At 38.4% G+C, this 72,089-nt stretch overlaps 1 non-coding gene across 1 annotated transcript; it reads right to left on the bottom strand.

Annotated features, from left to right (window-relative positions):
- Positions 1 to 121: 121 nt before the first annotated feature.
- On the bottom strand, positions 122 to 284 carry LOC121316467. Its single transcript, XR_005950385.1, has one exon. It is a non-coding gene; the product is annotated as a U1 spliceosomal RNA (small nuclear RNA).
- Positions 285 to 72,089: the final 71,805 nt, after the last annotated feature.

Here is a 72,089-nt window from a genome sequence, read left to right on the forward strand (position 1 = left end):
CCACACACACCTGTCTGGGGATGTCGTGCAGTACCTTCCCCATGTGTCACAGGGTCTGTCCAGGAATGGTACAGAACACTTCCCCGAAGGCTCAGACAGTCCCATTGTGCCACCAGAATATCAGGGGAGAGCTAGAATGCAGTTCCCCACTACCAGAAATTATGCAGTCAAGATTCCAGCATTTGGGGAATTTACAGGGATCAGCACAGCCTGAATGCAATGGCCGAGCCTCGCCCTGGTGTACCACCTTCATGATCATGGTCTCTCCCCTGCCAGGTAAGTAAATATATTTAGAGGTTCCCGATTTAAATCCCAGCTGAGTCACTGACTCACTGTGTGAACCTGAGCAAGTCACTTAGCCTCTTTGTGCTCCGTCTTTCGGGTGGGATGTTGTTGTAAGTGGCTCTGCAGCTGATGCATAGTTCACACACCCTAGTCTCGTCTCTTGTAAAGCGCTTTGTAATGGTGGTCCACTATGAAAGGTGCTATATAAAAATAAAGATTATTATTATTATTATTATTATTTAAGTATTAATATTTCATGCAGTCATTTCTCCTGACCGCCTATTGAGTTCACATGCAATTAACAATGTTTTTTTTTTTTCTTTACTGTGTTAATGCTAGTCACAGTGCAGACCTTGGGTCAAGCCAATATGTTCCTTAATTTTCTTTTTCTTTTTTTCTCAGCAGTACACTTCAATCCCAAGTATTTCTGTGCGTTCTACTTTCACCTTTCTTAAAATGGTCAGTTTTAGAAATAAACTTTGTTTTCCATGCAACAGCTGACCCTGCTTTAGTACAAAACTTTACTGTTTTTCATGATGGTAATATTTTAAATCACTATGCCACCTTCTTGGCTGAAGAGTTATTATCAGCTCATCATCTAACTGGGGAATCTGCTGTGTAATTAAATCCTCCTTTAACTCCTGACAGTAAACAATGTAACCAAATCTATTATATGTGGGATAGTTGTGGCTGTTTAAGAAAAACATCTGTTCATGTTGACTCAAAACTTTATTTAGGGACTACAACTTTACTGGCAAAGGATAACGTTGATTCACAAAGAAGATGTTTTTTAGCTTGGTACCTTTTTACTGTCTTTTATGATTAATTATTTAGCTTTTTTCTGCATTACAGCCCTTCATTAAAAAAAACATATTTTATTTATCTTATGTTTCCAGGGCATTTTGTTGATGGCATTCTAAATTTCTTAAATGCAACTGTTCATTTTAAGCAAAGTGTTTTCACATCAGTACACATGTTTGGTCACCATCACCATCACAACTGTTGCGTGAATCTAGGCTTCCCGTATTTTACTGGTGTTCTACCTCTCTGCACTTACAAGCATTTGTATTCGATCAAATTGTTACCGTCCTGCTTGCACTTCAGTTTATTATATTGCTGATGTCATGTCACGTTCATAAATATTGATTTTAAAGGGACAGGGAATATTTTTGTGTTAATGGTGGTAAAATGGTGCCTACCACTGAATAAACAAATTTCAAAAAATGTTGTTGTCGCATTTGCGACCATTTTAGTCGCAGTCTGGAGCCCTGCATTATAATTTGTAATTTCTCTGTGATTCAGTGGTACAAACAAATTACCAAGATGCGATTGAGTCTTGTGGGTGAGGAATCACATCATGAAAAGAACAACTGCTGGTGGTATGTACGTGTGGCACAGGTTGAAAACCATTGCTGTAAACTATAGTGTAGAATTGTTAAAATGTGTATAAACTGGGTCCACTAAACACAGTTTACAAGCCGCTTTCACTAGCGGCTTAGCATTGGAATATTAAGAAGCTGGACTGTTATTGGTGGGACGATCTACCATGAATATTAGGATTGCTCAGTACCTGACCACCTTCCGGTGCCTCTGTTCAGACAACATCTGTAAACCTCACATCTCTTGACTATACTGGACAATATGGAACCCAATTGTACCAGCACTTGCATCAGCTTGTACTTGCAGTGAACTGCTCCAGACTGCTGTATATTACTACTGCTGCTAACTATAACTACTGTATGTATCATGTATTACTCTTATAGGTATCCGTATTCTCTTATAGGTATCCGTATTCACGCATTTTGTAATTGCTCTTATTTGAAATCATTCTCATCTATTCATCGTACTTACTATGTGATCATACTGGACTTTACTCCTATAAGCAAATATTTTAATATAACTTAATTGCTCTGAGTGGAACCCACTCTCAGATGTAATTATTTACTGTATTCTCTAACTGCTCTTATCTGTAATGTGATATTCTGAAATGTGATACTTTACACTATAATATTTTGTAATGTGATACTTTGTGCTGTGATTTATTTTGTAACAATTGTAAGTCACCCTGGATAAGGGCGTCTGCTACAAAATAAATAAATAAATAAATAATAAAAATAAATCGCTAAATTGCAGACTACCAAGGAAATGTATTATTCCTTATTATTAGCTGATATGTACTTTTTTTTAGTTAACATTATTACTTTGCCTCACCTTGTACAAAAGTCGTTAATAAGCCTTGGTTGTTTTGAAGCCATTCGAACACATTTAAGTAACGCGGCTGTGCTGGTATGAACTGAGCCGTACGGTGTTGCTGTAGTCTGTGACAGTGAAGATCTTCTAGAGCACAGTCTGTAGATATCAGCAGGACTTGGGATTAAATGTATGCACACAATGAGGGAAGAAATGCATTTATTTTATTTATTTTGTGGTGAAGCAATGTGTAAGAGAGCCTATATAAATCATTATTAGTATGATTTTAACAGAGGCCCCTGCCTCATAGCTGGCCTTGCATAACATCAATTAATCAATCATTAAAAAGTGCAAATAAGAGTGAATCAGATAAACAAATACATCTTGACATTCCAAACAATCAGACGCAAATCATCCCCCTTTTTTGCTTTTAAAAGCCTTTTAACTCATCTTCAGGTGTGAGCCTTCCCAACCCATATAACACCACAAACAGCAATTACAAACTAAGCTAATATTTTAAATGACTCGCTTTGGCTATTTTCCAGTTACATATTTTATAATATTTTCAAACTGCCAAATTATATGTAAGCAAATATGTATATTAAACATTAACAGGTAGTCAGTGCTTTACTTTGGCAGCGTCAAACTTTACTAAAGTTACTATATCTCCGGGTGTGGCAGGCTGGCGAGTGGATAGAGGCCCAGAGACAGTCTGTAGTTCAAAAAAATAATTTTATTATAAATACACAAAAATAAAAGGGCACAAGGGCCAAAACAAAGCGATTTAAACACAAAAAGAAAGACAAAAAGCAAAAATAACAATTTCCAGGTTGGGCAATGCCTTCACTGGATTTATCAAAATTCAAAACTCACACACCAAATCCCACCAACCTGCTTCCTCAGCTCCCTTCTTCCCAATGAGAAGCAGAGGCCTCCTTTTATGTCAGGTGGCTGGGCTCTGATTGATCGTTAATTAACCTAATCAACTAATCAACCCCAGCCACCTGAACATAATAAACCCAGGCAGGTAGGGGAAATTAACCCCATCCCTGCCAATTTGAAAAGGGCAGAGCTTTGCTCTGCCACACTGGGAGAAACTAAATTAATGTTACCTGGATTTGTTTCACAAACAGCTGTCTGGAAGTTGTTTTCTTTCACCGATTGGCTGGCTGCAATATCATTATGCTAATACTCTGTGTTACCTGTAACTGTTTTTCAATACAATTTCATATCACTAGCAAACAGGTGTGGTTACTTGATTAATTGAGTAAGAGATCAGCTGGTTAATCAATCAGTAGAAAATGTCAAGATTAAAACTCTTAGTTTTTCTTAGTATCCCTTTTCCTTTTACATAAAAACCCATTAAAGTTGTACTATATAAAAAAATCACAATTAAGTTTAATTTAAGAGATTTTAATAATATTGTTTTTGTTTTTTTGTTTTTTTTCATCTTTCTGAAAAAGGATAACCATTGTACCAGATTTACTAAGCAACTATGCCAGGTTCATGGTGATGCAAATAATAAGAACATAAAAACATAAGAAAGTTTACAAACGAGAGGAGGCCATTTGGCCCATCTTGCTCGTTTGGTTGTTAGTAACTTATTGATCCCAAAATCAAGCAGCTTCTTGAAGGTTTCTAGGGAATCCCTACTGCGTTCAGTTTGAATTAATCTTTTGTCAAAAGCTTTCTGGAAATTTAAATAAACCACGTCATATGCTTTGCAATTATCCATTGTCGATGATGCATCCTCAGAAAAATCAAGCAGGTTAGTTAGACACGATCTCCCTTTCCTAAAACCATGCTGACTGTCTCCAAGGATACTGTTACCATGTAGGTAATTTTCCATTTTGGATCTTATTTAGTTTCCATAACTTTACATATAATAGAAATCAGGCTTATTGGTCTGTAGTTACCTAGTACTGTATTTTTTGTCAATGTTCCCTGAAAAAGAGGGGGTCAATCACAGTGTTTGCCTAGTTCCTGTTTTTCTGCTCATCAGCTGATAAGATCTGAAGGCAGATGTGCAGATTCTGTTGTGTGTCCAGAAAGGATTAACTCCAAGGTCAGCTAATCACAAGTCATCCCCAGGCATATTCAGCAGCCTTCAGCTTGAAATGAGGAAATCAGATCCCCCTATGATATGTGTAATTATTTTGTAAGCATGTCTAAGAATAGACTGACAGGCATATGTGACAAGACATTATAAATTATTAAAATAGCAAGAGTACTGTGCTTGTCAGTTAAAGGCTTCCACAGTTATTTACCATGGTGCTGATAATGTGATGCTGCCATCAAATAGTATGCATTCAGAAACCCAATGAAGCTGTGAGACATTTCCATACAGTTATTGCTTTCATGTCTAATGTGGTTTCAGTGACTGGATTTTGCTTTCTTCTGCTATCACTAGGACTTGTAAAAAGGCTTTTTGTCCCAAAGAGTACTTTTCCTTGTAAAGACAATGGACTTTAACCAATTAAATATTTAAATAAAGTCCCTATTCAAGACAAGGTCTTCTCTGGGTCCTTTATAGATAATCAATACAAAATCAAAATACTAATTACAGAAAAATCCCAGCCATATAAACACAGTATCTTAAGTGCATCGTACATTTTGCTCCAAGGAGAAAGTCAAATAAGGCATCTAATGGTGATCTGGAAGGAGCCATAGTAACCCATACATAGCACGAGTAGCCATATAATTAAAATAAACAGCAAAACCAATGAACAGGATAAAACTCCCTTTAAAAATGTCATTTCATAGCTTATAAAGCTTTTGCTTAAAAACAAGATTTCCAAACTACTTTAGATTTGGTTTATGGCAAGGGAGCTTAATACTTTCATACATAGCTGGACAAAGGCTGTCAGGTATCTAGAAATATACCTATACTGTATGTTGGACAGTTCTGCATGGCGACAATAATTTTCATGCAGGCATTGAAACGTTGCATGCATGTATGCCAGCCTGTGTGCTGTAATTCAACTTGACAAAAAACTGAAAGAGAAAAGGAAATCCATGCTCTATAAAACCATTCCTAACATGAGAGAGCACGTTTTAAACAGCACTCACTGCACCATAGTGCTATAACAGTAAGTTTAATTGCAGCTGTTATCTATCACAAGTATCTAGCTAATATGCAGTTTCTTCAACAGAAGAACTCTTGCCATTGGATAAAACACACAGGGGAAATATACCTGTATCGCCTGCAATCATGGAATTAACAAGGAAGCCTCCTACCTGTTACAATGGATTTAATGAACATGTGTCACAACTCAAACTAGTAATTAGACTGACTACAATTATAAATTGGTTTTGGATTAGATTTTTTAAATGTATGATGTAGTTCCCATAGCACATAGCAGCATAGGGTACTTTTTTCCAGATGAATCAACTGATTAGCAGATCTGCATCTTGTTTAAATAACTGGGTCCATATTCAACTAAGGAAAATGCTGCATTGCTTTATTTTGCACTGATCATACACAGTGCTAATGTGTGCAATGGGTTTATTATGCAATTGCTTGATATGTCACAATATGTTATTGATACTTGCCATGCAAAGCAGAACTTACTGCACCTTGGTGTTTCTCAAAACTAAAAGATGGTATCCACAGAAATGGATTTACAAACCATGTATTTATAAACTTCATTCATAATCTTAACTTTAATTAAAACATACATTAAAAAAAAAAAAAAAAACACGTTACATAATAAACATACAAATCAAATGAGTGTTTGTTACCAAACCTTTTTAGTAACATGTGCTTCAATGGCTTGTCTTATACATTCACATGTAAACATATTTAACCAAATATCTCAGTGCTTAATTTTGATGTACATGTAACAAGGGGGCTGGTGTGAGGTGGAGCCCATCCTGCTACCAAAAGAGGACACACGTACTACCTGTTGTATTAATTGACTTATTTCATCACTGCTTTTACAGTTAACGGCAGATAATAATTGTAGTCCCAACTATGCCACTCTCTTTAGTTTTTTTTTTTTAATTTTATATAGAGGTGCGAGATACCCCCCCCACACCCAAAGGTTTGTTTAAAATGAAACAATTTATTGTTGTCACAGTACCATCATATTTTTTTAAAAAGTGAGCCAGTTCTAATGACTAATGTTTTTCAGTAATTATACATAGAAAGGCAGATATATAAACAGGTAATGATTAGCAGGCTTAAATAATACTTCAACAGGTATCAACAAATAAATAGTCATTCAATAGATATTGATTATTAATACCATTTCAATAGATATCCATAATCATTAACACCACATAGTATTTAAAACAGGTAGCAACAGTCACTAGCAATACATCATAGCAGTCTGTTAGTACACTGAAAAAAGCACCAATCGCTACCCACCCCAATGGCTAGGGTCCTGATACCCTGAGGGGACACAGAAGCACTTGTAGCCGGGATGGCCCTAGGCAGGCAAGCACAGCACCACCAGTTCCCCCTTACCTGAATGGCACCATTCATTGACTAAGCTTTTTGCCTTCATGACCAGCCAGTCACCACCTAACCCTCTATTGTACAGGAATGTACACTGAAAAGCTCCTGCTCTCCTCCAGGTAGCAGCACTCAGTACATACCTCAGGACACCAGGAAAACCATTTAGCCCAAGTGAGCTCCCTCCTGAATCAATTAAACAGTCCTCAACCAAGCTGGGACCGTGATCATCTTGTCAATTTACATACAACAATTAATTAAAAAAAATTACAAACCTAAGACTGGTAACATAAAATACAAAAAAAAGGACTATCCATAAAACGTACTCTACATTATTCATTAGATAATGTGCAAACTTCAGTTTCACCGTACAAAGCAGAATAATCGTACTCGCTTTAAAAACATATAATTCGTGCATTACAATTTCAAATCATTTTCTTTAACATAAGACCTTTATAGCTCATAGTGTATATTTTAAAAGTTACATACAATATCCCTTTAATCACATAACAAGGTCAAGTAATATAATACTGAATGTGCTTTCTCGTTATCAGCAACACATGGTCTGCAACCTGTTCAATTTACAAAAAACAAAACCAGAATTAAAAAAGACAAAAGACCGAAGGTAGCTTATATCTCATACAACAACAACAGGAAACACCAGCGAACACACAACACAAGGCTGCTTTTCTCTCTGCCCTCTACGTTGTCTCTCATTTCTGGTTTGTTGGTTTTAAGTAAGCTGCAAGCGGAAATTGATTCAATCAATGCTTCTGATGCCATTTTACTCCAGTTCGGAGGACAGCTGTCAGTCACTAAAAAGAATCAACTCCACGCTCTGAAATTCAACAGGCTCTCATACATGGCAAGTGCAGGGATAGGATCACAAAACAAATTAAATAATCACTCTCACATTATGTTGTGATCAAACAATAATCCAATAAGGAATAAACAAAACCAACACTCATAGTAAATTATAATAATCTAAGTGATACTAAATGATAAACTATATTGTGAACGTACAAATAAAAATACATTAAAATAACACAGTGTTACACACATTCTTTCTGATGTTAAGCTTTTCAGGAAATCCTATTTTTGCCTTTGCATAGGGAAAATTTGTGTTTCCCTGGTAATGGGAAATTATTTTCCAGCATAGAGAAAATTGAGGTTTCCCAGGTTAAGGGAAAGCAGTAGAAAATATTTAATCAAATTACTGGGGACAGCCTAGGTACCAGAATACAGCAGCAACTTTTCAACTATAATGTTGTATTTACAATTATTGCATAATAAGTATATGAGGCTTATTTCTAACATGTAACAGTGAAGAGGTAACTCTTGATTTTTCTATCAGAAAGCTAACTTTGATTTTGTAAGATATATGCTATAAGATCAGGGAGACATGTACTACAGATTTAATTGACCCATCCACCTTGAAAGTTAAACATTGTTATAATTTCAAAGCATAAAGGCCTGACTGAGAGCCTGCAGTGTGGCTTGTAAATTACCCATGCAATCGATATTGCTATGTTCATGTTATACCACAGGGGGAGCACAGTCCCTCAACAATATAAGAGATTATAGTGAAAACAGTGAAGGCTCACTAAGTGGGAGTGTAGGTGTAATTTAAGGCTTTACTATCGTGACTCATTGTTTTAACTAATTATGTCTTAATGTGTGATTGTATTAATTGTAAGATAGGAAAGATGAAGGATAATAAAGAACAATGCTTCTAATTTTTTTTTTTTTTTTTTTTTTTTTGTATACTTTAGGAAGTCCCATAGAGCTTAGGCGTTAAATTCAACATCTGTCATCAAAAATTAGAAGGTAAAGAGATACAGAGAAGGCTGCTAGCAGGCTGAGAACCAATGCTAATAAAGAGGTTTCAGTGCAGGAAGTGTGAAGAATGGTGGCATGCAAGTTGAACAGATGGTTAAGGTGAGGAAGGGCAATCCTGTCTTAAAAGGACAGGCTACTTCATTTCATTTATGTTTTCATGCTATTAATTTATTACCTCTTATAGGAATGTCCTCTACTGTTATTATTTGTTCTTTCTCAGTGTTTGGTCCATTGGGAGGGTGAGGAGAGGCTGATCAGGCCAGTAGAATCTCAGTAATAATAAAGTGCTGTCATCGGACCACCCTATAGAACTTACCATTAAAATACACTGACTGGCCAAGAAAGCAGAGTGAACAGCTATCAAAGCCCAAAATGCAAAGCTCATGGTGCGTTATTCGAGGGAAAACAGATGTGTCTTGTAAAGTGTTGGGTGTCATTGTGGTTTAGGCCACTGTAGAAAGTCTGCTCCCCATTCCCTTAAATTGAGATTGCATGCATTTAATGTTAATGTGCTACTATGTATTTGTTTTTCTTCTGCACATCTCTAATTTAAAACTTGTCGAATCTCAAGTGTCGCACTGTTCTTTGATTCTGATCCTGGTCATTTCACCCAACCGTTCCCTGACACTTATTCATCAACTCAGCAGAACGTTTTCTGCAGACACTCTTGGGAGTGTAGAACAACAGAGGTAATCTGAGCAGCCTGCACAAAAGAAATAAGAAATTGCATTAATGAGAAGTAATGAATGTATGAACCCCCTCCCACCTGATTGATGATGTTTTGCATTATGAGTGCTAGCATTCTAACATAATAATTCATATGGTAGAAATGATGAGATGGAAAGAGATAAATCCATACATTAAATAGATTTAGAAATTTAATGACAATAACATTACAATGTAAATCATACATGACTTTCATATATATATATATATATATATATATATATATATATATATATATATATATATATATATATATATATAAAAAATAACAATACTGATAAAGTAACAATACTTAAATGTACCCTTTTAAAAATGTGTTAAATTAGTTTTATTTAAGTTCCCGTGGAAAATTTTTCACCATCTGGAGCATTATTTCCCCCAAATAATCATGTCTGCAAAATGCCTATATTACACAATGGTGAACACACTACCTAAATCTTCTATATTAATACCAACCATTTCTACCTCCATTGCATCTCATAATGGGAAGATCCCTAGGGTTCCCAGATAGCTGTTTTTCATTTGGCAGTGAATCACACACTGCTCTGAAGAGACAGGTTCTAGATCCCGGCAATGAACCACACACTGCTCTGAAGAGACAGGTTCTAGATCCTGGCAATAAACCACACACTGCTCAGAAGATACAGGTTCTAGACCCAGCAATGAACCACACACTGCTCTCAAGGGACAGGTTCTAGACCCAGCAATGAACCACACACTGCTCTCAAGGGACAGGTTCTAGACCCCAGCAATGAACCACACACACACAGACCAAGAGGAGCTGTGTTTCAAGGAATCAACTGGAAAGAACATTTTCAATAAAAAGCAAATCTCTAGTCCAAAGCGAGTTAAATCTACGATGAACTAATTTTCAACTTTACTTTTATTAAAACATTATTTAAACTTTTTATTATGCACATGATATGATATGGGTGCACAAATAAAATTAGTAAATTAAGCCTTTTTATTTCCTGTTAAGCTTGTTCTTATGCAAATTCATTTTAATGGTGAGTGATTCAACAATGTGTTCTCTTTCATGTCAATAGGATCAGTTTCTCTTTGTTTTTAGTTTTTTATTCTTTTGCAAATTACAAGCAGCTAAATGTAAATTTTCCCCTCAGTTAAATTATAGAGCATTTTAAAAGATCTATGTTTTCCCTTTTCTCATGGGTATAAGTGTGAGAATCTTTCCTCTATCTCGTAAGAGCCTATTTTCTGATTCTACACTAGGCTGCACATTATAATTAAACCTTGGGGCCTGGAGATATTAGGTTAAAGCTTTATGTCATGCAGCTCTGAAGACACCCCCCCCCCCCCCCCCCCCCCCCCCCCCCCCCCCCCCCCCCCCCCCCCCCCCCCCCCCCCCCCTCAATATCCCACGTCTGGCTGTGGGAATTTTCTTTAGTTACACATGGCTTCCCAGGTAAACAAGCCTGAATAGAGTGAAAAAAAAAACGGTAGACAGGAATTACATCATCACCTACTTCTACTTGTAATGTGCCATTCTGTTTAATGAGATGATCAGAGATGTGTTGCACCTGGAGAATTTAAAAGGAGGGGGCCCTGGAGATGATATCACAATGAATGTTCTCTTTGGTCTACTGCAGCTTTAAGGGCAGATTGGTTTCAGTCAGAGGAGGTTTTATAATGGTCTGCCATCTGCAACCCTTTTCTTCCTGGTTCTTTGCTCTTTAATCCTGATCAAAAGTTAAAACAGGTCAGCTGTGAAAGACTTACTTTATCAGAAGGGCACTGGCTGTCAAGAAAGAGGTATAGATAGTTGCTACAGAATTTGACAAAAGCTAATCTTGAAAAGGTGTTAAGCAGCTATGAGCCACAATGCAAGTTAGGTTTCCATAGACGGTCTTACTGTTTTATAACCCTTAGTGATACCATGTATTTATGTATTTGCAAAAACTGAAAACAACATGTGTTACTTCCTGGTACCTCAAGTGTTATTTCATTCATTTGACCCACGAAAATCAGTCACGTAAAAACAACTGCATAATACATTCAACTTTTTCTTTTTTTTTTTTTTTTTAAAGATACTACTTTGTAATATTTCTAATCTGCTTTTGGGAAATAAAAACAAGTTTTTGGTAGTGCAAATACAAACACTACCTTTGTGTGCCCTTTGCTGTTAAGAGCTGTGGTATATACATTATATAGAATAGTGAAAGCAATGCACAGCAAAGAATGATAAATGTGGTAAACGACTCTGACAGAATATCCAAACTGGCCATACAAACGAAGCATGAGCCGATATGTAATAGAAATAATACAATTCTGTTTTCAGAAATCACACTGTATGAGATTGTTAGAATAATACATAACCTTACATTGATTTAAACAGTGATAACTACTCAGTGGCATTCACTTTTCCATATGTTATTACATTTTCTACCAGGGGAAGCGAGAGAGTTATTGCCTCCAGTTTAATTAAGGGTGTTTGACATTCATGTTTGAAGTTAACACCTGGGCTGGATCCCCTCACCATCTTAATTTACTGAATGGCGTGGGACAGGGCTTTCACTAAATCCAGGAAATAAGGGAAATAACAGCAGTGCTAACCTCCAACACTGCTGTGAAATGAACCGTGCTGTAAATAATCTGGAGGTAATTCGTTAACTTAAGTGTGCTCCTGTGTAAAAAATATTGTATACAACTGAGACACTTTGCACACATTCTTCTTTTCTTTCCTCTTGGAGTATTCATTCTATAGAAACGTTTCTAGAAAATTAAGGTATGATTCAACAAAGTTTGTATGCAGTGTTTTCATTGAAAGGTGGGCATTGTTTATTATATATATATATATATATATATATATATATATATATATATATATATAATATATATATATATATATATATATATACTACCCCACAGATGGGGTGTCAACCAGCCTCAATAATATTAGTTTTTACTCCGCGGAGGCGAGGCGAGGTGAGGTGAGGTGAGGTGAGGTGAGGTGAGGTGAGGCGAGGTGAGGCGAGGTGAGGAGAGGAGAGGCGAGAGGAGAGGAGGAGAGGAGAGGAGAGGAGAGGAGAGGAGAGGAGAGGAGGAGACAAGGTGAGGCGAGGCTGCAAAAATGTGTATAAAAAATATAAATACTTTAATTTGATTTCTTTGTTTGGCCTTCGTGCCTTTCTTTTCTGTGTTTTGGTCAATTAAAGTATTTTGTTTCACTGCATTACCTGATACTGGGTCTCTTCACTTTGGTTGTCACCTATCATATATATATATATATATATATATATATATATATATATATATATATATATATATATATATATAATATATATATATATATATAATTATAGGTTAATGACAGGATAGCCACAGGGAGAGCAGTTTTAGTGATTGGATGATACTGAAGATATAGTACAATATTTTTCCATCTCACAGATGGCTGCTGTTCTGACTCTGAATACTTAGAAGCCAGACTACAAAAATAAAGGTAAAGTAAATATTATTTTTCTACAAGAAAGAAATATAAAAAAAACATATTTGTTTTATCGACCTGTCTGGTGAAAATGTGTTTTCTGGGCTTCTCTTAACCAAGCAAATGATTTCTGGTTTCTGAATTTAGAGTTAAAAGAGAATGTTGTAAGAACTCTTTCATTTAAGTGCCACTGAAAGCTACAATATCTGCATTGACATTGTATTTCACTGGAGACTTTTAGCTCTTGCAAGGTTTCCATGTCAATATCTGGTTCAGGTGGATTCTACTTCAAATGAAAAGAGCAACTGAATGCAGAGAGCAACTCAAAAGGTTTAGGGCAATGCATTATGCAAGGATCAGCTGACTGTGCTCCATTTGCTTTTTTGGCTCCAAGGGAGAACTAATCTGCCTAAACCTCAATACAAAATAATACCAGAATCATGTGTCATGTTGAAAGGCTATTCAAATTTTCTATAAAAATAATCATTTTTGAATGCCGTATTTTTTATTATAATAAACTAACTGTAATTTACTGTACCACTTGATTTGTAATAGTGATAATATAGTACAGTCTTGATTATATGAACTGTACACCACTTTAGCTGATTGGGAATGTCACTGTGTTACTGTATGACATTAATTTATTTATATGAATAAACAGTTCATATAAATGAACACTCCTGGTCCCAATCACTATAGTTCAGATAACAGGGATTTAATTATAAATATGATATCAACACAAAATGAACAGACACTAATATATATAATATATATATTATATATAAATTATCTAAATTTATAATATATATATATCAGGAGTTCCTATAGAAAAATATTCTAAACCTTTGTAGAAAATTAATTAAAAATAAAAACTGAAATAGCTTGGTTGGATAGTGTAAACCTCCCCTTGTAATAGCAATCCTAAATTAGCTCAGGTGTAACCAATCGCTTTCAAAATCACATTCCAAGTTAAGTGGCCTCCACCTGTGTTAAATTGTAGTGATTCACGTGATTTCAGCTAAGTTTCTGTAGGTTCCCTCTGCTGTGTAGTGCACTTCAAAGCAAAGACTCAACCATGAGCACCAAGGCGCTTTCAAAAGAACTCCGGGACAAAGTTGTCGAAAGGCACAGATCAGGGGATGGGTATAAAAAACAAAGGCTTTAAATATCCCTTGGAGCATGGTCAAGATGATTATTAAGAAGTGGAAGGTGTATGAAACCACCAAGACCCTGCCTAGATCAGGCCGTCCCTCCAAACTGGATGACCGAGCAAGAAGGAGACTGAGGTTACCAAGAGGCCAATGGTAAATATGCAAGAGCTACAGGCTTTTATGTCCAAGACTGGTCATAGTGTGCATGTGACAACAGTATCCCAAGCACTCCACAAATCTGGCCTGTATGGTAGGGTGGCAAGAAGGAAGCCATTACTCAAGAAAGCCCACCTTGAATCCTGTTTTGAAGTATGCAAAAAACAGATTCTGTAGCCATGTGGCAAAAAGTTTTGTGGTCTGACGAAACTAAAATGGAACCTTTTGGCCTAAATGCAAAGAGTTATGTTTGGCGCAAACCCAACACAGCGCATCACCCAAAGAACACCATCCCTACTGTGAAGCATGGTGGTGGCAGCATCATGTTATGGGGATGTTTCCCATCGGCAGGGACTGGGGCACTTGTCAGGATAGAAGGGAAAATTAATTGAGCAAAGTACAGAGAAGTCCTAGAGGAAAACCTGCTGCCCTCTGCAAGAAATCCGAAACTGGGACAGAAGTTCACCTTTCAGCATGACAACGACCCAAAGCACACAGCCAAAGCTACACTGGAGTGGCTAAGGAACAAAAAGGTAAATGACCTTGAGTTGCCCAGTCAGAGCCCCGACCTAAGTCCAATCGGAAATTTCTGGTATGACTTGAAGATTGATTTGATTTGATTTGCTGTCCCTCAATGCTCCCCAAGGAACTTGGCAGAGCTTAAACTGTTTTGTAAAGAAGAATGGTCAAATATTGTCAAATCTAGCTGTGCAAAGTTATTAGAGACCTATCCCAACAGACTCACAATGTAATTGCTGCCAAAGGTGCTTCCACCAAGTATTAATTCGGTGTTAGTGGAGAATTATCCAATTATGATCTTTCAGTTTTGTATTTTTTTTATATGTAATTTTTATCTCAATAAAAAAATATAATCCCCTTAACAGTGTGGAATGTGGTGTGTAGATAAGTGGAAAATAATCCTCATTAAATGCATCAAACTCTGAGACACTGTCACAAAGACAGCAGGGGTGGGGGATGTCAGACCAGAAACAGGAACCAGGAAATAAACGACAGAGAGGTGGAGTTGGGTGGAGCTAAGCACTTGCTTGCACTCAGCATTTAATGAATTAACAGAACAGTAAATAATAAGGTTGTAACAAACAAAAACACAGGACTCAGCACATTTGCCATAACAAAAGACACAAACAAAACAGACTACACAGACAAACAAGGTAGCTTCTATTTTACTTATTACACTGTGTAACAATTTTTTTTTTATTATTTTTGTTCCTGGGTAGTAAGTGTTATTTCCTAATTGCTTATGCCTCAAAAATATAGAACATGGCTATTATTCCCCAAAAACTTTGCTTGTGTGACCAGGACAGTGATATTTCAAAATATTACTATTTCCAGTGGAAATATAGAAAATACATTATAATTGTAAATCTCGAAAAACTACTCACTTCTAAATCTTTTGTAGTCATCTTTGTATTACTTTAGTATAAATACATGTTAATTTGGATTCATATGTTGTTTTTTTCTGACTTTATGTGAACGAAAAGACACACATTTGCCCATTTTCCCATTGGAAATAGTGATATTTCAAAATATCACTGTCCTGGTCACAAAAGCAAAGTTTGTGGGGAATAATAGCCATGTTCTATACTTTTGAGGCATAAGCAATTAGGAAATAATACTTACTACCCAGGAACAAAAATTGTGTTACATAGTGTTATTAATATTAGTATCATTACCTCCATCTCCAATCCCGTTCTCCACTCACCGAACACACAACCCCGTGTGGGTGAAAACATGCTGCTTTTATGCAGCTATACCGAGGCTCAATTGCTAATCAATCATTCAATTGGAGTCACGGTACAACTGCACGTGAATTAATAAAGTGCAATTCCCCGTGCTCACATATTATTACTTTTTACTTGCCCATGAAGCGCTGTGCAATCCTTATGCCTAAATACAAATATACATTTTAAACACTTGTGTTACACAGACCCATTTATATCCTGTGTACCAATGACTATACACCAACATTAACACACAACATACAACACAAAATACACACAGGGACGGGTACTTTGCCACAGGCACTGACACAACAAAATGTGAAAAAACTACAAGGATGTGTAGACTTTCTATAGGCACTGCATATATAGTAGGGTACATTATAATTAAAGTAATTTTGTTTAATATACATGGAGGTTATATGTATATGTTCATAATTTAAATTTGTTAACCTTTATTCTCTTACAATATGTATTGTAATTGCATTTTCTCAATTGATCAGTCACATGTACTGTATCATCTTTTACTGTCATTTATTGCTGCCTTGTAAATGCTAAAACAATGGTTTATGAGCTTATCATATAGGAATCATAGGTGAAACATAAAAGTTAGGTTTGATACAAAAATTCAGCTTATTTTCAGCTCTTGTTCAGTGTTCACATGTATTTCTCACACTAGGTTAACTCTGCCCTTTGATGATTCATCTCTCAATCTCACGGATTAAAAAAAAAAAAAACATTCACCATAAAAACTAGTGTATACGTTCAATAGGTGTGTGGCAGAGCAAAGCTCTGCCCTTTAAATTGGCAGGGATGGGGTTAACTTCCCCTACCTGCCTGGGTTTATTATGTTCAGGTGGCTGGGGTTGATTAGTTGATTAGGTTGATTAACGATCAATCAGCGCCCAGCCACCTGATATAAAAGGAGGCCTCTGCTTCTCATTTGGGGAGAGGGAGCTGAGGAAGCAGGTTGGGTTTTTTTTGGGTGTTTGGAAAGTTTGAATCCAGTGAAGGCATTGCCCAGCCTGGAAATTGTTATTTTTTGTAAGTTTTGCTTTTTGTCTTTCTTTGTGTTTAAATTACTTTGTTTTGGCCCTTGTGCGCTTTCATTTTTGTGTTTATTTATAATAAAATAGTTATTTTTTTGAACTGCAGTCTGTCTCTGGGCCTCTTTCCACTCGCCAGCCTGTCACATTTGGTGTCAGAAGTGGGATAGCGCCACCTAGAGGCTCAGAGCAGTATTTTTGTTTTGTTTTGTGGCATTTTTGGGATAATTTAAAAAAAAAAAAAAAAAAAAAAAAAAATGGGAAAGAGCAGACAGCGGCAAAAGCAGGAAAAGCAGCAGCAGCTGAAGAAATGTAAGCTTCTGCAGCCACCGCTGGAGGACCCAGCCAGCCTCTTCCCCTGGTGTTCCTGGTGTGGGAAGGAGGACCATCGTTGGCGGTCCTGCCCAGACGTGCCACCGGCAAACTGGTGTGGCCGGTGTGAGGAGGACGGCCACAACTGGGCAGGATGCCCCTACAACCAGGCCCAGGAAGAGGTGCCGTGTTCACCCCGGGCATCAGGGGCCACCCCACTACCTCCAGCACCACCACCTTCACAGGAGATATGGGACTGGTTGATGCACCCTGAGGCAGACCTCGTCCACGATCTCCCCATAGTTATCAACACGCTGTGGTGTCGAGATGGGGAGAGGTGGGAACAGTGGGAGGAACAACAACACCCGGCCTCCTTCCCAGAGGTTGCCCTCATGGTGGTTAATTACCTGGCTGTAGACATGGGAGATGCCCCGGTCACTCCAATAAAGAGGGGTGAGCCGCCTTCCCGAGAGCCAGAGAGGGGTGAGGAGCTGCCGTCGCTCCCAGAGCCAGAGAGGGAGGAGGATCTGCCGTCGCTCCCAGAGCCAGAGAGGGAGGAGGATCTGCCGTCGCTCCCAGAGCCAGAGAGGGAGGAGGATCTGCCGTCGCTCCCAGAGCCAGAGAGGGAGGAGGATCTGCCGTCGCTCCCAGAGCCAGAGAGGGGTGAGGAGCTGCCGTCGCCCCCAGAGCCAGAGAGGGAGGAGGATCTGCCGTCGCTCCCAGAGCCAGAGAGGGAGGAGGATCTGCCGTCGCTCCCAGAGCCAGAGAGGGAGGAGGATCTGCCGTCGCTCCCAGAGCCAGAGAGGGGTGAGGAGCTGCCATCGCACCCAGAGCCAGCGAGGGAGGAGGAGCTGCCGTCGTCCCCAGAGCCAGAGAGGGGTGAGGAGCCGCCGCCGGCGCTCTCAGAGCCCGAGAGGGAGGAGCCGCCGCCGGCGCTCTCAGAGCCCGAGAGGGAGGAGCCGCCGCCAGCGCTCTCAGAGCCCGAGAGGGAGGAGCCGCCGCCGGCGCTCTCAGAGCCCGAGAGGGAGGAGCCGGCGCTCTCAGAGCCCAGAGGGGAGGAGCTATGGCCCAAGGATGCCTGCCTTGCACTGCCCAGGGATGCCACGCCCGCTATGCTTAGGGATGACACATTTGGATCGCCTGGGGTTGCCTGCTGCTTCGCATCACCTGGGGTTGCCTGCTGCTCCGCATCGCTTGGGACTGCTGGTGTCTCCTTTTTGTTTTCTAGGGTTGCCGAGGGTCCACTGCCGTCGCCGCCTCCGCCACTAGAGGGAGCCGGGCCGCCTCCGCCACTAGAGGGAGCCGGGCCGCCTCCGCCACTAGAGGGAGCCGGGCCGCCTCCGCCACTAGAGGGAGCCGGGCCGCCTCCGCCACTAGAGGGAGCCGGGCCGCCTCCGCCTCCGCCACCAGAGAGAGCCGGGCCGCCGTCGCCGTACTACCTTGGAGATTCGGGGCCCCCTCAACCAAAGAAGGCTTGGGGGCTCCGACATCAACCCCGCCCACCACCACCCACCATAACAGCCCACCCAAGGGACATAATTGGACTCTTGGGGGGAGGGGGGTGGGGAGGGTTGTGGGAAGGGGGGAGTTGGCCGATTGCGGCCGGTGTACGTTGTACATGGGGGGAGGTGTGTGGCAGAGCAAAGCTCTGCCCTTTAAATTGGCAGGGATGGGGTTAACTTCCCCTACCTGCCTGGGTTTATTATGTTCAGGTGGCTGGGGTTGATTAGTTGATTAGGTTGATTAACGATCAATCAGCGCCCAGCCACTTGATATAAAAGGAGGCCTCTGCTTCTCATTTGGGGAGAGGGAGCTAAGGAAGCAGGTTGGGTTTTTTTGGGTGTTTGGAAAGTTTGAATCCAGTGAAGGCATTGCCCAGCCTGGAAATTGTTATTTTTTGTAAGTTTTGCTTTTTGTCTTTCTTTGTGTTTAAATTGCTTTGTTTTGGCCCTTGTGCCCTTTCATTTTTGTGTTTATTTATAATAAAATAGTTATTTTTTTGAACTGCAGTCTGTCTCTGGGCCTCTTTCCACTCGCCAGCCTGTCACAAGGTGTATAAGAGCCCCCTCCTTTTTTGAGACAACAATTTCAGGAATAAGCCTATAGGTCACACCATTGTATAAGTCGCTCTGCCCTTTTTAAGACCCCCTAAAAATACTAGAAAATATACAAAGATTTTTTACATTTACTGCTCTGTAAATTATATCTTATATTTGCAGCCTCCACTAAAATACTATTGCAGCTGCTGCATCTCACTAGCAATGCATGATAGATAATTTCTAAAATTTATATTGATATTTTTGTAAGCTAATCTGCTTCATATCTTGCCTCCCCCTGCTATATTGCTCTGTCACGGAATGTCACTTGTTATTTATATATTGCTTGATGTGTGCACCACCTTGGTTGATTCTAATGTTTTAATACACATTTGCTGTATAATTTACTTATTGAATGTGGGTGTTTAATTTAAATTAGGAAAAAAGCGTGGTACAGATTTTGATTTAATTTACTGTTTACTATACACATGTACTGTGTACAGCACTATCATCATAAGTGCAAGTGAAATGACATTAGGGGTAAAATGGGTGTCATTGATTAACCGAAGGGAATTCACCTTTATGGATGGTTAAAGTGGTTTTAGCTAACAAAATAATTCAGTTAATCTGAATTCCAAGCATGTCAGTAAATATAGGAAGCAGATGGTTGGATAATTGCAGGAAGGAATGGGTTGAACAGGTATAACGTGTTTTTTTTTTCTTCAAAACTCCACATATGAGACCTACATATTGCGAACAGAAAGGTAGAACAGGTAAGATTTATGAAATATTTTGTTTATATTTGTTTATATCTCTTTACGGTAGTCCTCTGCTCATCCAAGGTGGCATTCATTGAATTTACAGACAAAGAAACTATACTCCTGTCTGTGGTTTACTGCCTGCACAGAACATGTGACTACTTGCTTCCCATGAAGACAGGTTTTACTGTATATGTTTGTGTGGATATGGTTCCAGTTGCAGTAGGTTTGTCTTTCCATGTAATAGATATTCAGCAATGGTGAAGTTATCATGCATCACTCAACCCCTGTTCCTGAAAGGCTTACCTGCTGTGTGAAAAATGGACACTGCTTTGTACTCCTGTGTTATTTAAGAAAAGGCACTATGTTCCTATGGAAGCCAAGGAATTGCCTTATTTACCACGACTCCTCCCTTGTGCTCCGCTCTGTTGCTGGCTGAATAAAATGAGTCAAGTGTGGTGCCTGTTGTTTTTTGAGAAACAGGGGTAATCCCCTGCTGGCTGCATTTTGATGAGTACCCCTCACAGAGCATTCATCCCTTTTAAACATAAGCCCCTCATTGAATATGGCTGTGTGTTGGGTGTCACATGGCTAAATATGTATGATTAATGGACTTCTGGGTTTGCATCCTCTTGATATACTTTGTAGTAAAACACATTTTCAAAAAAAAGAATAATTTACTTACAAGAAATGTATTGATGTAGATTTAATAATATTATCACATATTAATTCTATCACTTATTTTTTATTATTATTATTGTTCTACCGTGTCACATAAAGTATTCTGACTTCCTTTGTTTAACTTGGCATCAGAAATTGTCATCAAAAGGCATGGTTATTTTGAATAATGTAGACAATGTATTTTCTTGCTATGGGAGCAGCACACACACACATACACAGTATGTACAGAGCTGGTTACTTGGTATGCTTCTTATAAACATACATACACCTAAACAAGCAATTTAATTTAATTACAATTATGTTTACAGCTACACACACATAGTTTGTTAATTGCATCGCTCATTAACATACTCTTAACACCTTTCATCTGGAGCGAGGCTGTCCTTGGATGAATCTTGGGAACACAAGGATTCATCAAGCACAGCCATCAGTTAGCTACGGTACATAGTGTAGCAAGATACTTGGGCTGCCTGCATGTTTTAGAATGCAACCGCATGCTGGCTCTGCATTGCACGTTATACTAGAACCAGTAAGCAGGAATGTTATTACTGTCTGCCTTCTAGGCTTGCCAGAGATACGAAAGACACAAGAATGTGATAAAAGTTGCATGTTGGCACAGTTGTAATTAAATATTAAACACCTTTTTTTTCTGTAAGGGATGCCTGTGGATATTTCTTTCACATTATAACTCAAAACAATTACTGAAGTAACCTTACTGTCTCTCAGTGTAAGGTATGAGGTTCATTTTAAATTCCATTGCTTAACAGGTATGTTAATTTTAACTATTTTAAGGAACACTGCAGCAATCACAACAAAGATACACTTTATTGTTACTTGGGATATTACCTTATAATTTGCTGCTAGGCCCTCAAGTAATTGTCAGACATGATAATTACTATCTATACTTAAAGAGAACTAAGCCCAAATCTAGCACATATGAAAGTACATATAATAATGAAAAAAGATCAAAATTAAAAAAAAATAACAACAAAATGAAAGTCCAGGAACTTGAACTACACTACACTGAGGAAACAAAGAGCTCCATCTGCTATCTAGCCCTACGTCACTTTCAATTCAAAACGAGCACAACTTTATAATACTTGTAATACTGACAATGCCATGCCATGCATAATGCTTCTGTAAAATGGAGCTTTCAATTAAAACACTCATCATCTTTAATTTAAACTCAAGTGGGAATGTACAAATAAAATGACTTTGTATAACTTTCAAACAGCAGTTATTGTATTTGCCCAATGCAGGAATGACGTGAAACTGAATTTAAAAAAAGAAGAAATTTACAAATTTTGATTATTGTAATGAAACATTGTAAATATTGTAAATCTCTTTACACAAACCCCATTGTTATATATTACTGCAGGTGTAGAGCATGTTCACGTTCACAGCACGCATGAAATAGTTATAATGTAGATCAACATGTGTAAGGCCGCGTGATAGCTAACACATGTAAGACCGCATGTTAGCCGACAATATAAAAGGGAAGTTGCGTGTGCGCTTCGGGGGTCCTTGGGGTTCTGTGTTCTGAGGTGTGTGTTCTGTGCGTAACTGCCTTAATAAACAACTTTGATTTTGTACGGTTCTCCTTGTGTGGGCTCTCTTATTTCTGGACCCAAAGTACATAACACCCATGATTTGCTAAAATTGCATAACATTTTGCTGAAAAAAAAAAAAAAAAACCCAAGTCAAATTAAACTTTGCAAGTGTTTGTCACAATATATCTTGTTAATATGAGAATATGGTAACTAAAGTGAAGTTATCAAACCTATACATACAACTGGATAACATTCATATTTGAAAATCATTTCAGTAACCTCCCACTATCATTTAAAATACTTTAAAAACATGTTTATTTTCAATTGAGGGTGGGGGGGGGGGGGGGGGGGGGCAGCTGGTTGAAAAGAATAAAGGGAAGGATTTGTTTCATTAAATTGAATTGTAAATGTGACTGGGGAGTACAGCTGCTCCTTGCCGATACAGACAGCAGATGGGAAGCAGGGTCTGACCTGTAGGGCAAGGGAGGAGGGCCTAATGGAAAAAGCACTGTGCGTGAAAATGACATGAGTCTCTGTGTAGCCCTACTGTGATGCTCCCAGGCCTGCAAGAATCTGAGCGCACTGGCAAGGCCAAGACTTACTCTGGGGAGTGCCTTTAAATCAATAGCTTGCCCTACTGCAAATAGACATTTATTTGCATCATATGTCTCTAAAACAGTGTGTGTGTGTGTGTGTGTGTGTGGTTATGTGTATTAAGGAAATAAAAGGGTTGTTAGCTGGTTTAAATCATCATGTAAAAGGGCGGCCAATAAAATGACAGTGTGGAATGTTTGTATTTGGGGTTAGAAGAAATACAAATTAACCTTTGCAGTAAAATAAAAGCATCAGTCCTTCAGATCCCCAATGTAAACACTTGCACCAGTAAGACAGAGTCATGCTGCTGGTAACTATAATTGTCAATACCTAAGGTTTGGATTTCCTGTAACTGTTCTGTTTGCGTTCTTTTCCACGCTTGTGGGAAAGAGGCATTTGTAAAGACTGCAGGTAGAGGAAATCAGTGAATGGCAGTGAAATGAACAGTTACTCAGCACAAGATGATTATAAATCTTATTATTAGTCTGATATCCTGTATCTTGTATTTGAATCTATTACACGTGTTCACTGTTACTAGTAAAATGCATAACAGCAAATTAAAGCACAGAACCTGTGCTATTGTGAGAATGTGTTTTTGTCCTAGAAAACTACACAGAAATTAAATCTGGTGTTATAAACAAGACACCTCTGTGAACAAGCTGTTGTATCTCAGCAGGCCATTCTGCTAAAAGGATTTTACATGAATAAATAACACAATAGATAGGTACCTATAAAAATGTAATGCTAGGGCTGAAGAATATCACTCCAGTATGTTATTGAAATGAGTATTGTTAAGCAAGACACTATAGTAAGAATTAGTGGGCAGTTGTTGATTTTATTTTTATCATCTGACTTCCCACCCCTCTGCCTTTTGATTAATCCTGTTTACTGAAGTGGTATGGGTTGATACAGGCAGACATTGCAGAGCATCTGTGCTGAAATAATGTTCAGGTGTCTATAACTCTTTGAATGATGAATGTCACCATTTATTACATACAGTAAAATACAGTATAATTCAGCGTAATTCTCACACCTTATTACACATCACAAGTAGATCTATACTGCAATTTCGTGTTATTGCTGTTTTACATGATCCAAATGCTTTTGAAAGAGTTATTAACAGCAAAAGACAGTGTTTGTTTATTTACAGTATCACAATTTCTGAGTAGCAGCTCTTTGGGTTGTGGACAGTGAAACGTGTGCTTTCGGTTTGAATTGTGTTTGTTAGTGTGTTAAAACATGTCTGTTTTAGATTGTAATTAAAAAACAATAATGAATAATAATTTCTGTAAATGAAACCATTACAGAAGGGTATATCTGTTACTGCTCAAAACAATGGCTGTGCATATAAATGTGTTAATGTGGTCTCAGGTGCTGAGGGGACCACTCCTGAAAATGTTTCAATTCACGCAATCTCTGTAGAGCTTTACAGCATAATAACACTGTATACTGTATATACATATATATTTTTTACGAATCTAAAGGCAAATTCATGTTCAGGAACCACCCAACTATGACTGCAGTTTAAGCGCTTTTCTGCACATTTAATAACAAAGACCGTACACTAAACAAAATAACATTGTCAAATAAAAAGGCACAAGGGCCAAAACTAACAATCTATACATAAACTCACAGAAATAAACACAGCACAGGAACATGTACCTCCACCTCTATCACCAACATTCATTCTAACATTAACACCTGTGACTGGAGCCTAATTAATAACCAGTTATTCAATGTACGGGTCCAGCCACATCCCCCCCCCCCACACACACACACACACACACACGTTATATCGGCAACTAAACCATGTGTATAAACAAATACAGTATAGCTTTTATTAAGAATCTATGCCTTTGGAAACCGGCCTTTTTAAAGACATTATCATACTGCAGTTTAGAGGCTATTCTTTTGTATTTTATGTGTTTTGTTTTTTTAAGTTAAACTTTCAGGGCTGTCAACAGAGGTGTCAGCCTCCTTGGGAAGGGTTCTCCTTCTCAGACAGTACATGCATTGGCTCTAAGGAAAGATTATAACCTCCCCTTATTCAAGCTAAATCCATGTGCTGTTTCGTTAAGGTAGCTCAAGTCACCAGGCAGCTTGGGGATTATTGAAAGCTGGTCCAATTGTATTTAATTTTCGGGTCAGGGTACACTAGACTTGGATAATTGGCTCTGCTGTGTTATTTATTCTCTTTCATTAAGGATATTTTTACACATGTGCTTGAGGGTAATGCCATTGAAATGCCCTCCACTGTCTTACTACTCTGAAAACAAACTGGGATTAGCATTTAGTGAACCAAAACTTGAGATAGCATTACATCGACATGAAAGTGTATTGCTATTGCAGAGGACAAATAGACCACCAAGCTCGTTAAGTTGGGACTAAAACCTGATTTGAGCAAGCTAGTAATGTGTCCACTGTTAACCTATTTTAAACTTTGTATACTGCATACTGTCATTATATTTTGTACCATTGTAGTATTTTACAACGCTATTGTATATCATTTGAATATTAGTAACTAAAAACACAAAATAGAACAAAACAGAATCTACAAAATCAAGTAAGTAGACAAGTATAACAAGATCTTCATACACCTCAATATGATTGATTGGATTAGCTGTACTACTATGATACAAACGCATTGCTCAGAGCAAATAGAACGAATACATTTGTAGAATGGTTTCATAGTATTTCATTTGAAATTACATAATTAGACTTATGTATTCTGTTAACTTACTGCAAGTTTCAAGCAAATGAGTACCAGTTTCCTTTTTTCAACCTTTTCCAGAATAGCTGTTTTTGTATTCTTTTTTTTCTGGTGTAAAATTCTATTGATGAAGCAATTTGTATTGTGTGGGTATTTTGATTTGATGTTCAATTAGAAAAAAACTGTAGAGTTAGTTAAATCATCTGGATATATTTATGTGTAGGCATTCATAACATGTATAGGTGATGGCAAATAATGTCAATGTGTAAATGTCTACGGGTGGTTAGGGACTAGAGATGGATGATCTGGCCTTGGATTGAATCCAGGCCTGCTGTATCTCTATTGCACATTTTTCATTCACAACAAGCTTGTCTTATTTTCACAGCGGAAGCTCCGATAAAGCTAGTTTCTCATAACAAATAGCAGGAGCAGTGAATAAGAATTGTAACCTTTGATCCCAGGACCCAATTTGACTGAATCTCATTCTAAAACAGTAGTCGTGTGATCTTCAGGAACCACGAAAAAACCTCATAGATGAAGCAGAAGCCATCACTCTGTGGTTTCAGGAATAACATAAAAAAAGTTAACAAGTAACCTTCTTCTTCTTCTTCTTCTTCTTCTTCTTCTTCTTCTTCTTCTTCTTCTTCTTCTTCTTCTTCTTCTTCTTCTTCTTCTTCTTCAACTGATTCTGATAACCACATGTATTCTCTCTCAGTGCAAAGGGATATAATGTATGCAATGGCAGAAAGTGTATTTTCTGTTTAAATGTACTGTATATTTTAGTTCTGTTGTGTGAATCATTGTTATTAGGTTTTTAAATAATATAAAATCACCAAGAAAGGTCACTTTAAATGGGTGCATTTTAATACAGTGTCAAATGACATAACCCCAACAAAGCACAGCAAAACCACATTGGGCTGAAGTGTCACACAACTGTGCGTCACAGTAATTTGTTTGATATAAGACTAATGCTACCTTTAGAAAGGCTCCTCTGTGCAATTTTATTTAACCCAGATCTTGGAAATACATCCCTTTGTTGTCTTACAGTTTAATTCAGTCCACGTAGAGGTCCACAACTGTGTTCCAGGTGCAATTGCACAAACTGCCATCTCCACTGGGAGAATCAATTTAGATGCTGATTTTTCAGTTACTAGCTTCATTGTCCTGCAAATGGGAATGCAGCCGACTATGAATGTTAATAGAATTATGTGCAATATCTGATGACTAGGAAATTACAGTTATTGATTTAGCATATTGTCAAATCACTGAAAACAACAGTGAGGAGACTCTGTCCGAGGGGTGAGTCCGTGACAAGTCTGGACCATTAATAAATGTATAAACAGCCCTGAGCATTACACTGGGCTAAGCATTTACGGTTTATTGAACAGTGGCAATAGACACGTTATAAATTTGAGCTTATAAGACCTTTGAAATCACTTATTCTCCTTTTCTGTAAACTGTTATGCATTCAATGACACCAGGCTTTTGTCACCCCCCTCTTCCTTGGAGAAAGGAGAAAAAGAACCCTATTAGAGCTGTGCTCCTGGGGTGAAGGTTTATGGAATGACATTTCTGAGGAAGAAATGACATTCAGGCTGATAAAGTTAACAAGGTCCTGTAGGCATATCTTTCCATTATACAGATAAGATATTTAGGGAATTAGGCTATTCTTTATTAAAAATAAAAATACAAAAATAAATAAATAAGTACTAGTACTACGACTACTACTTAATAATAATAATAATAATAATAATAATAATAATAATAATAATAATAATAATAATAATAATAATAATAATACATATATTAAACATTCATAACTCACATTATACTGATATCTATATTTTGCATAATGCATTTATAACAATAATAATACAAGTGTAATATTGCTTAGGCCAATGTTTTTTCTTATTCTTTTTGGTGGTTAAACTGTAAACTGAATTTTCTGAGATACACTTAACTACGCTTCCCAGTAATGTGATAGTTTGGGGTTGCAGGGTCTCCAGGGTTGAGGGCAATGAAGGTCACAGCAATGACCCTCTCTGGTTCTTATTACAATTGTGTTTGTCTTTTTACCCATTGTGTTCTATATACAACTAAAGGCAGGTGTAGGACAAGAGGCTGTTAAACGCATGTGTGAACTAGGCTTCTCAGAGACATCTGATGGTTGAGACAGTTTTTGATCAGTCTACTGATATAAAAAACAATAAGGGAAATGGTTGGACGCTAAAGAGGGCCAATAGGTTACTTGCAAGTCATACTTCTGCATTTGGCTATACTGGTAAAGCAGCTTTTGGCTAATGCAAATTATGTGTTGTTTGCTGCTGCTACCACTCAATCTTTTCATTTCAAATTGGTCTTATTTGGGCGCAAAGAAAAAGTCAGAAAGCAGATGATAGGAAAGAGCATTATGGCAGCAGTCATAGGGAGACACGGCAACATACCCCACAGTCAAAGTGTACTTATCGGTCGGTCTGATAAAATGTCACCTGGTAGTTTTGGTGGCAGAAAGGCTACCTTACCCAGTAATTCTGGGTCAAGACTGGCCAAACTATAAAGAACTGTTGAAATTAATGGCAGTCCATCCCGACCACACATGTAAACGTGGTAGAAAAAAATGAAAGGGAAACGATTGGAAATGTTTTTCCCTTTCAAACTGAAATGTTTTCTCCTCTGTTTCACCCAAGAAAAACAAATAAAGAGAGAAGGATGCAGAAATGGGAGGAAGCATTGAAGAGTTAAAGCTTGGGCCTGGTGGGAGCCTGCTATAATTATAAGAAATGACAGTCAAAGGGGATCGGAATGCAGTGTGACCGAGAGGGCGAGATTACTGGGCCATCAAGGGCAGATGTTACTCTCGCCCCTCTCAATATACTGGACTTGTGGCACTCAAGCGCGGACATAGTGTGGGGCCAAAATAACGACCCCTCACTAGTGCACACTTGGGGACAGGTCTGGTCTATTGAAGGTAAGGATGTTGAAGGCTCTGGGGCACTAGTATTTCCACATTTTCATTATCAAGGGGCAATAAGAGAAAACCTTGCCATGGGCACAGGACAGCCTGTAACACAATTATTGGTTCCCCTGTCTTGTCGGCTGGCGCATAATGTCCCTTTGCGGGGCACCTTGGAGCTAAGAAGATGAGGGAGCAGATATTGGCCCACCCCTTTGGTTCTACTGCTGATTATTTCCACCCCCTTTGATCGCATTGCGATGGACATAGTGGGCCCTTTGCTACCTTCTGACTCCGGGTATACACATATATTAGTGGTGGTAGATTAGGCAACACGAGGCATCCTTCAGGCCGGAGGCAGTTCCATTGAGGTTCACTAGTGTCGCTGCGATAGCCAAAGAACCAGTGCAGATTATGGCTAGAGTAGGGATCCCCAAGGAGATTTTGACTGCTCATGGAACTAACTTCTTGTCCAATAAGTTACAGCAAGTATACAAAATACTAAAAATACGTCCCATCAGGATGTTTGTTTATCATCCACAGACAGAAGGTTTGGTGGAATGCTTTAATCAGACCTTGAAGTTGATGCTGATACAGTTTGTAACTCAAGGGCAAAAACATTGGGCATCACTTCTTCTGTACCTCTTTTTTGCAGTGAGAGAGGTGCCACAGAGTTTGAAAGCATTCTCCCCCTTTGAGCTCTTGTACGGCCGACAGCCTCGCAGCATCCTCAATCTGTTTAGAGAGGGGTGGGAGGAGCACAAAGGCTTGTCCAGAAATGTAGTGCAGCATATGCTCCTACTTAGCGCTTGCTTAGATTTGGTTGGTCGTTTGGCCCAGGACAGCCTTAAATTCGCTCAACACCGGCAACAGCAGCATTACAACAACAATGCACTAATTCGAACCTTTCGACATGGAGACAAGGTAATGCTGCTGCTTCCCTCCTCAGAATACAAACTATGTGCTAAATGGCAGGAGCCATATGAAGTTATTTGGACTATAGGAAAAGTGAATAATGAAATTAGACAGCCCGATCACGGTAATGAGCTTGAAATTTACCACAGAAATTTATTAAAGCCCTGAGAGGCAAGGGAGGCCTTATTTATAGCCCCAGGCAATGTAAAGGATGATTTTAGCACCAAGTTAGAGACCTCTAGCACAAAGGACATTTCGATGGGGGAACAGTTACTTCCTGATCAGCAACATGAACTGTGTATGTTAATTGAGAAATTCAACGATTTCTTTTCTGATGTGCCCTGTAGAAGCAACCTTGTTGAATATGCCATTGTCTCTCCCCCAAGTGTCACAATGCAAGAGAGACCTTATCGGATCTCAGAAAGTCGACGAGGTGGTGTTCGCAAAGAGGTATGGGACATGTTCGAACTTGGGGTGATTGAGCCTTCCAGGAGTGAGTGGTGCAGTTCAATTTTGAAAGTGGCCAAACAGGACGGCACCAACCGCTTCTGCATTGATTTCTGCAAGGTTAACACTATTGCCAAGTTTGATGCATATCCCATGCCTCGGTGGACGAGCTTCTAGATAGACTGGGAATGGCAAGGTTTATTTCCACTTTGGATCTAATGAATGGATATTGACAGATCTTGTTAACTTGTAGTTCTAGAGAAAAAAACAAATTCTCAACACCAGAGGGGCCGTCTGGGCTACATGGTGCACCTGCTGCCTTTCAGAAACTGATGGACCAGGTTTTCCATCCACATCGTGAGTATGCGGCAGAATATATCGACGATGTGGTTACATTACAGCTCCACCTCATGACAGCATATGGCTAGGATCACAGTCATCCTTCAGTCTCTAAGGGCAGCCCGGCTGACAGCTAACTTGCTAAAATGTGTGTTTGCCAAGCAAGAGACACAATATTTGGTATTTATAATGGGGAATGGAAGGGTGAAACCCATTGTCACCAAGGTCCAGGTCTTGATGGACACAGCAATCCCCAAAACCAAGGCTCAGCTGAGGTCTCTACTGGAGTTAGCTGGGTATTATCGCCGATTTATCCCCAAGTATGCCACAGTGGTTAATCCCTTAGTTGACCTCACCAGAAAGATCGCACCATATTCAGTTAAGTGGTCAGAAGAATGTCAGGGGGCTTTTGATATTGTTAAGAAGAGACTTTGCCAGGCCCCCACTCTCATCACTTCAGACTTCACCAAGAGATTCATTCTCCACACCGATGTGTCGGATGTTGGCTTGGGTGCAGGCTTGTCACAAACCATCTTAAAAATGCTCCCTTAGGAGTGCAACTACTCTGTCGTCAAAAAAGAGTGTTTGGCCAACAGATGGGCTACTCACTCTTAGAGATACTACATGATGGGGCACTCATTTGATTTCGTCACTGACCACGCCCTACTCAAGTGGTTAAACACAATAAAGGACAGCAATGCCGAAATAATTCTGCGGTATCTGGCATTGCAACCATTCATGTACCATATGGTACACCGTGTGGGGAATGACCACCAAAATGCCGATTACTTTTCCTGGGAAGGGGGAGTAATGGGAAATGTAGATTTAGCTGAGTGTTCCTTCGGCTCCACTCTGAGTGGTGGGATATGTGACAGAGATCGAATGACTCTAGGTGTTAGATTTCCCTCCTGATCTGTGAGGGCACTAGGTAAAGAGAACAGAGTATCCTGGACTAAAAGGCATGACACTTTATTTCAGTGGGTAGGTGGAAGTTGGCTGGCTAGAAATGGGACGGAGCTACGGTACCCGAACTCAATGACCCGAACAGGAAACAGCATGGCATCCGCGCATTGGAGAAGCAGATGCGCTCGTTAACCAAGTTGTCATGAGGGAGGGTATAAAATAGGGGCATAGCAAAGTAATCTGTTCCTTTGCAAATTGTTTGTTTTGACCTTGAAGGAATTACCATGTATACTAAAAACTGTGAGTGTTTGTTTTGTGTTTGTTAGTGTCGGCTGTAACTGTTGTTTTTCTCACTAGACTCCCAGTAACACGATCCGGAGCTGTAGCGCAAGCCAGCACCAACCCAGCATTTCACAGAGAACTGTAAATTGCACCACTAGCTTGTAATATCACTTTACTGTCTTTTGTTTTGTGTTTAGTGTTGGTGTCTGTAAAAACTGGACTTTACATACAAGTTAAACCTGAGGATTACAATTACGAGTGATACACGCTGCTGTATCACTTGAACACTTATTATTTACTGGTGTTTGCCTTTGGGCTCTAGACTATCATTCATGAAATAAAACACCCTTGCACTTGAAAGCAATTGTCTACGTGATTAATCTGCTCTGCAGTGCACTCACCTGTATTCACTCACCACTTTGCCACAGTCATATAATAAACTTGGTTCATTATATCCTTTTCATTGAGTATAGGGTATTTTTTGGGGTTTTTTTCCATCGTATAATAATAATAATAATAATAATAATAATAATAATAATAATAATAATAATAATAATAATAATATAAAGTTAAGACACTTCAATTGAGTTCAACTGAGGAAGCCCATTTGGAGGGGAGGCGTTACTTGTCAGATTAGTCTGTGCTACTGGTGGATCATTTTTAGGGCTTCAGAACACCGGTGCAGTGGAATTTTCTCATTTAAATGTGGTATCTTACGCTGGGCCTCATTAATTTTGGGCCAGTTAATACATTCGGGATGGGATACTTTTTTTAATGTTTCTGCTGAATATTTACATGTGTCACTTCAAGAACCTCGATCAGCTGGATACAGACTGACAATGGTTTCCAATAGCCAATGCTGCATTCGTAGAGTCGCAGGTATAAATATTAGAGGGTAATTTATCTTTTCCAGCTGGCTCCAGAAAATGACTAGAAAGTTAATATGAGATACTTGTCATTTAAATGCTGAACTGGCATAGATGACGTCAGGATGATTTAGAGCAGTGTTGTAAGTGTATTACAGCAAATACAAGCATAGTAGAAACCTTACAGCAATTTGGAATAGTTATTTCAAAGCATTTATGTTCTCGTAACAAGTTATTTTGTTTCTTGTTGCAGGCCCACTGGAATCAGATAAAACTTCCTAAGTGAGACTTATAAGAACACAATCTCTTTATATTGTAGCAGACAAAAACAATACAAATACAAATAGGCATATCCTATCTAGTCAACAAGCTATTAGTATAACTACATTGCACTGACTTAGTCTCTTGAGGTCAACAAATTCCAATATCTGTTGCAGGGTTATTGGCAATTTCCCTCTAGTCTGTGCTAGTAAATAGGATCTGCTTAAAGAAAAATTGCATTCAATTTTCAGCATTTCTTATTCCTCAAAAACCATTAAAGTTGTTTGGTTTGCAAAGCAGGCTGTACAGACTATTGACACAGAACAGCTCTTATCTGTAAAGGAACTATTAAAGGTTAATAGAGAGTACAGTGCATCCTTTATCAATGTGTTATGTGAATGCACCATCTTAAGAGGCACCTGCCAAATCACAGTTGGGTGTAGGATGGCATTGAATTGATAAGTCTGGGGGTGGGTTAAAATTTCTCTAATTTCCTCACGAAAGTTGGGAGAGCAACGTTTTTTTCAAATATAAAGAACATCAGTAATTTGTGCCTTAGAAGCAGATAAAGTTGGTAACTGAGCCTCTTGAGTCTCCAAACTTAGCAACTAAGAGCCCTGTCTTCCCACTGTGACTGAAACCTGACGGTTTTTATAAAAGTCATATATCCAGTAGCTGTAGCTCTGTCGGTTTTAGTGTTGTTACACAAGCATGTAAACATGTACACAAGCATTTACATCACAGTGTGGCTTTAAGCTGTTCTGTTTATGGTTGGCATTGCAAGCATAAGCATGATAATATCAGTTTTTATTTTTGTTTGTTTGCAAAAGCAGCACTGGATAAATGCCTAGTGAATCTTGCCCATGTGCATGACTCAAGGTGTTCTGTGGTGCTGTCATCTGTGTAATTTAATGTTTTGTTACTCCTGTTTTCACCACCATTACTGCACTGTTAATTGGCCTGCAAGACTCAATGTTATGTCTGGCAGACCATGGAGAATCTTGCCTTTCACATGTACATATTTAAGTACTTAACATATACGAGAAGCAGCTGTACAAGTAAAATAAAAGATGCATTCTGCACAGGAAACAGCTCCTATGATTAACTTAGGCAGCTTGTTAGTACAAAAGCATCATTTATAAACTGTTGCCTTTCCTGGGTGGGGGGTTGGCTAAGTAACTGTATGTAACTCACTTACCTATGAGCCAAAAGGTCATTGGATTCAAATCTGTTCAAGAGCAAACACAATCTGTGCACACTCGGTGGATCCAATTTTGATGGCAGGGCAAACCTCTAACACAGGGGTATCAAACTCCATTCCTGGAGATCAGCAGTGTCTTCTGGCTTTCGTTCCACCCAAGTGCTCAATTACTTAATTGGTCTTACCATTTTATTAATTGGACACATTTAACACTTCTCTCCAGGCCACAAAATGTTTCATAGCTAGTGTACCTTTATCAACTGTAAAAGACCTTGAAAAATAATAAATATGTCCAAATTAAACACATAATTAAATCAATTAAGTTAATTTTGAGCTTAAGTTTGGAAGGACACTGGAGCTTGACACTTCTGCTTTAATGAGGGCAAAACGTGTTTAACCCTGATCTTGATGAAAAAATGTGCTGCAAATGGGAGAAAACTGTCTTTGCCCTGTAATATGGTTTTGGTGACATGTTTTGCCCCATCCTTCACCGCCTCTGTTAGTGCCAGTGGTTGGCATAACTTTCAGGGTGTGGCCTCATTTGAATGTTAGCTTTGATCTATTTCGATGACAGCAGAGACTGCGGTGACCGCAATTCAGACTAACCAGGTAAAGGGAGGTTTATTTGAAATGCAACCACTGTCAATCCAATTACGAAAAAGGAACAGAAAGTGAAGGGCCGAGGGAGCAAAATGAGAGAGTAAAAACATTTTTCCAAACAAATTTCTTGTTTTTTTTATGTTTTCAAATAACAATAAATAATAGGGCTGTGCAAACTATGATGTGGAACATGTCTTTGTTAACTTTAGGGCTGCTCTGAAAAATATAGATTCAAATATTTTTCAAACACCACACAAGAAGAAAATGTTCTCTTAAAAAGGTACATGATTTGAAATAAATTATTTCACAAAGGCATGAAGTTGGGGCTTCCTATTATTTAAGGAACATGCACACAGAGAAACACAATGGAGGTGGAGCTGAAACTCCGGCACAGGCATGCAGGATTTATTAATAAACAAAAGAAAACTAAAGTAAACAAAACAGGTCATGTGACGATACCAACGATGGTAGTGCACAGAGGACAAATACAGCAAGCTGTACAAAAATGTAAAATAACAGTACAAAAACTACAAATAAAAGGTGCCACACCGGGTAAGCGCTAGCCTTATAAAATGAGACGTTCCACTCCAGGAACCGGCTACACTAAATAACCCTCGCTATACATCACATGGGATCACTATCCCCTAAACTAACCTACTGATGAGTTAGAATTCATACTGCCTTGGCTGGCATTGCCTTCACAAGCACAGCTTGCAGCTTCAGGGTTGCATAGATGTCGTTCCTGCAGAGCGGACCCTCTCCTCACAAGTATACACCGCTTCCCTCTGGCATGGCGTTGCAATCGCCCCGAGCCATCTCCCACAGATGTTTTTAAACTGACGGACACTAAGTCAAGACCCGCCCACCTGCTGATTGAGAACCAGCACACCCAACCACTTGCTGCCCTTCCCCTCAACCAAGCCTAGCAGGCAGTAAGTCTCAATCGAGCGCCCGTCTGTAAACAATAATTTAATTACATAAATCAATATATAATCCAAAAAGACACAATGAACCCATTCCCACATACAAATTATACCAACACTAATTACCCATTGTGCAGGGCAATCGCCCTGCCACAGTCCTTGTGATGGGTGCCCCACCTCTGTATATATATACACTGCTGTGCAAAAGTCTTAGACATTTTGCATTTTTCTACTCAGATGCATTATGAGCATCAACAATTTACTCAAAAGTTCCACTAGTGTTCTCAACAACATCCTTAAGGAATAGAAAGAAGACAAGCATTGAATTAACAACAGAAGTATTGTTCATCCTTGTTAGACAGCTTTTTGGGTTTTCCAGGCCTGGGTTTGTCAATAAAAAATGATGTTTCTCTGTACCACACCTTGAAAATCAAGTAATGTGAGCTATTTTACTCAATGCTTTTCCTTCTTTATGCAAGTCAAGGTTGTTATAATAGTAGATTCCAGAATCTCATCAAGCAGCTTATTGAAGGATCCCGGGGTGTCACCTTCAACAACTGAGGCGTTGGTTCCAGACTCCACGATTCTTTGTATAAAAAAGTGCTTGCTATTTTTTGGTTTTGATTGCCCCTTTATCTAATCTCCGTTTATGACCCCTGGTCCTTGTTTCTTTTTTCAGGTCGAAAAAGTCCCTTGGTCAACATTGTCAATACCTTTTAGAATTTTGAATGCTTAAATCTGATCGCTGCATAGTCTTCTTTGTTCAAGCCTGAATAGATTCAATTTTTTTAGCATGTCTGTATATGACATGCCTTTTAAACTAGGAATAATTCTGGTTGCTCTTCTTTGCACTCTTTCTAGAGTAGCAATATCCTTTTTGCAGAGAGGTGACCAGAGCTGAACACAATATTCTAGATGAGGACTTCCTAATGCATTGCAAAGTTTTAACATTACTTCCCTTGATTTAAATTCAACAGTTTTTACTAAATAGCCGAGCATTTTGTTGGCCTTTTTTATAACTTCCCCACATTATCTAGATGAGGACATTTCTGAGTCAACATTTTTTTCATAGATTCCTTCTTCAATTTCAGTGTCTCCCATATGGTATTTATAATGCACATTTTTATTGCCTGCATGCAGTACCTTACACCTTTCAATATTTAAATGAAGCCAAACTATTTTTCTCTGCCCATGTGCTTTGTATACCGACATCTGGAGATTACAATTAAAACTGCAATTTCCAATTTCTTGGCTGCTGAAGATGGATAATGACAGTTAGGGAGAGAAACACACTTGCTCAACAGCTGCATGGGTGATAGAACATGTTACTAGAACAATAAATTCTATTCAGCTTTTCATTAAAGGTGTCTTCTTTTTTTATAAACTTTACCCCCTTTGGGACTATTAGCAATGAGGTGTAATGATAGCTTAACAAACGTTGCAGTATGCCATGGAGGCCTGGTAGGAACTCCAGAAGTGGTTTAGCACACTCCAATTGTGTAATACTGCCTGTAACACATATTTGATGTTTGATTAAAACAGTACTACATATAGTCAGAAAACAGTGTCTTTCATTTATCTCTGTGTCCCTCAGTGGAGACTAGGTTTGCACGTTCTGTTTAACTTAAGAGTGAAATGCTTTCTTGCTTAGTGCAACCCTCGTGTGACTGATGGTGAGGTCAGGGATTATAATGAAATTGTAACGTTAAAAAGGAAAATATGGCAGGAGTTTAACCATGTAATTGCAAATAACGTTAAAGCATCATTTAGTACATTATTAAGTACATTTTCTTAAGGAATTCACTGCACATTGTGGCAGAAGTTATTCATTCAAAATGACTTTCCCTCAACCCCTCATTAACAGGAACATCCTGGACAAGTCATTCTCCTAGCCACTTAGCCACCCATGTGTTCTAACTACACTTCAATTGAATGCAGATACATATGTTTCCTAGTATGTAATGTAAGTAGTATCGCTTAAAATAAATTGACAGTACCTATAATAAAAGTACCTATAATAAAAAAAAAATTCAGTTATTGCAATATTCGATTGAAAAGAAGGTCACAACCAATTTGTATTTTATTTTTTAACAAGCTGCTTAAGGTGGCGATAAAATGCCATTATTTATGTTTTGAAAACATTGAAATAGAGACATACCAGGCAACACAAAAATATGGTGAAAAAAAATCTATCATTGCATTTGCAGATTTTCAATTTAATTTCATACACTAAACAATTAACCAATAAAGCTTTTTACACCATGCAATATACAACTGTTCTTAATGTAACAAATATGTCAATTTTACCTTCTTTCATAGACTTCAGCGTTTTCGTGGTGTGGAAGAGTGGTGGGCAATTCACTGACACACACGGGAGACAGAAGGTTTTATGTGCAACACCATTCAGGTGCCCAGTTTTATTGAGGTAATTATTGTTTTTTTTATCGTTTATCAACAGATGGCACTGGTACTGCAACTCCCCCTATACCAGCAATGGTAAACAGGGGTTGCACTTGTATCCATCAGCAGGCACAGGTGCTCTGACATAATAATGAAAACCAAAGACTAAATAAAAAGAGAAAATAAAACAGTAATAAAGCTACAAAATAAAGGTGCTGCTTATGCGTGCCCCCACTGCTGGTAAGCCGGTCAGTTTGGGTCTCTATCCTACGCTCGGCTATTCTCTATACACTGGGGTGGCCAGAGTTCCCCGTATACCTACACATGTCCCCCTCAGGTACGTAATCATTTATTTGAATTCTTGTTTTATTTGTTAAGGCGGGCTGTCTGTCTCAGCTGTGCTTGCCTGTTTTGTTCTCTCTTCAATTGCTGGCATTCCTGCCTGGTCTTTATTTACACTGGTGTCTTCCGCCAGCGTCACGGTGAATCCCCTGTCAGGCCACCTGAATGCATAACCAAGCGCAGTTCTTATGGGCTGAGCAACCCCCCAAGGCCCGCCTCTCAACCACTCAGAGAGAGGAGAAGCCAACACACCTTCTTCCCAACCTCTCCGTGTCATTGCCATGATTGACAGGCGGATCTTACAAGGCTACAGCCCTCTTCCTGCAGAACCAAGTGTGTGCCAGACAGTCAGCACTGATCTCCCGTTACACGTGGTAAAACAATTGTTGCTTTTGTCTGTTTATTTTGTAAAAATAATAATAATAATAATAATAATAATAATAATAATAATAATAATAATAATAATACTTTTTAACACAAGTTATTTGAACAATTCTATCAAAGGACAGTTTTCCGTTCATTTTCATTATAAATAAGCATGATATGTATTTAATTATCTGTTTATTTTTTTGACTAATTTAAAATCTTATCAGTGTGACCTTTTAAAAAATAAAACAAATATGAATTAAAAAGAAACCTGTGAAAATGTCAATGACCAGGAATTATATTTTGTGTCTGCACAATGTGGCCTTTTTTTTTCTCTAAAACTAAATGATTTCCCCAACTATAAAAGCAGTTTGAAACCTTATGGATCTTCAAAAACTATCATTTGAGTAGAGAGATCATTACTATGTATTATATAGATAAGGCAGAATTTTCTAACTTGCTTTAAATAGTGTTATTCTGTTCAAACAGACTAAGCAAACTAGTTCACAATGTAACCTAAAACCCATTTTAGATCTTGATATAAGCACACATATTTTATTGTTTATTTTAGATTTATTTTATTTTTTATTTATTTATTTTTGTGTCACCAGTTTGTCCGGTTCATATAGATTTATTATTATTATTATTATTATTATTATTATTATTATTATTATTATTATTATTATTATTATTATTGTTGGGAGAAATAACAGGGATGTAAAAACAGAAATTGTAATAGTTCAAAGATAAATGTGGTCTTAAAAAGAACCAAAGGCAAAAAACGAGATTATGGAGCAGATGGAAAAAAGAAAAAAAAAAACTGGGGTCTTTGAAATGCATGGAGGCTACTTTACTTTTATTTTGCACCTGCTGTATAAGTGCAGCTATATCATAAAAAGAATGGCAGTAGCGAGCACTGCATAGCAAAAACCCGATGGTTTCAAGATGAAGTCATCCATTTATTCTAATGGCGCTGAATAAGGGGAAGGGGGAGGGGGAGGGGGTGTCTGTTGCTTAGCCACAAAGTCCCAGCAGGGCTTTTTTCCCCCAAGTATCAGCTATCACCTCTAGTTAATTGTCAATTCAAATGTCATTTTGGCTGTTATTTTTTTGTAGAAAGACACTAAAACATGTAAAGCATTTCTCCCCCCTAAAATCAAAACCACTAATGTGATTGATTATAGACTGTCACGTTCCTTTGAAGACATGCCATAGTTATCAGTTTTGTTACTGTATAAACAGAATTTAATGACTCCCGTGTGCTAACCTCCACCTTACTGGAAAATGTACATGTTTCAATTGCAAACAAAATTGTTATTTTAATATGATTTAATGTGTTTTAATGTGTTTTTCTTGAACATGCACTTCAAATACAAACTTAAAAATCTGATAAAATACATAATGCTCAAGCAGTACCATAACCCTATATGAAAAAGATATTTGAAATGCATTTAAACATGTGAAAAATGTATTCAGGATACGTTAAGTTCAAACACAGTGGGGGGTCATGTATCAAGTATTTGTACGGCATTAAGCCCATAGAGCCGACATTTCGCTGGGAGAGTACTTAGGGTCTGCATTACGCTTTTGGATCTGCTTGAGCCCCTTTTTTTTGGTTTCATTCGGCTCTTATCGGTCTCACTTGGCCATTGAATGGTTTTCTCTGCTTTTTCCGGAGAAAAAAATGACTAGAGTCTTGTGCTTTACGTCGATGATGTCGGACAGGGTCTGACATTGGACTGGAAAGGGTTAATGTACCGCAGCTGTGCCCCCTTTCTAGATGGCCGACATCCACCTGACCAGGCCATCCAGTCCAGGGCACTCTGTTCCCTTTACACTGCGCCCTTATAGGTTGGGAGGGAAATTTATCATCAAGAATCATTCTGCCTCTCACAGAAACTCATTATGAATTTTCTTTTTAATTTGAAAAGAGGAGCACATGAGCACACTTAAGCCTCTTACAACTAATTCAGGGTAAAAGAAAAGGTAAAGAAAATATCAGAATATATATATATATATATATATATATATATATATATATATAATCTATATATATATATCTATATATATATATGCTAGCTAGTTGACAACTGCGATCAGTTTACAAACTGCAGTAGGCTTCGCCACATCTTTGGGCCTCCTTTCAGGTTGAACACTGAAAAGCTAGTTTGCACATTATGTTAGTTTCTACAGCAATGGCAAGAAGAGATATTAATATTACAAATGACTGTTTTGACCTAGTGAAAAGGGTTATTTAAAGTTTTTCCTACTAATATCATTATAATTTTTCAGTATTCTGAATTATTTTCATATTTTATTCACTCATTCTGTGTCATAAATCAGCTGGGGAATTAAACATTTTGCCAAAAAAAAAAAAAAAGCATTTGTCATTTAAACACCGTTAGGATATGCAAAGAAGGCTTCCTCCTATAACAGCACTAGCGCTTATAATGAATGCATGGCTATAGGGGAACAGAAAACAAACAGCACTCTTTAGAATACTAATTGTATTCTAAACTAAAGTTTACATTAAAGTAAACAAAATAAACAATAAATGCTTTGAAAAAAATAAACACAGCACAAACAAAAGGGCATAAGTGCCAAAACAAAACAGAACCCGGAATAAAGAACACAAGTAATATGCTGGTTACAACTCCCAGCATTCGCAACTAATTGTATTTTCTATATTTTTTTTGTTATACAGACTCACGTCTTTCACCTCGCCTCTTACACTAGTTTAAAAGTCGAGGGGTTTAATTAGCTGTAAATTATCGATTACCCCTCAGCTAACGTTTTGCACGTGTTTGAAATAAATATGCGACTGTCAGCTTATTCAGTAATTAGTAGCTGATCAGTCATGCATTCACACGAGAGCAGGCTATCCTAAATACACATACAACATACACAAATAACAGTGGACAGCTTTTTGTCCGCCCTGCAAATAAAAACAATACACATTTAAACAAAAATAAGAGCAACAATAGTAATAATAATCATCAGCGGACACGCTTTTATATAGAACGGGACAGGCAACTTGCCACATTCCTGGACATGCTTACATGCAGGTTAAAAAAAAAAAAAATGCATCAAATACCTATGAATTTAACAATGAAATTCTGTGCATATCTTTAAATATTAAAATATTGCTCAAACAAATTTAGAGATATCTCAAAATAATTTCCAAATATCTTTAAATGGAGCTTTAAATGAGATATCTTTAAATCCTTTTAAGATATCTCTACATCATTTAGAGATATCTCTAAACAGCTTCCTGTTCATTTAGCGATATCTCTAAACCATTTAGATAACTGTAAATGACAGCCTATTCAAAACATATAGCATTTTCACAGGAAGACATTTAGAGATACCTCTAAATGAACAGAAAGTTATTTAGAGATATCTCTAAATGACAGTTTGGCATACCATGCTAGCAAAACATTATTTAAAGTTATCTGTAAATCAATTTGAGATATCTTTATTTCAAAATGAAATTGAAACATCTTCAAAAGGGTTTATTTACACATATCTGATATTCATTTAAAGATATCTCCAAATGATTTACAGATATCTCAAAAATATTTCAAGATGTTTTAAAATGCAATTTGAGGTATCTCTAAATGATAATTTGGCTTGCCATAGAATCAATCATTATCACATCATTCCCTTTGCTTTACTTTTTGTGTTGTGCAAGGGCTCCTTCACCATGTGCCTAACCTCTGGTAGGGGAGTTATATACACAGGTGATAAGGATTTAGGATGCGTAGTTCACAACTTTAAAGTTCTTTAAAATAAAGATATTGTACACAAGTTTTCAAGACCCTATGTTTTTCCCGTATTATTCTGGCTGTACACACCTTTGTCAGTGTTATGACAAGTGTACATATTTTTGTCTAACTTCTGTAGCTTTATGCAAATTGCAGTAAGAAATGCATTGTTAGAAATGATATACATTTTAAATGTCTCATTCCAAAAGAAAACAGAAAACCCTCATAGGTTATTTGACCCCAGCAAACATTTTCCATTTTCCTCTGCAAAGCATAACCCCAAGAAGTGTGTATGATATGCAGTTTTATTTTTCAAAAATAATTTGATTGTCACAGTTTAAAAATGGGGTTCACACGCTGTGTCGGAAAGTTGATCCAGATAGCATGGATCAGCTAGGCAAGCAGTGAAGCAGAGCCACGGCCCCCAGGAAGCACAGCAGGCCACAGCTACTCTCTCGACATTAACCTAGTAGTGTGAACAGAAACAAGGACAAGCAACAATCCCCACTCATAGTAACCTACACGGGGGTGATGGAAAGCTGCCCTCTCGTTATACTTAGGTCTCAAAGTTAGAATAAGACCCTTAGGGTAAGCAGCTGTCAATTAGCGATAACTCTAGCCAAGGATCACTCTTTAATCAAAAACATCTCCTAGCAACTGAGGAAAGAGCTGTTCATCCAGGACAGCCAGTCCAGGCCACCCCTGTCAACTCAAGAGACATCTTGAAACATCTGAAAAGAACCTTTTCAATGTAAGCAGTTGTACCCAAACCTTTCACTGGTGTTGAATTTCTGTTGAGTAATTTTGGAGTTCATATAAATGCTATTATCATGCAAGTATTTACAAGGTTACAATATCCATAAATTTAATCAGCATCGTAATCTGAAATGGTTCTTATTCTAAGGCTATTGCAAGACAGCTTTGTAATACAGATTTGTTAGTATGTTCTACTGTTTTATTTATGCTGTTAATCAAAGAAGCACTGAATAAGTCTCCTTGCTTATTCAGTAGAATAGTATTTCATATAGATTACATTTTTTCTATCTGAAATAAGTATAACTGTGTAATATGTAGGCATATTTATATAACTACTTAAACTACACCCTTTGAAATATTCCAACAGACAGTTTATTTTAATAACCCTAAATTGGCGACATTTTAAAACAAGAGTATGGAATATATTTACTTGTTTAGTTCAATAGCAAGTGTGTTTGTTCGACCAATATTATGTTTGAATTGCCAACATCTATTCAGAGTTGCAATTAAGATTGTTTGTACTCTGAAAGTCTACACTAGAAAATGGCTCTTAAATAGATTGATTACCACAATATTAAAATACACTTGTTCATTAATAGTTAATGAATACCACTACCAATGATATTATGGCATCGGTTTAAAAAGGTAACGCACACGTACCCTGTAGACATGCTTTTTTTTGTTTTTCTTCAGTTTGTAGAGCTTGCCAGTCATTACCTCTTTGAAAAATCTGATCATATGAATAAAAATAGAGGCATAAAAACATCCATTATACAGCATCTCATCCCACAACTTCATCTTGTGGTACAGCGTGCCAGGAAGTTGTAAATGAAGACATTAAACAGAACACTCAGAACATATTGAAGATATTAAACAGAACACTCAAAACATATGGATTACAATGATCTAAACATTACGTATCTTGATCTAAAAATATTGCCAATGCACGCTTTCATTACAATCCAATGACTATATGAAAACTTTAATCATATCACTACATATACGTACTCAAGGCTTTCACCTTCAACAAATTAAGACTACTTGACTTTACTTCACAATTTACAATTGACCTGTTTAAAATTACAGATAATTATGTTTTCTTGCTTGACCAATTGTATTTGTAGACTGTAAGATACATTCTCTGGTTCATTTCTTGAGTTCCCAGTGCACCTTTACAAAAATTCAATTTTTCAGTTATGGAAAAAGTTATTCATCACCTGATTATACTCTGTTCCGCTGCCTAATCATTATTTCCTCAGCATGTTTTTAAACCTTGCGATTGTCATTCACTTCAATCACATTTTCCAAACACGATGATCACGCATTACACAGTACAGGCAGTGTGAATACAGCAAGTTAAAAATTATACAGTATAGGCAGTGTGAATACAGCAGGTTAAAAAAACAAAGAAGTGAGAATCTGATCAGCATATTTGACAACTGATTAATAAAAGGGAAAATAAAAATGTCATTGAGACATTGAAAATTAACTGCCAGCTCTAGAACGTGTTTGCATCTGTTCAATATCTATACAGTTTCTTAAACTCCTTAGTAAAATAATGACATCAGCCATCTTAGCCCAAAATATGATCTAAAGTGCAAATAGAAGTTTTTGAAAGTTGACGCTACATGCTTGAAAGCATAGAGCTCCTTGGGAAATCCAACCACCACACACACAATGCTGGGTATTATGGAATGGAAAACAGCTACTGATGTGGATAATTTGTATTCAATATAACAATATTCCACATTCAGAACACATTTGACCCTGTTCTTAAACCTTTAACAAATTTAAAAGTTAATTAAATAAAAAGGTTATCGAAAAGCTTATGCATGTCAGAGTATATTGAAGTATACTTTAGTCATGTACAAGTTTGCCATCTGTTGATGAAAGTGGAACAGAATAGACTGGTTTATTTTTCTAAAGCTGTACAGTGTGTCTCCATATAGTGTTAGTTTAGCACTCAATTAAATCTGTGTTGACTGTTAGATGGGCTTTTATAAAATTAGTGAAATGGTTTCAGCCTATGTGTACTCAAAGTAGTTTAACTTGTAGATAATTTCCCTCAGGTATAGAAAGACTTTCAAGCTACAACTCACGTAGTGATCCAATAAAACAACCATGAAGACCAAGGAGCTTTCAAAACAAGTCAGGGATAAAGTGGTAGGCACAAAGCAGGAGAAGGGTACAAGAAAAGGTGCTGATTATCCCTCTCAGTACAGTAAAGTCCATCATTAAGAGGTGGAAGATGCATCATACCACCCAGACACCACCCAGATCAGGTCACCCAACAGTGCACATCACCCAGTCAACACCATCCCAACTGTCAAGCATGGTGGTGGCAGCATCATATTATGGGGATGCTTCTCTTCAGCAGGGACTGGAAAGCTTGTCAGAATAGATGGTGCAAAGTGCAGGCGAATCCTTGAGGAAAACTTGTTTGAATCAGCCAAAACAAACTAGGGAGGAAATTCACATAACAGGAGGACAATGACCCGAAACCCAAAGCCAAAGTTACACTGGAGTGGTTGAACAAGAAGAGAATTAATGTTATTGAGTGGCCCAGTCAAAGTCCTGACTTGAATCCAATTAAATACTTATAGTGAGACTTGAAGATTGCAGTCCATCGACGATCCCAAACAAACTTATCAGAACTGGAGCCATTTTCCTGTGAAGAATAGACAAAAATTTCACCATCCTACTGTACAAAGCTAGTAGAGACCTATCCAAAAACACTATAGCAGTATTTTTTTTGCCTTTCACAATGTAAAAAGGAACAGCAGGACTAGAATGTTTTCACTGAATTAATTGATTTGTACAAAAATGTAAAACTGCCTGCCTTGCTGTCTCCCCTATTTACTCTATTTATTCCTTGGCACCAGTTTGTGAAAAGAAAATATAAAATAATGTTAACATGCATTCAGAATCCTTAAATTAAGCTTGTGCTTTATTTCACACTAGGTTTGTAACATTGCCAGTTGTATTATCATTTGGTAAATTGTACACAACAAGAAAAAAAGGGGTAAACAGGAGCCTGTGAAATGATATAGGTCACATGGTACACCACAAGGAAGGCAGCCGTGATATCTCTTTCACCATGCACAGACCATTATTGACAGTAGCAAGCTAAAATAAACAAGGCAACTTATTTTTCTCTCAGTCCATTAGCACCTGTGCCAGGATGGCTTGGTGGGTGAAGTCAGACCAGGAAATAGACACACAACAGGACTGCAGGGTGAGTTGCCAATGCGCTCCCATTTATTAAATAAATAACCAAAAATAACAAAACATCAATACACAAACAAAAAGGCATGATGGCCAAACAAACAGAACACGGAAAATAAAACAAATATCGTCCAGAATGCAGCCAACTGGACAGCAATTATGTATCTTACTTTGTGATGAATCTCTCGATCTACATTCCTCTTATCCTCTTAAACCCTATTTCACTCGCACAGTGCTCAGCTGCTACATTTTTTATACATGTGGCTGTCCTCAAATTGGCAAACTATTAACTAATTTGAAGATGGACACATTCTGTATGTCCTGCCACAAGGCCACCATCTCTTTCACTAACTATAATAAATCTGCATGTCAAGTATATTGAGGAATGCAGAATAAACAAATGTAAAAAAGAAATACAATATGTGTTTCATAAGAACATAAGAATATAAGAAAGTTTACAAACGAGAGGAGGCCATTCGGCCCATCTTGCTTGTTTGGTTGTTAGTAGCTTATTGATCCCAGAATCTCATCAAGCAGCTTCTTGAAGGATCCCAGGGTGTCAGCTTCAACAACATTACTGGGGAGTTGATTCCAGACCTTCACAATTCTCTGTGTAAAAAAGTGCCTCCTATTTTCTGTTCTGAATGCCCCTTTGTCTAATCTCCATTTGTGACCCCTGGTCCTTGTTTCTTTTTTCAGGCTGAAAAAGTCCCTTGGGTCGACACTGTCAATACCTTTTAGAATTTTGAATGCTTGAATTAGGTCGCCACGTAGTCTTCTTTGTTCAAGACTGAACAGATTCAATTCTTTTAGCCTGTCTGCATATGACATGCCTTTTAAGCCCGGAATAATTCTGGTCGCTCTTCTTTGCACTCTTTCTAGAGCAGCAATATCTTATATTTGCATAGGTTTCAATTATAAAGCATGCACATCTTGTTGACATTCACAAACATATTTTATATAGAAAACAATTTAAATATAAAGGAAAATTAGCATCTCATCCTTGAAGGATTTATTTATATTCTTGTACTTTAATTTAACGAGAATGACTTCTCACTGACCTGGAATGTTGATGGCATATCAATGTTTAAAACCTCCCTGTATTCTGTTTGGCAAATTCAATTTCATAAAAATGAAATCTCTACAGATCTGCATAGGAAACACACCTTTTTAACATCTTTACGGTTTGGCCATGGTAAGCCTTATGCTGTGTGGGGCCCTAGGTGGTGATGATGAAGTGTGGGGTCCAGAACATCAAATGAATGCTACAGTAGCAACCTGTGTTAAAGTTTGGTTATTAGGTACATGGTGTAATCATATGTACCTACATATACTAACATTAAGATACGGTAAATAATATTAATGATATGAAAATGTTAATGAATACGTGTTGTATATTATCCTTTTAAATAAAGCTACAGTTTACAAGTGAAAGGATGAGTGTTGATATATGCTTTTATAATTTACCCATATTAAATAACATTTCCATTACCTGCCGTTGTAAAATATGTGCTGTACGTTGCAGGTACATATGGTCTGATTTAAATTGTTTCGTTAAGAGGTTTATTGCTATACAAACTTCTGATAAGATTATTTTGATGTGAAAGTGTAACAGGTTTTCACACCTATAAAGAAATGTAGTTGTAGCCATTATGTCACTCCCAGGATGGTAATAGGGAGATGCGGAAAATCCTTGTTAAGGTTTTTTTTTTTTTTTTTGTTGAGCAAGGATTTATAAAATTACCAGCATCACTCCCAAGCACATGACCAAGAGACCAATTAAAAGTTTAGAAAAGTTTATTATCACAAAGAGCAACTATTCTATTTAACAGCAATAGTTTCAGTGTAGCAGCAATGATTTAAATGTAGCAGCAATTGTTTCAATTCAGCAACAATCAGGTGACGAGTAAAAAGGCTCAGCCCTTAGCAACAGCGCGTACTACAAAACACAAATATCAGTGAAAATAAAAAAAAAAATAAACCAACCAAATCTCAAATATGAATTCACACAGAAAAAAGACTTCCACAATCCAAAAATATAAAGTGCACGAATACTAAATGTAATGAATTAACTACCACCAATCAACTGATACTTTAGACCGGTCAGGCTCTCTCATTAACAAACTGTCCATCAGAATCAATACGCAGTAGTAATACTACTGCTGTAAAATTACAAGTTTAAAATAACCAATTCCTTCTTGTTGCATCAACCTTAAAATAGTTACACACAATAAGTAAAAATACATACACAATACATATAGCCCCAGAGGTGCCATCACGGCCACTAGATTAATGTTTGCCAGATCTCCATGATGTAATTAAGAAATAGAGATGGTCTAACAATACTAATTACATCTTTAAAGGAAATAGAGGACAGAAATAAACATTGTAAACATTTTATATAACTTACTAAAGTAGGTTATTTTGAAATTTTATACAAAATTGCACCGAAGTATCTAAATAAACAGGTTACCACAGGCTTGTTTCTTAACAGTAAAACAAACGTGGTCATGCAAACTCTTACATGTTATTTTCTCTTACTGTTTAAATCAGACTCGATTAGTATTTGCTTCTCACAATTATATTAATTATTTTAATAATATAACTGTAAGGTCTACAGCAAAAAAAAAAAAATGCTTAATTTAATAAACTCTTGTGTGTATCCACGTTCTGCAGATAGTTACTACCGATTCAATCTGGCCACATCCAGCTAAGACACTTCTACAAGCTCCACCGGACCAAGCCCCAGCAAGACACCACACAGCTAAGTACATTTCTAGTTTATATTGTATTACTGAAGCTGTTTATAGTGCTGTTTTCTGTGCTGTTTGTATTTACGGTTGCTGAATATTGTAGGGGAAGAGGGAGTGGTGAGAAAGCCCGGGAAGTATTTCTCACACCTGTAATGGCACATGGGAATCTGAAATAAACCATTGGTTCCTGCAATGGCATTTAGTGACCTGCAATTGCATCAAAAGACACTGGGAGCGTCATGTTGGCTTAGCCGCTCCTTTAGGCTTGAAGGAAAAATTGTCAGGGACCTTAGTTTGCTTTTGAAAAAAGGCCTGTTTTAATAGTTTAATAATGAGGATAACCCAGTCACTGCATACCAACAAATCCTTAGCTTCTTAAAATAGGTGTTAATTGATGACAGGCATGATAGTGGCATCACAGCTGCCATGTTTGGACCTGCATAAACAGAATGACTGGCAGCTCTCTTAGGTGACAAGTAGCCCACTACTTTTTGGGGCTAAAGTACCTTAAAGGGCAGTGACAATATTTCAAAATATTCTGGTAGTGTTGAAATGTAACACAAAAACAACTGGGGTGTTTACTTTTTCACTCCGCTTTTGTAATTCCTAAATTAGTTTTTACATCTTTTGAATCAATGATAAATTCCAACAGGATTACAAATCTATACTGTATGTCTCTTATTTGAGTTGATCTATAATTTCCATTTTGTGTTGTGTGGATGTGAACATTTGTTAACCTTTGGGCCTTAATTGAGAAAAATTAGCTTAATATCACTCATGGAACAAAATGTATCATTATTCATTCCAGTTCTTTCTTTCTTTATTTTTTTATTTTTGTTAAGAAATAATCATAATGGCCTAGTTTGCTCCAGAATTAGAACAAATGGTTTGAGAGCAGTTGTTTAATAAGTGAATGTTGTGTTTGTGAAGGCAGTTAGTGAACCCTGACCCTTCCTACAAACTGGGTTGATGGGATTAAGACAAAGCTGGCCCTTAGCCAGTGCTTAGCCATAACGAGCTGGCGAGAGATAATTACTGGGCTGCACCTCTGTCAGTCTTTTTCAATGAATTGTTACTGTGGGTCACTGATTTGTTTGACATGAGAAATCAAACAAAAGATAATATAATTATACACCAAGCAAAACCTCAGATAATAAGAGACTGAAGTTTCCACAAATGTTTGGCTCCTTGTTATTTTCCTTTCTGTTATCAGTACAATAGATGTATTACAGTTGCAGAGAAAACAACAGGGTAGCTCATTTTTTTGCTGATTACTTACTGATTATAACAGTGAGTTGTTGTATATGTTTATGCTCACAAATTAAAATTGGACAGCATGACTAATAGGTTTTAAATGCAAGGATTGGCAAAGCTGTTTGCCCACAGAGCAGCAGTATCATAAGCAGCCACAATGTGACCTTCTCAATAGGACTCCATGCATGTCTCAAGCCGGTCAAGGAAGAACCACCCTCTTAAGGAGTGGACTCTTATGACTCCCTTTCTTGAGACTCCCCTTTAAAATGTATGAATTGGGTAATAGTGCACTGTCATTATCAATAAAACATCTAAAATACTGTTTCTTATGTTTGGGTAAATGTTTTAATGCCTTTATGTATGTGAAGAGATGTTATGCAAAATGTATAACTGTGATAAAATACAATAGGTTTCTTTAGTAAGTAGATCATTTCTTAAAGGGTAATCAAAGAATGAATTTAAAATCTGTTATGGATTAGATTAGGTTGATTTAAGGTGCAATTATTACAGTTTGCATATCACACTTGGATTTCCAAAGGCTGCAAACCCAATGGCCTTGATTATTTTTTAGGGAACTGTAAGAGTTAAATTAGATTGCATATTTATGTAAAGAAAAAAAAAAAGGCACCATCTCAATACATCCACACACTCTCTTATACAGACTGACACATAGACATTATTCTTTTGGGAATTTATTATTGAAATATATGATAATAGTGATGGGCACCAATATCAATATTGTTCGATAGCGATAATAATTTCCATATTTCGATGTTGTGGGATTAAAAAGTTAATGTATGCTCACAGAGACATTGTTTTTTTATTGCTAATACTGCTAAAAATACCAATGGAGTATAATCAGGTTTATTTTACATTAAGATACATAAAACCCTATGCATACCAATCATTGTCAGTCTCATAGGCAAACACCACACACTAAAGCATTATTTAACCATTGTATTCCATTGATTGGTGTTTAGGTACCAAAAGCTCTTTGCATGCTGCATTATTTTGAGATATTTGCATGAGTCAGCGGTTCATTGCATTTTGTCCATTATTATTAATGTATTTTTAAAATGTGAACTTTCTGTATTATAAATGCAATATACTTTCAAAACAACTAGAAAATAATGCAAAATTCTGCTTGATCACATACTTAATCCTTTTAGAGGTGTCATGAGTCAGCATTTATACGCAGAGCAGCTGAAAGTTCAATTACTTCCAGATTGGTTAGAAAAGTCTGTGCGCAGTGAAGTTTGATGATGACATAGTAAAACAATATAAGAAAACCTTTTCCTACTTGGATATTGTGAAGCAAAGCATCACTAAGTTAAAATACGTTATTGCTTTTCCTATGTAAACACATGTTAATGCCTATATATGTTTGATATTGCAATTTGTTATTCTATTTCTCTGTTTTGGAAGACTTCAATATGATCAATATCAGCATCGAAATACGTGTACGATATCGATATACAATTTTCATATCGTTGCCCACCACAAGATAATATTAATAAAAACTAAATGAAGGATTATAGGTTCCCTTGTAAAGAATGCAAGTATGTGGCATATTGTCCATCTTTCATAAAATACATTTCATTCCAATCAAGTGCAAGTGGAATTTCCAATGTATAGTTAGGAGTAGGGTTGACAATTAACCTTTAGCATTAATACATTGTATTTATTCTGGTAATTAGTGCTTTCATTGGAAATTATCTTTATGCATATGAATGGGTAGTTGGCCAAAACAATCTTGTTATTTGGACCTCAGTGATGGCTTAGAAGGATTTTATTTTGCCACACACACACACACGTTATTTGATATGCTGGATTGATAGATTACTCTGCTTGCAACTAAAGCCATTTATTTGGACTAATTAGAGAGTTAAAGTTTGCAACTCTCTACTGAATTGGCAATTAAATAGGTTACAATTTATTTTGCTAAACCCACTTGATAATTAGGTCACAAAAGATTAGTTTGCAAAGAGTTGCTGTGCAAATTAATTGTGACTGCCCTTTATTATTTTGCAATGCAGTGGAATTACTAACTGGTCACTAATGGAACTGAACATATGTGCTTGCTTTAGACAGACAGAACAAAATCTTTTCTGGGGCTTATTGGCTGTAAAAATCAGTTTACTGCTAAGTTTAGGTGACGACTGTAAAGAGAGGCTTTATTTGACCATGCTTCAACAATTTAAAGGAAAATCATAACACCACTCATAGTTTCTTTCCTAAAGTGTCAGTGAATAATTAGTAAACAGGCCTGCAGACAAACAAGACATCGATCCTTTGGAGTTATTATTACTGCTCACATGAATGACTACAACAAGACAGGACTGTTTGCTAAACACCACACAATAGATTTCAGGGGGTTACAAATCAAGTAGCAGTACATTCATTAAGCTTGGGTGTAGGTTGCTAAATGTTTGTGTTTATGGGACTCCAATTTCAACACTAGTTTATAATGTTAGTAGCCTTGGGCATTCTGACAATTTAGATGATATTTTGGTGACATCACCATCACGAATGGTGACATACACTTGATTTGTTGGTTTCTTTCTGTGGTTGGTACTACAGACAGTTGAGTTTCAAACTCATATTTGAACTGACTGGTGCTCTGAGTACTACCAGCATGGCAAAGTTTTGATGCATTTTCCTACTGCATTTGGTATAGGGTGCTTCCTGCTTACCAAATTAAACCCATTATTATTATTCTCAAAGGCAAAATAATTAAAACAATGCTTTAGAAATTAATTAAAATAAAACACCAAAAATATCACAATGTGACAATTAAACAGTAAATATATAAAGGTGTGATATATATAAAAAAAATACAATAACCTACCTTAACTTCTCAACATAACATTCTCTATTTCGGTCCAGAAACTGCAAACAATACAAATATTTATATTATTAGGTGTATATGTGAAATTATTTCAATTGGGCTTCATAATACAGGAAGCACACACGAAAGGGACTTTTAACAGTGGTAGAGATATTCGCTGCACATAACGTTGATGAATAAGACATTTTTCATAAAGTAATATGAATTATGCACTAAAAGTAAAGCAGAGACAGTCATGCAAGGCATTAAAAGTGCAGCCCCTAAAGCTGAGTCTTGGCATGTCAAATCAAGAGGACCAGTCCTCATTCATTTTAATGAGTCGGGGGAGTGTATTATTACAGAAGAGCTGGGGCTGAATCTCTAAACATGCCTTGCAGTCTTGTGATTGTATTAGAGCTCCTAATCAATAGCACAGACTACAGTCAATATCTGTACACTGTATAATCATCATTAATTGATTATAGTAAAAAACAAATATCTCAAACAACAGTCTGCACATAGAAGCAGACAACAACCTGACTTTACCCAGTTTCCAAGGATGAGTTTGACAAGAAGATGGATAATCATTGTTGTTCTTTTTCTTCAGGTTTTGTAGAACAGTAATGTTAAAGCTGACAGACAGCAGACAAAATTGTGTATATGTGGAATATGTGTCAGACATTTTTCATGGGATCAGTAATTAACATCTTTCAACAAATAACATGCTTATGCATACAACACAGATGAATAAATAACACTGTCAATCACACAGTATGTCAGACTGCTGGGCTCAGTATCTCAGTACATTTATTTTAATGAGAAAAAAAAAAGATTCATATCACCTACTTATTAAGTTTTTCTTGAGCGGAAAAAATCATTGTGGTATGACATTATATCACAAACTCAGTGTCCATGCTCTACACAGAAAGAGAATCATCTAGTATGGTTCTAAACATTGTATACCATAGTTCAAAATTAACCACACAGTACCCAGGTCTGATTAATATTCCATTCTGTTAGACTGAAAACAAAAAAAAAATACTGTCCAGGGAAACGGTGACTGTGGACAAACTGGAAACAAAGCTTCTAATTGAGCTGGAGGTAAAAAGCAAAACTGGTTATATAATATGTTTTTCAATCCATTCTCTTGATCATTGAAGAGCAGACTGATCACACGATTAGCATCTTCACTTAGCATTTGTTGGAAAGGGTTGGAATAGCAATTTTGCAGTCTGTTAGTGACTTAAAGGTTAGGATTTGATATGCTGTTAAAGGTTCCGGGTCAAATTGAAATTTAAGTTTAAGATTTATTTTATGTGTAGATGTTCCTTGGAGAGCAGCCAAAGTGACAATGTGAGATTGAAGACATACTGCTTGGTTGTTGTGACAGGGTGAGCGTGTCACGTGGGTAGGTAGCCACTGATATGCATGACAGAGGCAAGGAGTTGGAGTTGAAACGTCAGCATAGGCGTGCAGGATTTATTTATACAAACAGAAAGGAAACAAATGGGTCATGTGACGTTACCAGCGATGGTAACGCACAGAGGACACAGAGTAAGTTGTACAAAAGTCAAAATAAAACAAAGTACAAAACTATGAATAAAATATGCCACACAGGGCTTGCGCTGGCCTTATAAACGAGGAGTCCTGCTCCAGGAACCAGCTACGTAACCCTTGCTCTACATTACCTGGGATCACTATCCCCTAAACTTACTTATGAGCCAGTATTCAAATGACAACTCCTGCTGTTTCTCGGCTGGATGTTTTTTAACTGACAGACACTCAGTCAAGATCAGCCCATCTGTTGATTGAGGACCAGCACAGCCAATCACTTGCTGCCCTTCCCCTCAACCAAGCACAGCAGGTAGCAAGTCCCAATCAAGCACCTGCTAGCAAACAATTATTTAATTAAACAATTACAAAAACACACAAACAAACACATTTTCACGTGCAGGGGTCTTCTGCCACAAATGTACAGAAGTTTTTTTCTTTGTTTGTTTTTTTAAGGGTTCTGTAGTTCCCATATTATTACGAAATAGACCAAATGTTAGGCCAGGAAAATCATGGTGTTAGGATCTCCAGGGCATGGAAAGACAAGTTTTTAAAACCAGAGTAGGGAAGACTGAGGTCGGGGTGTATGTGATAAATGACGAGGGACACAAAGGGACTGTGGAGATCAAGTGCTGTTTGTTCTTCCATTACAGGATCCTGTGTCGTGGTGCTGGAGAGGGGGAGACCAAGCCTGAAGGGAGCTAAATACAAGCATTACACAGGAACAAACCGACAGATTTGGATGTTTTTGGATCTGTCACCTTCAACTTTATCCTTCCTTGTTGGCGTTCAACCGGGATAGTGTTTGGCGACTTGGATTAAGTACAGGACCTACAGGACTTTTGAGGCCCAATATACTGGAACTATTGTTTCACCAAACTTCCAGTGAAACTCGACACCTTCACTTAATTCGACAGACAGTCTTGATACCAGATTTTCTCCATATAAAATACATGCATCCTGCCACTTTCAATTTTTTAATTCAACACCACACTTTACTTGTAATTCGACACTTATTACTGGTAACAAAAGGATAAAAACTGTTAACCGCCCAGCTGCTTATCCCCCGATTTCAACATGGAGTGCAAGTGAGTCAAGTTTTGTCACTCCCATTGACATAGTGTGCTGGGGGTTCTTTGAATATTTGCAGAGTTTCTCGCATCTTTTTGAAGTGCTACACTAAATCAATAGGCATAATTTATGCTACTACAGTTTACAGTTATGTTCTTCACTGGCAGATGTTGATAACAACAGAGACAAGCAGATTTGCTGCACATGACTAGAAAAACAGTCGATTGGCCGCATTCAGAGAGTAAAAATGTATGCCTACTACAGGCGTATTTATTTGGGCATATTTATTTCTTTGTTGATGTTACAAGGGGTTGTAAGGAAACCTTGTCATGACTGGTTCTGGTCAAAACAATCTACAATTCACACACCAGTGAGTAGAAACTGATTTATTCTAGTGATGAAGTGCTTTCAGTTCACAGATAATAATGCTTATAACAGCAATACACAACCATACAAAAAACTGTGGAATATATAGGGCGTGGTTGAAAATTTGCGAAGAATGTTTTCTGATCTATATGTGCCAGAGAAAGATATTAGCATTGATGAGAGTTTGATGATGTACAAAGCAGGGATGGGTCGGTATATCAGTTTTTCGGTTTACCGCGGTTTAGATACATTACGGTACTAATACCGTTGCTTTTATTCTAAACCGCAATTATCGTAATTCGGTTATACACCGATTAACGCAGTTTTTCAACTGCAAACATGCTTCTTCGAAATCAAGCGATTGTACTTGCAGCCTTATCAAAGTGTCTGAGGAAGATATTTTTGTGAACCGATACTGTATTTTGATAATGACTTTGAAGGAAACTGTCAACGACACAGAATACACGTTTCAATTGCCTCGTTGTTTGTTACCCAGAGCTTGCTGCGCTTGGCTGCTGTCTTTCTGACGTCACACGCAGCCTTTAGAGATATGCCTTCTCCAAACCTTGCAGCTTAGCACACATTTTCAACGTGCTATGTTTACATTTGTCTGGATTATGAAGTCAGTTTAATGTAAAAGAGTAACATTAATTTTGCTGTAAAATTATACCTCACGTATTACGGATTTAGTACATTTTTTTTTTTTTTTATATTTGTATTTATTTATTTATTTAATATAGCGTGGACAAGGCTATTCACAGCTTCATTGTATAATGATAAAATGTTGTTCGCCTCTGCTAACAAGCTGTCAGCAGTAGTTTAGTGGTTATTTGCATTACGATTAGCAGGTCACTCGTAATCTCTGCATCGTCCCTTTGGTTCACAGCCTCAGAATTTGAATGAACTGGAACAATTATACATTGAAGAATGGTCAAAAATCACTAAAGAATTGTACCAAAAGCTCATTGGCAAATATCCTAATCGTTTAAAAGAGGTTATTATTGCTAACATACCCTGCCACAAGGCCTAAGAGGTGTTCACATCGTAATTGCAACAATTTTTATAGATTTGTATAGCCTTCATTTTGCAGTTTAAATTTGCTAAATAATACTTAGCCAAAGTTATTTAAGGGAATATTGAACAAAATTACTTTTAAACATGGGTGTAAAACCAAACCTGACCAAACCTGTCACCCATCCCAGGTCACAGCTGATTTGTGGACAGCAATCTTGTGGCCTGGGTCATGGCACCTTAAACATTAAAGGGGAGGTGGAAACAAATGGGTGGGCATGGTGGATCTGACCCGCTGGGGTAAGAGCACTTTCTCTAACCCATCTGGGACTAGTCTTGGAGGTCCATGGTAGAACGCCCTTGGAGTTTATCTTACGTCTTGCTTTTGGCCGTTAAGGGATTCCCCAGGACCTCTTTGGTTTGGCGTGGCCCTAGACTCCTGGACCTCAGCAACTGTTGCATCCTGGTGTGCCTCTACCAGACAAACTGTCTCTTCTACAGTGGCTGGTTGGTGGTGGCGCACTCACATACTCATGGCTCCCAGTAGGCCCTGCAGCAGCTGCTAACCACCTGGTGTACAGTCCAGGTTTCATGCTCCATCAATCTGCAACAAAAAGGTGCATACGTTTCTGGGCCACCACATAGGGTTTCATCCCCTCCTCCAGTTGAAATCCTCAAAACCAAAGGTGATATGTCTCTGGGTCATCCCTAAGTGATGCATCATCACTTTTTTAATACAGTCATAATTTTGTGCCTCCATGGTGTCCAAAGCCCAATAGACCGCCTGTGCCTCGCCACTGAGACACAGCGCAAGCTTAACAATCCATATATCATGAGGCCATGCTCAGGGGTCATTTTAAGCAGCTCCGGATGTACCGCCATCATCCAAGCTAGTTCCAAGTCCCAGTTCTAACACCAAATGTGATTGGGATTGGTAAGTGATGGAAATAACACACACAAGTCTCTTAGCTTCAGTGCAATACTGAAGCAACATTGCAGTTGTTTTCAATGTTGCAATTACAACCAGGTCATGCTTCTCCTATGTGGCTGTGCGTCTACTCACCGTGGTCGCTGTGCTCTCTCTTTCTTACTCGTCTCCAGTGATACTTCTCCCTGGATCTACAAGCTTGGTTCAGGAAACACTACACAGTACGCTCTGTCAGAGTCTCGCACAACCCGCTGCACACTCCTACAACTCCTCCTCCACCTAGGGAAACCCTTGCTAGTCCACACAGTTCCCCTTTTATATCCCTGGCCACGCCTTTATCAATCCATCACAGCCAACCAGAAACACTTGTGCTTCCAACCTTCCCAAGATGGCCAGCACAATTGGACTCGATGCTTAAGACATGCTCCGTCTATGTATGGTCGTGCGAGTTACTCTTGTGTTACTCTGTGTGAGTTACTCTTGTGCCTCCATCTGTCGGTAGGCCAGATTTCACTTCTTTTACCATCCTTCCATAGACATTATATTACTTTTTTCTAAAGAAATGAGTAACAAGCAATAAGTTACTATTTTCAGTAACGTACCCAACACTGCACACTGTATGAATAATATATGCACACACCCCTGCTACTCTGTCTCTGTTTAACCAAAATTCTGTCTGGCGTGCTCAAATACTTGGCAACATCAACTTCTTAAAATGTCTTCATTTGTTAATGTCATGACTTCAAAACAGACAACTGATAAAGAATAGCATTCACATAACTGATTCTCCATTATAACCAAATTGCTTTCGGCTTTTTTCCATATTATTATTATTATTATTATTATTATTATTATTATTATTATTATTAGGGTGGCATCACTATACATTTGTGTGTGTGTGGTCTTCAAGCAATATTTCAGATGTTAGGATCCAGTGTCCATAATCAATGGGAGAATTGATAGCACACATGCATACTCTTTTTGTAAATCAGTTTTGTGTGTGAGGCACATCTGCCTCCAAGACAGTTGTGCCTCTAGGGCAGATTTGATAAATGTGCACACAGGCTAATGACAACACACAGGGCGGAGGCAAATGTCGTCTTTGAAATCTATTGCTTTTATAATGCGTATAATTGAATGCACTATGAGACTTCCACTTTGGTATACAAAACCAAAAATATGCTTCTTAATCTTCTGCATTCTCAAAGTGAATATAATTTTAAGAAATGTCTCAAAAGCAAGGAGGAAAAAAAATGCATAAAATTCACACTAAGGTTTGGTTGTAGCTGGTTCCAAGCTGGGAACTAGCTTTAATTGTTTGGCTGGCTGGCTTATGTATACCAGCATGTGCTTTACTATTAGCTTATTGGGTTAAATGAGCTTTTTTGGGGTTATTTTATGTTACTTAGGTTAAGCACGGGTCAATCAGGCTGAAACCGGGTTCAGGTCCTGCAAGTCAAAAATAAACATACAAAAGTAGATAAGGATATTTATATTATGGTGTAGCAAAAGACCCCAGAGGAGCGATAGTGTACACCCAATGATTTATAGAGAATCTTTGGGTTATGCATGGCCTCTTTACAGCACACTAGCTAAATCTTAGCCCAGGAAGTATTTATTTAGCATTCTGTGTTTTTACAAAGCATGAACTATTAACCTTCTACTACTGTACTCCATCAGATCACTTCAATGACAAATTTCACAAGACACTTAAGACGGAAATTGAAAGTAAATGCAAAATATCAAAGAAATGTTCACGGTGCTCTGAGCCTCAGTCAGTCCTTGTATTTTTTTCGGGTGCAAATGCGTGGCAATGAAAATAATGTTAACTTTTGAATAATGTGTCATTTCAATGTTGTAGTAATGTAAGAAAAAAATATTTGTCATGTTGTTTGTGTTCCCTTTTAATTCGAAGACAACTACCGACAATACTTTTGGGGTATGCCTGCCACAGGTCAGGTATTCACCGAGTATTTTACATCAGAGCTGCCCTGCATACTTTCACCAGGTTCTACCAACTTAATGTGGTAGATCCCTCTATGCCTTCATTAGGCACAAGGGTCCTTGAGGTTGCACGCTCCTACCGCTAACCATGGTTTTGCGGTCTCGAGACATCCCTCGTCTGCTGTCTCCGATCATGCTCCTTCGCTACAGCTTTGGTATGCTGTTCCCTAAAGTATTGTTGGTGATAGTACTCAAATTGAAAGGGAACATTAGGCTGTGTGTTTGAAACCAAAAGAACATAAAAAAACATGAGTGTTCAAATAACCAATAAACGTTTTCATGTTTCTTTATAAATAGCACATGCAAATGAAAGATCTCTTGTTTTTATTTCCTTTTATTTTATTTCTTTTAGACATGTGGGATCTTTATACAAGAGAAATAATTATAAGAACTAGAGGTGAACAGATTTGCCTTGATTGGAGTTAAAACAGTTCCACCACGGGTTGATCAAAGCAAATTTCATTTTTACAGACTCAATCCACTGTAGGTAACACCCATATGTCTCAAAACTATTCTCGGTCTTGACAGCACAAGGGTCATTCCAAGCGCTCTGTAGAAATTTGGATTGAAGACGACAGGTGGGAATGGTGGTACTAAGCACCTGCATACTCAGTCACAGATCTCATCTCATCTTCTCTTAAACATATTCCTATAGTGATGCTCTCACCTGGCTTGTTTATCGTAAATCTTTTTTTTTTTGGTTAGGAATTTAAAATTTTTAGAAAAAGGTTTTATTTCCGTTATTTCTTCTTCACACCTTTATTATATACATTAACAACAATTTTAATTTGCATATTATTTGGATAAAGACATAACATAAGCACTAAATAGTGGGATAGCTTTGTAAAAACACATTTAATAATAGAAAACCAAGCCAGGCTTTATGGGCTTGAGGTTACTTTGATTATAGTGGTAACTCTGTGATAAAAATCAGGGTGAAGACAAAGGGCCTCATTCACTAAACAGCGGTAAATGACAAAAAATTACCGTGTGACAGGGGGAGGCCACACCGCGGGCAAAAATGAAACAGTGGTCCCCTTATTCACTAAGCTAATTATATGCACAAAAAAAGCGAGCAAACTTATTCATTTGCAAGTTGTCACAATGCGCAGAATTCAGCATGCAGAATTATGCATGAGGTTTACAGCACATATATATATATATATATATATATATATATATATAATATATATACAATAGGCTCACCAACCAGGCTCTCTCGGGTTCTTTTTCCCTTCCTAATCACAACCAGACATACAGAATTGAAAGAAATAGCGCTGACACGCACTTTTAATTACAAAAATAAACAAAAAACAAAACAAACACCTAGCTCCTTCAGAGCACTTACTAAATATTCGATGCAGGTCCCTGACTAGCTCGCAGGATGGCTAAGCCCTTTACCTGGCATAAAACAAATATAACCACACAGGTTTAAACACAGGACTTACGATTTGACTCTTGGAAACAGAGCATCCTTTCTGTTTCCTTCTACTCAGCAGCCCCAAGCAGACTGACTGCTCACCTTAAATACCCTGTACCTGGTACTAATTTGAAATGACTGCCAGGTGTGGGCAAACAAAACAGCATTTGCACATGTTTTTTGCAGGGAGGATATTAACCCCCTTCCTGCCCTGTTGCCTATATAATAATATCTAATATATAATATAGGAATATATATATATATATATATATATATATATATATATATAATATATAGTCCTTCTTTGCATACTTTGGTCACAAGTATGAGCAGGGACAACACAATAGACACAACAACTGTAAGTTTATTTTTAACAGGATGTTACCTGTGGGTTTATTTTGAAGGTGAAGTCCAGTAATCAGAATCGTAATGTCAATCCAGAGTTCTCAAACAATCAGGTAGTAATCCAAAACAGGGCCAAAACAGCCAACAGGGTTATCTGAACAGTCCAGGGTCATACACAATAATGCAATCCAGAAATCAAAAGAAATACAACCAAACCTTTCAAACCACAGCACCAAACTCCTTCTACTCCCCTCTCATTGTGGTGCTGTCAGTTTGCTCCTTTTATAGGGCTGTTCATTATCCCTTGATCACCTGCAAGTGTGCTGACATACCTTATTTACCTGGTAAGGATCCTGGGTAGTGTAGTTTGTGGTGGGCGACCATTTTGTGAACTGTAGTCCTATTGGGACCTCCATTTTGTGTAAGGACAAAGTCCTAACAAAATTTCTGCCCTCACATATCTCCCATTCAGGACCATGCCCTGAGGTTTATCACACTATATATATATATATATATATATATATATATATATAATATATATATATATATATATATATATATATAGTGACACGGGGGGGTGGGGGGGGGGTGGGGTAAGTGGAACTTGCAGGACCATCTTCACTGCCTTTTTGGTGTAAAGTAGACCCACGGGACCACAGAAATGAAATAAAATAGGACAGTGCCAATATATTGCACAAAACAAAACAAAACAACACCTATCTCCATTAGGAGATCTGACTTCACTCCTCCTTTATCTTATCCACTGGGTAGCTGGGTTACACCGTATTCTTCTTGTTCTTTTTCCAACTTCTCCTTTTTTCAAAAAGTTGAACCGCAACTACTCTAAGTCTCCTCCATATCGACCCTGAACAAAGGAAACAATTTCCTTTTATTGTCAACCAGTCCAGCAACTTACAAAACTAACACATATTAAACACTTGCAGCTGTGCTGGTTTACATTTCAATACCACTCCTGCCCCTTGCAGTTTCTTTCGTGTTTGCCATTTTTGTAGGCCCTATTAACTACAACACCCACATTTTCTCTTGGGAGATCTAGTCTTTCCAGTGCCAGTGCCTGTATACCATAATATGCTTGGACCGACATATTTATATATATACACACACACACACACAGTATTTATAGCAAAGGTAAGAGTTTATCACAATGACAGCTACAAAGGAGGACAGAGTGAGGAATCTGAAGTTTACAGATCAGGAGCTAAACGTATTAGCAGAAGAAGTGGTGGGGAATTATGAAAGGCTTTTTGGTGGTGAATCAGCTTCTCCCTCTGATTTATTTTGTAATATTAATCAAAAGCCAGCAAAGCTCAGTCAGTTAAAAGTTCACTATTTACATTTCAAAAGGTGTTTGGCGAAACTTCACTTTTTTAACATTAGATGCCGTTTGATTGCTTGTATTTATGACTGCACCTCAACTCGCACTGTGTACATTCGCTTATTGGATATTTACAGCCTACTTAAATATCACCAGTACATGTTGACTATGTAAACATATTAACATAGCACAAAAGTGTTGCATATACACCTACCTCATAATCTTCATATACCCCGGACTGTCTGAAGATGTACAAGTACATTGGAACATTGGAACTGGAGTCGATATTGAAACAATCTTTAAAAATGAAACAAACTTTTGCTAGAAACAAGATTCGTTTAATGTGGTCTGTGTTGTCTGCAAAAAAAAAAAAGTAGCAAGCAGACAAAATAGATTTTTTTAAAACAACCTTGATTGACATATTAAGCAACATTTTTGAGTTTTGTAAACCTATAAAATGCATGTTGACACATTAATTATAATGACCATGTAATTCTCATAGCCTATTTTACTGCCTTTAATATTAAATATCTAAATATTAAACATGGGAGAAACGTTAACTGCAAACCTGAAATGACAAAACCAAAACTTTTGTGTTTTTCTTTGAGGAATTCACCAATCATGAAGCCGGTATTTGTTTGACCCCGTTACCATAGTAACCAAATGCACGACATTGATGCTGGACCGTGTACAGCTACTGTAACGCTGCTTCTACTTGATAAAAGTATGACAGGTGAAGAGTAATGTAAAAAACTGTAATTTGTGTAATTTAGCGGGGCCCTATGTTTAAGGCTAGTATGATCTGTGCTCAATCTGTATCTAGTTATTATTGCCTCCTCACACAGTCCTAATAACTCCTGCCTGTCTGAAATACTTTCTCCCTGACTCTTCTTCTCGCTCTCCTGTGCAGCTCTTCTGCTGGTTCTGTGACACCGCCTGGTTTCAATAAGCGGTACTTTTAACACTTGCTGAGGCACCTAGTAAAGTTAGCGTCCTTAAGTGAATATGATTTGCATATCAAATACCTCCCTCGTGGTATTTTGTGATGTAATTTGCCTACATTTCCAAACATTAACATTATTCATTATATTTAAATGACTCGGACGCAGTAGTTTTGCCACACGCTTTTTTCCATGCGCTAGGTTGCCTGCCGTTGGTTAGTGAACACAGCAGGTGTACAAAGCACGCAGTGAAGGGGCTTACTGCGTCCAAAAAACCTTACCGCTGTTTAGTGAATGAGTCCCAAAGACCTGTGCCTGAGCTCAGAGTGATGACCACATTCAATTTATGTGGTATTGTCTACAAAGCTCCAAAATGTGTCTGGGTGACTTGGAACCATGTGTTTCTAGCCAGTACCATTTGCAAAAGAAAGCCTGATCCAGAGCTGGATTAGTAGTGGTGATTAATTTAATAAGCAAACATTCCAAAGGTCCTAGTTTACAGCTAAATTAAATTAAAACATCTAAATTCCAAAGGTAGAGACTAAAAAAGCAAGCAGTTAAGCGAATTACAGCATTGGAAAGGAAAGGTCTTGCAGCCAGACACTGAGCCCTCTGGTTCTGAATCTGACATTTCTAGCTGTTTGCTCTCTTTGAAGTGGAATATTTGAGTGGGGTCCAGTTACAGGGGCAGTGCCTTCTGAAAGCAGATCTGTCTGGCTTTTCAGAGCAGTCCTCGCTCAGGGGTTAATCAGTGTCCACACACAGAGTACTCTCTGTGTGTACAACACAGCTGTAATAAGATTCTTTATATCTGGAGGTTAAGAAAGACAGCAGATCAAGGGCTTTGATGTTGAGTGGCAGCAGTGGACTCGGGAAAAGCTTTTTTTTTCTTTTCTGGCCTTTGCTCCTACGTGTATATCTGTAAGAGGGAAAGCTGAATGATCTCTGCTCGCCAGTCTCGAAATGGATTAACCCTGTTTGAATGCCTCCATAGGAAAGTAAGGAGGAGGAGTTTCTTTTTGAGACACAAAACCAGTTCAAACAGTGGATTGCTTTTTCTTCTTAGACGCACTGTTGATTACATGTTTTCTTGCCATCCTACCATACTTCAGTACTATTCTTGCCTATGCTAGTTTTATATCTCCTTCAGTGAAGGCACACTGTAGTAGGCACTAGCTGGGATGTGTGTCACTTGACTTAGAATTCTGATTGAGCACTTTGAAGTTATCTATGATAGTTTGATATCTCATCTATAGAAAGATGGCGTGACAAATTCAACATACCACATCACTGATACAAGTATATCCAGATTATGAAACGTAACATCAAAACAGTTACCCCCTGTGGTAAAACCTCCAAATAACAGCTTCAAATCTTTCTGAATTCCAATACACTTTATGAATATTTAACTCATGTTTAATATTTTTAAATGTTTGTTTTGGTAAATGTTACTGTTGCCTGGGTAAAGTTACAGCAGAGTAGTTATATAGTGCAGCGTCCTTTAAGGGGGAGGGACGTGTGGGAAGAAAAAAAAAAAAACAAAATGGAGTCATCCATGCAGTCAGCCAAAAAAATAGTATTCGCGCAGCTATACTGTTAAATCTAAAGAAAGAAAAAAGAAAGAAAACCTAAACGCAGCATTTGAAGATACCGACTGGCAGCACCGGATAGCAACCCAAGTGACCTGGTAAAGCTTGGTGTTTCCTCCGGCAACGAGGGATTTGCAGTTTACAACGCAGACGGGAGTTTCCCCGGGTGAAAGGCGAAGCGGCATTTTCCAGCCTCCACGCGCCCTAGCCACGTACAGGCCTGCTACGTTTTTTTTTTTTTTTTTTTTTTACTCTAGCAAAACACTTATGTTAGTGATTCGGACCTACGTGTTTATATATATACCGGTATATATTTATAAGAGTACTGTTCTGTTTGTTTTGACTCTCGTTTTACATACAGCTGTATTACAGCAATTTATAATAGAAGTGTATTAGGTTTGCTTTTGAAATAATCATAGGGGAAAGTAACCTGGTTTCATTTGTAAGCAAACGGTTAATTAATATAACTTACTGTTTAGTTTTGAAGGCAGCATAAGTTTCCTTTGCCCATAGAGGGTATTAAATATTTTACTTTCATCTTTTTTTTTTCCCCTCTTAGACTTTGCAGTGGATATGTATTGTTTAGAATGTCAATTTAACGCGGTACCGGGTATGGTGTTTAATTGGTGCATTTTCTATATTCATGCACATGAACTGTAGGGAACGCCTTATTTCCATTAATTGTGCAGTAAACCTTGAAGGGTGGGGAAACCTATCTATTTGCTTTACAGTACTGTGTCGTCTTCTAGGCTCGCCCAATTATTGGCAGCTGAAGGGAAGACTGAAGAAGACCTTTGGGTGATGTATACCCCTCAGCCATCCTCAACTTCGGACACTGAGGCCCTTCTTAAGGCCATGGGAGAGGTGTTGGTGAAAATCACAAGACCGGCAGGGGAGGGGAGTTTGTATAAACGACTAAGGGCGTTTTCAGGAGTGCTTCCCACCCCAGCAGGCGAGGAGGGTTATGATCAGTGGGTGGAACAAGCCAACCAGATGGTAAATGAATGTGATTACTCTGACCGTGAAAAGTGCAAAAGTCTAGGGGAAAGCCTGAAGGGTCCGGTGCTTGAAGTTATACAAGCAGTACAGGAAACCAACAGTGATGCATCACCACAAGATTACCTTAAGGCATTGGAGAACACTTTTGGTAGTACGGAAAGTGGGGAGGATTTATATTTCTGTTTCCGTGCCACTCGTCAACAGACTGGAGAAAAGTTATCAGATTTTCTCCGCCGTTTGGAGAGGTTGTTGAGGAAGGCAGTGCAAAAAGGTGGTGTAGAAAGTTTCAAAGCCAATAGAGCCAGAGTAGAGCAATTAATCAGAGGGGCCCACCCTAATGATTTAAAAATAGTTCACCTGCGGCTGAGAGAACGCCGGGAGGACCCTCCATCCTTTCTAACCCTCTTAAGTGAAATTAGGAACGAAGAGGAGCAGGAGGCAGTGCGCCACCCAGTGGATGTTTCTGTTCGTACAGTGCAACCAGCTCAAGGGCCTACTATGGCTAGTACTGAACTGGTGGGTTTGAAGAACCAGATTCGAATTTTAGAAGAAGGTATGATTTCTTTAATGAACCGAGTTAGTCCTGCTAGTGAGGAGCCATCAGAGGGAAGAGGGAGGGAATTGGCCCCACCAAGAAGTAAGTCTGCAGTGCACCGTGAACTGGAGACTGAATTGTGGAAACAGGTTCAAGAACTAAAACAGGATGTGGCCTCCCTCAAAGTGGATCCCATGGTTACTGATAAAACAGAAATCTTGCACAGCCAGCACAAAGCAAAATCAGAGTCTGGTGGAACAGGACAGTGGAGGAGACCCCAGAAGACCAGTGGATGGGTATCGTTTTGTTTCCGGTGTGGAAAGGATGGGCATATGGCCGCAAAGTGTGATGCTCCTGAGAATACCCAGTTGGTTATAAAGAAGTTCATCCAGTTCACAAGGACACAGGGAAACTCCAACGGGGCCCAGTGAGGGAGTGCACTGAGGCCCCCAACCCTGATAGCTCCGAAATGACAACCCCGCATGAAAAGTTGAAGACTGGAGGAGTTCCTAATGGACTTATAGGCCCAGCCTCTACTATAACTGTGGAAATAAATGGGAGGGGTTGTAAAGCACTGCTTGATAGTGGCTCGCAAGTCACTATAGTGTTTGAGAGCTGGTAAAGAAATAACATTGCAGACTTACCTTTGCACTCAGTAGAGGGCCTTGCATTGTGGGGGCTCAGTGACTCCAGATACCCATACTTAGGGTATTTAGTGATAGAGATAGGTTTCCCTAAAGAGGTTGTCGGCGTGGAGGAGACCATTAGTGTGATGGCGTTGGTCTGTCCAGATGTGAAAGGACAGGCTTTTACTCCTGTTATCATAGGGACCAACGCAAACTTATTTAGGCTGTTAGCAGCGCTGTGTGAACAAGCAGCGGGGCCAAATTTCATTCAGACCTTATCCATTCACCCTCTGTGTGCTAGAAATTACTGCAGGGTGCAGCAATCTGCTGGCACGTTGATTGAAGATGACCCCATAGGTTGTTTGATCTGGGGGGGTGGAGGGACCCTGCAAATTCCCCCAGGGCAGGAGGTTGAGACCTGTTGCCATTTGGACATGCTAGATAATTTGAAGCAGGGTATTCTGATAGTTGAAATGCCAAGTGAGCCCACTCTTCCAGGGGGGTTGTTAGTAAAAAGGGGGGGGGGGTGCATGCCAAGACAGTCAGTGCCAACCGTGTAGCTGTGCATGTCCGAAATGAATCTAAACGAGCAGTTACTATACCCAAGGGGACTGTAGTGGCTAGTGTATACAAAGCCAGCACTGTAGTAGGAACTCAGAACTGTACAGATGAGAGACCAGTATTGGATACCATGGGGTTTCATTTTGGGGATTCTCCCATTCCAGAAATGTGGAAAGAGCGATTGAAGACAAAAATGTTGGAGAGGGCTGGAGTATTTTCAACCCATGAGTGGGATGTAGGTTTAGCCAAAGGTGTAGAACACACCATTCGGTTAAGTGATGCCCGGCCTTTTTGGGAGCGATCTAGACACCTGGCCCCCGCCGATATCGAAGATGTGCGAAGACATCTACATGAGCTACTGTCTGCTGGGATTATCTCAGAATCACGTAGCCCTTATGCTTCCCCAATTGTGGTGGCACGCAAGAAAAATGGAGCTGTGCGCATGTGTATTGACTACCGCACCCTGAATAAGCGAACTATTCCAGACCGGTACAATGTGCCTAGGATTGATGAAGCACTGGACAGCCTCACCGGGAGTCGATGGTTTTCAGTGCTTGACCTGAGGAGCGGCTATTACCAAATAGCGATGAGTGAAGTTGATAAAGAAAAGACTGCTTTTATATGCCCTCTAGGGTTCTATCAATTTGAAAGAATGCCCCAAGGAATTACCGGTGTACCTGCTACCTTCCAACGATTGATGGAGAAAGCAGTTGGGGACATGCATCTTCTACAAGTCCTGGTCTATCTTGATGATCTGATAGTGTTTGGAAGGACTCTAGAGGAGCACGAGGAGAGGTTACTGAAAGTACTGGACCCGCTGGACAAATGTCAGTTCTGCCAGCCACAGGTGCGGTATGTGGGGCACATTGTGTCCGAACAGGGAATTTCCACGGATCCGGACAAAATTAAGGCAGTGGCCACTTGGGAAAGACCCACAGATCTTAAAAAGTTGAGATCATTTTTGGGATTTTGTGGGTATTACCAACGTTTTATTAAGAACTATTCAGCAATAGTCCGACCATTGACAGACTTGACCCAGGGATACCCACCCACACAGAAGGCGGCGAAAACTAAAATTGGATCTAATGGACCCTCCTACCATAAGGTATCCGAACCTTTTGGGAATCGCTGGAGCCAGAGCTGTGAATAGGCTTTCCAGACCATTATCAATTATGAATGCCCCTGTTCTAGCCTTTGCCGACAGTAGCAGCCTTACCTGCTGCATGTAGATGCTAGCTTAGACGGTTTGGGAGCTGTTCTGTATCAGGACTATCCTGAGGGACAGAGGCCTGTGGCTTTTGCAAGCCGTAAACTCTCGGCAGCTGAAAAAAATTATCCCGCTCGCCAGTTGGAGTTTCTTTGCCTCAAATGGGCTGTTGTTGAGAAGTTTCATGATTATCTGTATGGAGCAAGATTTGAGGTTTGCACTGATAATAATCCATTAACCTATGTGCTTACTTCTGCCAAGCTAACTGCTACAGGGCATCGATGGTTGGCTGCTTTGGCCACATATAACTTCAATCTGAAGTATCGGCCAGGTAAAAGCCATACAGACGCAGACGCATTGTCAAGACGAACCCATCACAGTAATGACATAAGGGATTGGGTTCGGATACCCCCAGCTGATGTGAGAACTGTTTGTCAGCAAGTTGGGGTGGATATCAACTCCAGCGATCTGTCTGAGCGAGTGGCCGACCAACTAGGCATTTCACCAGACATTATTCCACCCACCTATGTCTGCCCTGTCAGTCTGCAACAAAGCAATCTCAAACTGTGGAACCACAAGGACATTGTCGCTGCTCAGAGAAGTGACCCAGGCTTGAAGGAGGTATGGCTGATGAAACAGAATGGTTTGTCTGCTAACCAAGTGGTCTCCAAACATACTGATGTCACCTTATTGCTTAGAGAGTGGGATCGGCTCAATACTAAAGAGGGTGTGTTGTACCGGAGAGTGAAGACCCAGTTTGATGGAGAGTTTGACCAGCTCGTCCTACCTGCACAATACCTAACCATGGTGTTAAAGGCATTACATGAAGACCACAGGCATCTGGGAATCGACAGGACTGTAGACCTGGTAAGAAGTCGGTTTTACTGGCCCAGAATGACATCAGAGATTGAAAGCCATGTAAAGAACTGTGAGACGTGCATTCAACGTAAGACACTACCTGTTAGAGCCGCTCCACTACAACATCTGAGCACTACTGGGCCACTTGAATTGGTATGCATTGACTTTCTGTCACTGGAGCTGGATAGCAAAGGAGTGGGAAACCTCCTTGTTGTAACTGACCACTTCACAAGGTATGCTCAGGCGTTCCCCACAAAGGATCAAAGAGCATCTACTGTTGCACGTGTATTGTGGGAGCAATATTTCGTGCATTATGGTCTGCCAGCTCGAATTCACTCTGACCAAGGACGTGATTTTGAAAGCCATCTTATTAGAGAAATGTGCCAGCTACTGGGCATAAGGAAGTCAAGGACGACACTCTACCACCCTCAGGGTGACCCCCAGCCTGAGCGATTCAACAAAACCTTGCTAAATATGCTAGGTACCCTGAACAACAGCCAGAAACAGAAGTGGAGCCGGCATGTCAAAACTTTGGTACATGCGTACAACTGCACAAAAAATGATGCCACTGGTTTCTCTCCTTATTATCTGTTGTTTGGACGAGAAGCCCGTTTGCCTATAGATTTGTGTTTTGGGGTGAAATCTGGAGAGGAAATAGACCACCCATACCCACAGTACATAGCCGAACTTAGAGGACAGCTGCAAGAAGCCTATAAGTTGGCCATCAAGGTTTCTACCCAAAACCAGCAAGGAAACAAGAGAAGATATGACCGGCTGGTAAAACACCAGTTTTTGAAGGAGGGGGATTGGGTGCTTCTAAGAAACTTTGGGGGTCAGGGAAAAAATAAGTTGGCCAACAGATGGAAGCCTGAGCCATACTTGGTGGTTTCAAAACTGCCGGATCTGCTGGTATATAGGGTGCGTTTGTTTTGACTCTCGTTTTACATACAGCTGTATTACAGCAATTTATAATAGAAGTGTATTAGGTTTGCTTTTGAAATAGTCATAGGGGAAAGTAACCCGGTTTCATTTGTAAGCAAACTGTTAATTAATATAACTTACCGTTTAGTTTTGAAGGCAGCATAAGTTTCCTTTGCCCATAGAGGGTATTAAATATTTTACTTTCATCTGTTTTTTTTTTCCCCTCTTAGACTTTGCAGTGGATGTGGATTGTTTAGAATGTCAATTTAACGCGGTACCGGGTATGGTGTTTAATTGGTGCATTTTCTATATTCATGCACATGAACTGTAGGGAACGCCTTATTTCCATTAATTGTGCAGTAAACCTTGAAGGGTGGGGAACCCTATCTATTTGCTTTACAGTACTGTGTCGTCTTCTTTATTTATAGTCCTAGAGCAGTGGATAAATATAACTATCTTTGCTTTGGGAGGAGGCATCGCCATAAATAGAAATTAAACATACTCAAGAGTACCCAGAAACCCCATTGCTTCAATTATTGTTACTTTTAGCGGACAGGGGTTACATTACTGACAATCTTTAGAGACCAGTTAAGAAATAATCACATTTTGTGAAGCTTTCTTACAGTCTATTTCAGGAATGGCATTACCCCTTAATTTATGAGAATTTGTATGATTTTTATTGAAGGATTTGTGTAAGATATTAAGCAGAATATTACGGTCCAAATATTGCCTGGTATTTAGTATGTTAAGTTGCACCTTTATGGAATTGATG

Source organism: Polyodon spathula, chromosome 5 (assembly GCF_017654505.1).
Source record: "Polyodon spathula isolate WHYD16114869_AA chromosome 5, ASM1765450v1, whole genome shotgun sequence".
Taxonomy (NCBI): domain Eukaryota; kingdom Metazoa; phylum Chordata; class Actinopteri; order Acipenseriformes; family Polyodontidae; genus Polyodon; species Polyodon spathula.